The sequence below is a fragment of the Punica granatum genome, chromosome 6 (assembly GCF_007655135.1).
Source record: "Punica granatum isolate Tunisia-2019 chromosome 6, ASM765513v2, whole genome shotgun sequence".
Taxonomy (NCBI): domain Eukaryota; kingdom Viridiplantae; phylum Streptophyta; class Magnoliopsida; order Myrtales; family Lythraceae; genus Punica; species Punica granatum.
The window spans coordinates 2,111,967-2,169,098 of NC_045132.1; the positions used below are offsets into that span (position 1 = coordinate 2,111,967).

General features: G+C 37.4%; 4 protein-coding genes, 1 long non-coding RNA gene and 1 other non-coding gene across 11 annotated transcripts; 5 read left to right on the forward strand and 1 right to left on the reverse strand.

Annotated features, from left to right (window-relative positions):
* Positions 1–11,275: 11,275 nt before the first annotated feature.
* Positions 11,276–16,046, forward strand: LOC116210211 (oligouridylate-binding protein 1B-like). Of its 2 annotated transcripts, none has more exons than XM_031544056.1 (12): positions 11,276–11,629; positions 12,860–12,921; positions 13,225–13,327; positions 13,441–13,517; positions 13,591–13,652; positions 13,744–13,831; positions 14,019–14,094; positions 14,187–14,217; positions 14,433–14,552; positions 14,691–14,773; positions 14,962–15,138; positions 15,425–16,046. In XM_031544056.1, exons 1-12 carry the CDS (start codon positions 11,498–11,500, stop codon positions 15,698–15,700), a joined length of 1,287 nt encoding a protein of 428 aa, XP_031399916.1. In that variant the 5' UTR covers positions 11,276–11,497; the 3' UTR covers positions 15,701–16,046. The 2 variants fall into 2 exon arrangements, with proteins under 2 accessions (XP_031399916.1, XP_031399915.1); XM_031544055.1 differs by having other exon boundaries at positions 11,277–11,629; positions 14,688–14,773; positions 15,425–16,022.
* Positions 16,047–16,406: 360 nt separating this feature from the next.
* LOC116210226 (protein FLUORESCENT IN BLUE LIGHT, chloroplastic) lies at positions 16,407–19,560 on the reverse strand. 2 transcript variants are annotated; one of them, XM_031544070.1, is made up of 5 exons: positions 19,405–19,560; positions 18,285–18,445; positions 17,845–18,007; positions 16,974–17,294; positions 16,407–16,787 (listed from the first exon to the last, which is right to left on the reverse strand). In XM_031544070.1, the coding sequence occupies exons 1-5, from the start codon at positions 19,487–19,489 to the stop codon at positions 16,585–16,587; spliced, it is 933 nt and encodes a 310-aa protein (XP_031399930.1). In that variant the 5' UTR covers positions 19,490–19,560; the 3' UTR covers positions 16,407–16,584. The 2 variants fall into 2 exon arrangements, with proteins under 2 accessions (XP_031399930.1, XP_031399931.1); XM_031544071.1 differs by having other exon boundaries at positions 18,277–18,445.
* A 4,007-nt stretch (positions 19,561–23,567) lies between these two features.
* On the forward strand, positions 23,568–28,763 carry LOC116211010. Its single transcript, XM_031545196.1, is given in 8 exon segments — positions 23,568–23,783; positions 26,148–26,210; positions 26,801–26,837; positions 28,076–28,149; positions 28,151–28,184; positions 28,293–28,334; positions 28,337–28,368; positions 28,575–28,763. Coding segments are annotated over 8 exon segments (687 nt in total).
* Positions 28,764–34,697: 5,934 nt separating this feature from the next.
* Positions 34,698–35,147, forward strand: LOC116210255. The gene is made up of 2 exons (XR_004157448.1): positions 34,698–34,817; positions 34,930–35,147. It is a non-coding gene; the product is annotated as an uncharacterized LOC116210255 (long non-coding RNA).
* A 7,643-nt stretch (positions 35,148–42,790) lies between these two features.
* Positions 42,791–50,433, forward strand: LOC116210205. Of its 4 annotated transcripts, XM_031544039.1 has the most exons (9): positions 42,795–42,935; positions 43,053–43,292; positions 44,541–44,763; positions 44,883–45,119; positions 46,668–46,783; positions 47,335–47,694; positions 47,843–48,053; positions 49,595–49,713; positions 49,982–50,433. In XM_031544039.1, the coding sequence occupies exons 3-9, from the start codon at positions 44,626–44,628 to the stop codon at positions 50,337–50,339; spliced, it is 1,539 nt and encodes a 512-aa protein (XP_031399899.1). In that variant the 5' UTR covers positions 42,795–42,935; positions 43,053–43,292; positions 44,541–44,625; the 3' UTR covers positions 50,340–50,433. The 4 variants fall into 4 exon arrangements, with proteins under 4 accessions (XP_031399900.1, XP_031399902.1, XP_031399898.1 ...); XM_031544040.1 differs by having other exon boundaries at positions 42,791–43,292; positions 44,548–44,763; XM_031544042.1 differs by lacking the exon at positions 43,053–43,292 and having other exon boundaries at positions 42,792–42,935.
* On the forward strand, positions 45,159–45,231 carry TRNAF-GAA. The gene has a single exon. It is a non-coding gene; the product is annotated as a tRNA-Phe (tRNA).
* Positions 50,434–57,132: the final 6,699 nt, after the last annotated feature.

The following is a 57,132-nucleotide window of genomic DNA, read 5'->3' on the forward strand; positions in this document are numbered from 1 at the left end:
AAGTCAAACCGCAAATTAATCAGTGTTCTGAATAATATGTTCGGGTGTTAATATTCTCGACAACAATCATCAGCTCAAGTGCAGGCTTCATCACCACTACTGGAGACAAAGAACTTACTAAAAAGCATGGAGTGCACACCGAGACCGAACGAAGAGGCATCGAAATAGTTAATCAGTCGGATTTCAGCTTGATGAAGTTTTCAGATTTTCCAATGACATGGCAGTGCCTTGTGTAACATTTTGAGTAAACTACCATTTTCGTTCCCAGTGTTTGTGTCGGCCATCAACTTCATCCCAGAAGTTTCAATTCCATCAAAGACATCCTTAAAGATTGAATTCATCCAACAATCTAGTCTCTCTGTCCACTATTAGAAAAAAGAAAGATTTTTGGTTCGTCGGATATTTTAGACACTAAAACTACTAATGTCGCATGTTGGAAAACAGCTAGAAATATTTGACCGGATAATAAAGCAGCTATATATATTAAAGGTGCAGCACATTAGCGTACGTCATAACATGTTGATTTAGAAGTCGCAGGTTTAATACCTAATAGGACTATCGGTATTCTTTATTAGTTATTTAAAATTTTTCTTTTACCGTACTAGGCATTGAACATCCTTTGTAACAAAAATAAAAAAATAAAGCAGCTATATAGCCTATATCAAATCTAATTACCGATTAATGCTTAGAAAAAGAAAAGGCATACCTGAAGAAAGAAAAAGATTAGGAATTGGAAACAGTATATAATTTTCTTTCATTGAAAAGAGAGGCATAGATTGAGAGAAGGTATAATGTAGTGACGCACCTCTCGCATGGTGACCAAGAGGTCCTGAATTCGATATCTAGTTAGACTATATGTGCCCTTTTATTAAATATTTAGGATTTTTATTTCAATATATTAGATCTATAGACATCCTTGTAGCCAGTAAAAAAAAAAAAGGCATAGTTCTTTTTAACTCCAAATTGGGTCAATTAATTGATATGGTTAAGCAATGAATCCCCACCTCACCGCCCACCCTTCGTAACTAAATTCCCATGAATAAGCACGACTATAATATATTAACGTGATAATAAACTGAAACAGTAAGTTAAACATGTTAGATCGATTTCTAAATTTTAAGCCCATTAGCACTGTCGATTATGGTTCCTAAAGAACGTTAAAATTCGATATCATCGTGAAAGTAAATTTTTTAAAGAAAATATAAATGCAAATATAGACGTTTGAAAAATTTTATGTACTTGGTTCCCAGGAAGGATATCATTGGTTGGACAGACTACAAATGGCTTTCTTAACGCATCGGTGCAATCACCATATTACGTGCTAGTTAACAATCGACAGATAGTCTCTAATGATATCTAGTGATTGTGATTGACTAAATTCATTAATTATTTTATGATTATTGCACCAAAATGTAGACCAGTTTATAAAATATTATGGAAAGATTTACTTTTCATTGTAACTTATATACATATTTTTGTATTCCATTTTTAGTACACACTAGTTTAGCTGTAGATATAGATTTCCTTTTATTGTTTGGACTTGGATGTATACATACAGGATTGATGAATGAATACAGAGCAAGCTTTTCTGCTCCGTTACTGTTCTTGACATGGTATCAGAGCGGTGGTCTTGAGGCCAACCGTTTTCCATCTCATCGCCGGCTAGCATAGCCGAGCTTCCATCAGCCAGCCATTCTTGTTGAGCGTCTTCCATCACCCTTCTGACCTGCCCTTGCAAATTTTTCATTCTCTCACGTTTTTTCTGAATTATCATCATGACAAAAACTACAAACTAGAACACTTCAGGTGGAGGCATGCCACTCACCTATGTCTCACCCCTTCTGATGGTACCGGCACCTAACTTATTTCCTGCAAGCTCAATGGCAGGAACTATAATACCTGGTCCCAAGCAATGCAAACAACACTTCAAGCCAATAATAAGCTCAGCTTTATCGAGGGAAAAGTAACGCAACCAGCTGAAGAAGAGACTTACCATGAGCAGTGGGTAACATGTAACTCCATGCTTGTCTTGTGGATTTTTAATCACCTTGATGAAGAATTGCAGAACTCAGTTGCAGGAGCCAAGAATGCAAAAACGCTTTGGGATGATCTCAAAGAGCGATTTTCTCAGGGCAATGAGACCAGAATTCACCAATTGAAGACCGATATTTCGTCTCTTCAGGCAAGAAAGGATGTCAGTATCTGAGTACTATTCGAAATTAAAGAGTTTATGGGATGAGTTAGATATGTACCTTGACCTACCAGCTTTCACTTGCAATGTTGGACTCCAACTCGCGGCTCATAAAGAGAAGGAGAAAGTCCATCAATTTCTCATCGGGCTCAATCCCGAATTTTCCACAATTCGCTCGCAAATCCTCAATATGGATCTATTACCGAACACGAACAGGGCATGCTCCATGGCTGCACACGACGATGCTCAGCGTCAGATTACGCTTGGCAAAGAATCGAATTTTGAAGCGCTAGGGTTTGCAGCAAAAATTGTTAATGATTTCGGTGGGAGTTCTAACCCTAATTTCAGCTCAAACAAGGGAGAAATCAAACCTCAAGGACGCCCATTATGTGATTATTGTGGTCGAAACGGCCATTATCGGGCCACCTGTTATCAACTCCATGGTTATCCAAGCTCTGATCAATTGAATTCGAGGAATTCAAAGGGAAATTCTTCTAGCTTCTCTCGGTCAAGCGGCAAGCATCTGGGGGCTCTTTCTTCCTAGACTCTGCAGCAGCCTCAGCGTAGAGGAGGATCCGGGTAATAAACCCGGTAGGCTCGGGTAACTTCTATCCGGGTGGCCCAATTCAGCAGCATGCGGCCCAAATGAATCGAGGCCAGTGGAGGCCCAATCAATCGGCCCAACAATCTGCCCATCAAGGTCCAACGAGCTACATGGCAACCTAGGCCCACGCTGATCAACCCGCTGACCTCAATAAGCTGGCCCATCTTTCTAAAGCTCAGTTACAACAGCTCTTGTCGATGGTCTCACGTGATGATGGTGAGATTAATAGACTAAGTAGTGAGGATTTTGTACCAATTAATTTAAAATTTGATTGGATTGTTGATTCAAGAGCCTCACGTCATATGATTGGTAGTCTCGACAACCTTTTTGATGTTATTGCTGTTAACAATGGCCTGACTATACACGTTCCTAATGGAACGACAAAGGCCACCTTTATGGGCAAGGTCTCTTTTGGAGTCAATTTGGTTCTCCATAATGTCCTTTACGTGCTAGATTTCACTTGCAACTTATTGTTCGTCGCGCAATTATCTCAGGAACTTAATCATAGTGGACACTATATTTCTAATCTATGTTTGATCTAGGACCGCATCTCAGGGAGTACGATTGGAGTGGGTGAACTTCACGGGGGGGTCTAGCTTCTGCGACGAGTATCTTCATCATTTCAGCGACTATGGGCAATGAGAGCAGATGATGGAGATCTCCGGCATCAACGGTTGGGACATCCTTCTTCTCGTCTTCATTTCGAGAATAATTCTATTTTCATAAGTCATTCAGATAATAGGGCACTTTGTGATATTTGTTGCCGAGCAAAACAAACACGGTCCAGTTTCTCCATTAGTTCAAATAAAGCCTCCTTCCCGTTTCAGCTAACTGACTATCACTAGGCCGGAGCTCAGCTATCCTGTTCACATTCTGTCATAGTTCTTGCAAGATCCACACCAAGGACACTGGGATGCTGCCTTGCGAGTGCTTCGCTATCTCAAACAATCTCCTGGGCAAGGAATTTTTCTCTGGCCAACCTCCTTGTCTTTAACGGCTTACCGTGATGAGGATTGGGCTAGCTGCCCGATGACTTGACGATCCTTAACTGGATATTTCATCACATTAGGCGGCAGTCCCATCTCTTGGAAGACCAAAAAGCAAACAACCGTCTCCAAGTCCTCCGTTGAAGCCGAATATCGGGCCATGGTAGCAACCGTCAGTGAGCTCTTATGGCTCCGCTCTCTCCTCAGCTCTCTTGGTGTTTATTATATGGGTCCAATGCGTCTTTTTTGCGATAATCAAGCGGCTCTTCACATCGCCTCTAATCGGTTTTCCATGAGCGCACTAAGCATATTGAAATAGATTGTCACTTCGTTAGGCAACATCTGCGTTATGGAACTGTGGAAACTTCTCACGTGTTTACGCGCTTTCAACTGGCAGACATTTTTACTAAGGCACTTGGGCGAAATCAATTCCATTTTCTCCTCAACAAGTTTGGTATTCGGAATCCTCATTCTCCAACTTGAGGGGGAGTATTATGGAAAGATTTACTTTCCATTGTAACTCATATGCATATTTTTGTATTCCATTTTTAGTACACACTAGTTTAGTTGTAGATATAGATTTCCTTTTATTGTTTGGACCTAGATGTATACATACAGGATTGATGAATGAATACAGAGCAAGCTTTTCTGCTCCATTACTGTTCTTGACATAAAATCCACCAGGTGAAGTTGATTAAATATAGGAGGCATACACATGCGCGATACTAACCCGAATGTGAAAATTTTAATATCCACAACGAAATGTTTAACTTTAGAATCTAGTTAGAAACACAATGTGATTTATCAACTACTAGATCCGCTCGCAAGCATGGGCTAGAGTTACTAAAATAATAAAATTATTGATGTCCACTTTTAGAAATATCATATAATATGTGACAATAATTAAGATGATGTGAGATCAGAATCGTAGCTTACTAGCTTTGCCTCTTATGCAGTCTAATCTATCAAATTTGTTGTTTATTTAATATATCTTATATTGCACAATTAGGAAATAATTTAGATTCGATGAAAACATCAATAACCACATTACATCACCAAAATAGCACAAACTCGAACAATAACAATATAAAACAACAATGGAGAATATTGCCTCCATTTCTTTTTCCTGCAATAGCATTTGGGTTGAGTAATTGGAAGACCACAACTTACAAAATTAAAAGAGCAAAATCCTAACCTCATTACCTTGAAGTTGTCCAAAATTTTGTTGCCACCACATTCTCTTTTGTACAAAAACTTTGGCCGATCTAACAACAATAGGTCCAAAATCACGAAACTATTTCTTCAATATATATCCTTCGCGCTTACCCTGGACGTAGTTCGAAGAGAAAACCTATCATCATCTAATAGTAATAGAGAATTAGACATATTATATATAGGATTTTCGGACCTCCATGAGTAGGAAACTTTTGGCATGTTCCTCCTGTTAACTCATACAACGTTCGAGATGATCTTTTTTCTAGAAAACCTTGCTTAATTCGAAGTGTTTAAGTCCATACCTCTCCCTTTCTCTCTCCCTCCAATTTGCTACACTCTCTACCATCCAAACGCAGTGAGGGCATCATATGGTTGTAGATAAATTATGCGTATCATTCCTATCATACATGGCTCATTGCATTTCATTCTCCCCCGCCGCAAGCTTACCTCGAGGAAAGTGGAAATTATTTCCCCTTGTCTTCTCGTACTTTCGCTTCTTAATCCTCGCCTTTAATCCATGCTGAGGAAAAGTGAAAATCAATATAGGACTCACTTACAGCTAATCAGGGCTACTCTAAATGAGCAACCAGAAATGATAAACTGATATACTTCGATTATCTTCTCGTGTAGAAAGGGCAATTAAGTATTGGACTCGAAATGAAACTGCATAGTCAAACTAATATATCTTCTGCGATGTAATATACAAGATAGGCAGCGGTTTATTGTGACGAAAGAGCACCTGATTAGGCTGACAATCTAGATTGATAAAACAATGCAATTCAAATCCATGGTTAGTAGTAGAAATGTGGATTCACCTTGGTCTCTAGGGTTTGCAGTACAAACTAGACAAACTAAGGTTTCAAAAAATGAGAGAGGAAGGTAACGGGGAGTCTGAGGGAAGGGAGAATAGGGGTATGCGGGTCTGGGTACCATTTTTTTTTTCACGATACTCGGCTCTATCCTATAAAGGGCGTGTTTCAAGATTTTGGAGCCGGACCCTATCCTGTTGAATCTTGGAACTGGAACCTACCTAGAACCTGTATTATACCACAGGATCTAGGTACCCTGTTAGAACCTGTAAATTTTTTTTGTCTTGCTAAATAAAAAGGAAAATGTCACATCCATTATTAGTAATCACACAAAACAAAATGTTAACATAGATTTAGTTTTTAAGAATTAGAATCGAGTTTTTGACAATATTAGTTGTTTCTACCATGATTGCAGGAGCCCGCCGAGTCAACCTCTTGAAAGCAGCGAGATATCGATTTGTAAAGTCTAAAGACGGTTGCAGTCCTCTTAATAAGCTAGAAAAAGACACATTTTACCTATAAAAACTTTCATGTACATCTATATTTATATGTAATATATAAAAGTGAAGGGGCAAAATGTGAGCATTTGATTTGAAAACCCAAACTCTTGATTAAACGTCGTTAATTGCTCAAACCGGCCCATTCGATAACATTCAACTCCTAGTTGAGGCGTCTCTTGAGTTACTCCATTTGATGGAAATTCGATGTATCTTGACTGAGGTTCATGCTGTCTCTAGGAGAGAAACTAAAATGAGTGGCTCGGGCCATTAAACAAGAAATTAGAGTGTGTGTGGGATATGCAGAGGTTAGTTGGCATAATGGTCTCGTGATTGTGGTAGGGCCAATATTGGAATTCTAAGATAAAAATGAGGCCATTTCTGAAACTAAAATGTGAAAAAGCAATTTGAGGAGCTCCACACTTTTATAGATAAAAAGTATAGAAGTATAGATTAAATTTGGTGGGTTGTTCCTTCACTCGGCAAGGCTGGTATTCTGTAGCAATTAAGTTCAATTTGTATTTTTAATCCCACTTTAACAATAGATTGACAATTTCAACTAAAAAATTAATAATAAAAGATAAACTAATCTATAATATATATGTAATAAATACAATTAATGATACATTTAATAACTAAATTATTTTACGTAAAAATATTAAAATGAATAGATATAAAATTAATAAAAGTAAAAATCTTAATTTACATAAAAATTCTAAAGGATGGGAGATAAATCAATATAGGGAATTACATTAAACATATAATATATATAATTAAGTATCATATATCTTAAATATATATTGATATTAATTTATATAAAATTTGTGTAAATGAATTATTAATATTACGAATAAGTAAATTATTAATTTTAATAGAATAACATCAAAGTGATATATCAGCATAGAACAAAACATTTAGAATTTATTATCATCTTACGGTTTCACTTTTCATACAGGAATGCCAGTTTATATTTAGTATAAATAATAGAAACTCAAGTTTATTGAATCAAAATAGAACTAATTTATTCTCCTTTTTATTCTAAATTAAGAAAAATTAATTGATTTGTTCAATTGGTCCAAAACCGATTCGTTTTGCTTTCTCGTCCTCAACCTTTTGCTTTTTCCTACTTTAGTATGGACGTCACCTTTCTATGTGAAAAAACCTTTTTTCATCTAATAAATGATTTTTACTATTTTTTTCGATTACAATGGAGGCTTATGGGCCTAGTATATTGAAATATAAATCTCAAATATCTAATAAAGAGGCACATGTGGTCTAACTGGGTGTCAAACTTGAGACCTTTTCGTCATCAGGGAGAGGTGTGCCGTTACATTATAATCTCTCTTGATGATTTTTACTATTTAATTATCATTTTCCCCAATAGAAAATAAAAGAAAAAAGAAAGGAAAGGGAAACGTAACCGCGAGAGAGAAATGCGGGGTAAGGGTCAACCTCACCTCCCAAAGGTTTGAAAACAAATGGGGAGAGAAAGCAGAGAGGGGTGGGTGGTGAGGGCTTCACGACCAACCACCTCCACTCAACTGGGGTCCATGATTCGATTTTGGTTAGGGGTGGCCATTGACGAGGCCGCCAGCCCTCCTAAATTGATATCAAGTTGCCTTTCTCGTCTTCCTCTCTCTCTCCCTATTGCGTTTTCCTTTTCTATATGTTCTTTTTTTTTGTTAATTTCAAAGGTTAAAATGAAATATTAAAATCATTTTTTACTAGGAAAAGGTTATTTTTTACGAGAAAAGTGGCGTTCGAACCAAAGTGGCAAAAACATCGTAAGTTTGAGGACAAGAACAAAAAAAAAGGTTTTGGACCAAAGCGGCTAAAACTCCAGGTTAAGGACCAAAATTGTCTTTTTTCCGAGAAAATATTTTGCTTTATGGGGTTCTGGTAGATTGTTTGTTGATCTTTGATTTTACCTTAAACAAGGTTATTTCATGAAAATATGCATATCGAAATACAAGGTTGATCTTCATAGAAATTTACGATTTTATGAATTCAATTCTAAGTTTTGATTTTTGTGGACCCTCCATCGTTTCAATTTGAAAACTCGATTTTGACTATCTCGATTGCATCACATAACTATTGTTTAGGTTGATATCCCCTTGACCAACTGCTCTGGATTTCATTAACATCGAGTTTGAAATCAATTATTGCAATAAATTATTTAATTTTAGTTCATTTTATTTCGATCTCATTCAATTCAATTATAAATGAATCATGATATTTGGAAAACTAATGAATTTAAATGAAATGAATTGAAATAATCTCGCTTGGAATGTATATCTAAATAAAGTAGAATCTAAAATTAAGATCGGTAGTTTCAAATGAATTGCATTGTGGTTAAAATCTTGCTGATTTTAGCCTTGATTTAAAAACCAACGTGAATCTTGCATTTTTTTTTAAAGTAATCTCGTGACATTTGCATTCCAAATTACAAAATTCAATTCATTTAACAAGAATTGAATTGAATTCTCACGTTTTGGATGATTCCAAATAGATAGTAAGTAATTAATTGATAGTTACTGCTATCTAGGTACTTGACCCACGTGTCATGTATGCGCTTTCATTGTTCTTAGTTATTATGGACTTATCTATGTACGAAGTGAAATAATGACTATCACCATAGATTCTAGAATATGTCCTCTCAATAGCGATAACAAAATATTAACATAATACTTGATACGTATGCGAACTTTTAATTGCCCCGACAATCCAAAATGCAGCTATTCAAGTACGAGCTGATCATATAAAAGAGAGGCTGTTGTGACGCTTCCCCTTACCTTCTATCTATATATTTATATCAATTAATCATAGCTAGAAAATCAAATTAGTAGAAATTTGATTTCTTATAAGCCATTAATTATTTGTTAGCAGAAAAAGAAAAAAACAAAGTGATAATTTTGGTCCTCAATATTTAATACTTTCGTTATTTTCATCTTGTCATTCTCACATTCAATCCTTTCCTTCTTCGAGTGGGTATGGATGTTTGGGAAAAAGGAGCAAAGTGGTCGATAGGAAATGGTTCCTCAGCCCTCTTTTGGACAGACAGATGGGTAGGGTCAACCCCTCTCAGGAGCCTCATCTAAGGTCCATTACCCGCTCATGAAGCCAACAAACTGGTTGACTCCGTCTTATCAAGAAGCCGGGCTTGGGACTTCTCCTCCCTACCATTTGTGCTACCACATAACATCCAGGACTCTAGGCCTTCCAATAGGAATAAGGGATGATGTTTCGGACTCCATTATTTGAGGGCTCACTCAAGTTGGCAATTACACCACCAAGTCTGCTTAGTTTCTTCATCTTGATCACCATAATCGCTCGGATGCTAAGTGGGATTGGCTATGGAAATGCCCAACTCTCCCTCGCATCCACTACTTCATTTGACTATGCACCATGAATAGACTCCCCACGGCTAGCCTACTTGCTCAATGGGGTCTTCCGATTTCGCCTTACTATCCCCATTGCCCAACTGAATTAGAAACTACAGAGCACATCCTTTGGGGCTGCTCCCATGCACACTCCTTTTGGTTGGGTTCAACGTATCCTCTCCTCTACTCATGCATCTCACTTCCGCATCCCTTGGGGTGTGCTCTTCTCCTTTGCTATCTGGCATATTTGGAAAAATAGAAACTCTTCCATCTTCTCCTCAAAGCCCCTCCACAGTAACCTGATCGAGCACACCATACAACTGTCTGCTGAGTTCTACGCAACTCTAACCAAGCCTCCTCCAAAAGTCTCCTCGATCATACAAGTTTGCTAGGAACCGCCACCGGATGGTTTCTAAAAACTCAACTCAGATGGGTGTTAGAAAGGCAACCCCGATTTAGCTGGCGCCGGGGGGCTCATACGAGACTCCCTCGAACGATGGGTTGTCGGTTTTGCAATGAACCTTGGGTGTGCTACAAGTCCCATTGCTAAACTCAAAGCTTTAAGACAAGGATTGCTAATTGCGCGTGACTGTGGCATTGATCGCTTAGTTGTTGAGCTAGATGCAAAATTGGTCCTTAGTTGGGTATGGGGGAATTCATCCAATATGGTTCTAACAAATTTGATCAATGATTGCAGGATCCTATGCTAGCAATTTGAAGTCGTCATCCCACAACATACCTATAGGGAGGCTAACCATTGTGATGATCATCTTGCTAATCTAGGAGCCGAATCCTCGAATACTCTCGACATTTTATCTCAATCCCCTCTTTCTATCAGGGAGCTTTTATCTGGAGACTTTATGGGGCTTTCGTCCTCAAGAGCTGTAAACGATATGCGCATGATTGACTAATTTATAATGCATCATCTTTCTTACCAAAAAAAAAAAATCCTTTCCTTCTTTTTTCCACTTTAGTCTAATCATTGTTTTTCATTAAAATACTTTTAACATCTTTTATCCAAAACATAATTTTTAATAATCATTATTATAAAAAATATATACAATAAAAAAAATTGAAGATAGAACAATAGAAATTGAGAGGAAGAAGGGGGAGGAGTGCAGTGGGGGTTTGATCGATAACCATCACTCCCTAGTAGGCGTACCCTATTACCATTGAGGTGGTCGGTGATCCTCGATTAGGGGTGTAGTGGTTGTGGTCTACTAGGCTTGTGTCGGCCATCGCTCTGCCTTGCTCCTCTTCACCGCGTTCTTTATTTTTTACAAAATATTTTAATTTAGACGGTGATGGGCCATGTCGGCTCCCACCGCCCCCAAATCAGGGTTGCCACGTCGGCGAGGCCCCCTGCCGCCCCTACTCCGTTCTACCCCTTTCCATCTTTCTTTTAGTTCTTTGTATATTTTTCAAGATTTCGAAACTTATGACTGTTATTATTTAAGATGAAAATGATAAATTATTAAAAACTGAGGATTAAAAAGTGTTTTTTTACCAAAAGGAAAAAAAGAAGAAGAAAAAGAGAAACTCTAGTGACCCCATATATTATATTACATAATAAATACACGAGCCTTACATTTCTCGCCCTTCTCTCTCTCTCTCTCTCACGATCTCGAGGGTCGGGTCGAGTCGAGTCGAGAGAGATCGCTCTCTCTCTGTTTCTCTCTCCCTCTCCCCTGAGAGCCCTCTTTTCGCGGCCTTTTACTCGAAACCCGCTCAAACCCTAATTATACACTTCCCTCCCACACCTTTCGAGCCCTACCACAGCTCGATTTCTCCGCGAAATCGGCCCCGTTCTAGAAAATGCAGCATCAGAGGCTGAAGCAGCAGCAGCAACAGCAGCAGCAACAGCATCACCAGCAAGCCTTGATGCAGCAAGCAGCCCTCCTCCAGCAGCAGTCTCTCTACCACCCCGGCCTCTTAGCTCCTCCCCAGGTCCGTCACGTTCGTGTCACCCTCTCTCTCTCTTCCGATCTTCCGGTTGATTGCCCGATTGGGTTTTTTCTTCTGTGACGGATTATGGGTTTTGTGTCTGGCATCTAGGGTTTTCTGTTAGTTTCCTTGCATGGTAGGGTGGAGCTCCGTCTGCAATTTCTGTTTTCTGTTAGGTTTTTCTAAGTTGAATTTCAGCTGGAATTTGTCGTTTTAGGTTTAAATGTTTGCGAGCTTAGGATATGCCGTTGTTTGGCCGTTATCTTCTACTACGACCGTTGTTTCTGTCCGACTGTTCCACTTGCCTTGTGGGTTTTTTGCCCCCGACCAGATTGTTTTGAGTTTGTGAATGGGGAAGATTGGTTCTTTTCCTAAATGGTGCCTTGAAATTCAGCGTCTTTCTGCTCTCCTCGTTTGCTTCTCGTTATTCAGTTTCTCGAGGACAAAATTCGTACAGCATTGTGCAATTACGAGATTTAGTATCGGTCCGGGTGCTGCTGGGTATCCATAATGGGTTTCTCGAAGAAATTCACTCTTTATATAAGAATCAACTTCAATTCTCTACTTAGAATCGCATAAGATTGGATAGGATTGGGACAATATGTGGCCATTTTCCTGCCCATTCAGATTCTTAATTATATCAAGGACCCTTTTGCACTGCATAATTTTTCTATCTTAAGTTAGTATGCAATAAGCTGTTGCTTAGTAGCTTCTGAATAGTCAAAAGATACGATTGTTTTCACAGGGATTGAATAAACAGGAATGCTGCTGATATAATAGTTACAAGGAGCGTCATAACTGATAACTAGAGAGTGCTGAGAGCAGAATTGCTGTAGACATCTAGAAGTTTTGCTCAATAACTTGTTTAAACTTAGAATCTCTACATTTTGTTTTCTCGAATAATCTTTTTGGCAAACTGGAAAACATGAAAACAAGTCACAGCATACTTGCTTCTCTGTTTTCATATCAGGAGAGGGAAATAGGCATTGATAATGGAAATGCAATGACTCTTAGGATCCCTATTTGATCATTTTATGCTGTTCAGTATATGTTCTCTTTGGAGTTGCTAGTTCTCTCTGCTCCTGTGTTAGGACTTTTATTTTTGTTCCTTCTCTTTTGTTTGTTTTTGGTTGCGGGATGATCACCTCTTGGCTTCTATATTAGGGAACCTTCTTTGTCTGTTCTCTATTTTTCTCTTCTTTTCTTTTCTCGTTTCACATTTTGCTTTTGCAGATAGAGCCAATCCCAAGTGGAAATCTGCCTCCTGGCTTTGATCCAAGCACTTGTCGCAGTGTGTGAGTGTTTGTCTAAGCATTTCTTCCTTCCTTATTTTTCCATTTCCCTATTAGGTGGTGTGTTTTTAATCTGCATTCTGATGTGCTTAAACTTTATCACCTAGCCCTGTCCTGTGACATTTGACAACTTCCCGGACTAGGTCGTTATGCATGTCGACAGAATCCCATTTGTTTAAGATGAGCCTAAATCCTAATATGATTAATAATGTGATAATTTTGTTTGGAGGATCTTCGGCCCTTTCATGTCTGCTCCTTCCTGCTTCATAAATTGGAAAGTTACATTGACTTTTTGAGGAAATGCAGGTATGTTGGAAACATCCACACGCAGGTAACTGAACCACTTCTTCAAGAGGTATTTGCAAGCACAGGTCCTGTTGAAGGCTGCAAGCTTATTAGGAAGGAAAAGGTGTGTTTAGGCACTATTAAGCTTGAAATCATGTTCATCTGTTACTGTCCTTGCTTAAGCCATTGGCTAAATCATCAATTTTCTGGCACTTAATTGGCTTTGGGTTTTTGCAGTCATCATATGGATTTATTCACTACTTTGATCGGAGATCTGCATCTCTTGCAATATTATCTCTCAATGGCAGGCACTTGTGAGTACTATAATATTCAGTTTTCTGTTACTATAAAATTGATCTAGTGCTTATAAGATTGTATCAATTGCAGGTTTGGACAGCCAATCAAAGTCAATTGGGCCTATGCTAGTGCTCAGAGGGAGGATACATCAGGTAGGTACTGGATCATTTATGCATATTCCTTTATTAACAGAGATGGCATTATTTTTCATGGGAGCTTAATGATTCTTCAATCAACTTGCAGGCCATTTCAACATTTTTGTTGGTGACCTCAGCCCTGAGGTGACCGATGCTGTGCTTTATGCTTGCTTTTCAGTTTATCCCAGTTGTTCGTAAGCTTCATATCCCTTGTTACTTCTGTAGTTTCTGTCTCCAGGGGCAATAAAAGTGGTTACTGTAGTGCTTTAGCGTATCTGAAAATGTCCTATGTGCAATAGCTTTTCTTTAAGCTTTCCTGTTGCAGTGTCACTGTTTTCTTAGTGGGATTCTTACCAACCTTAATCTTGTATTGAAACATAGAGATGCAAGGGTTATGTGGGACCAGAAGACAGGTCGTTCAAGGGGATTTGGTTTTGTTTCTTTCCGAAGCCAGCAGGTACTGAATTCAGTTCATTTCATTGGCTTCATTGTTTATTTAGTGAAGCTAAGTTTTGTTTGTAATTTACTGACTATTTTGTCTTGTTTCAGGATGCCCAGAGTGCTATAAATGATTTGACTGGTAAATATATACTTCTCTCTTCATCATATGTGTGAAGTCCAATTCTTTTTTCGGGTTTGTTTATCAGTTACAGAAGTCAAACGTGATATACCTGATGTCGCATTTTAATGATATCTTTCTCGTGCCATGGACTAGCTTTAATAGGATCGTAGATGGAAAGATATTGGGTTCCTGAATGGGAAATATGACCTGAAGGAGATATATCATGTTTTCAGGGAAGTGGCTTGGCAGTCGACAGATTCGGTGCAATTGGGCAACTAAAGGTGCCGGCACGAATGATGACAAGCAGAGTTCAGATTCGAGGAGTGTGGTTGAACTCACTAATGGCTCATCTGGTCAGTCTTGAAAAGCGAAGACTCGCCTACTTTTTCTTTTTGTTTCATAAAAATGCAGTTTTATTTTTAAAGAAATTCATCTTGGGACTATCTCTTTGATGTGATTATGTGCTCTAATAAAATTCCTTGTTACAGAAGATAATAAGGAGGCTACGAATAGTGATGCTCCTGAGAATAACCCCCTGTACACAACTGTTTACGTGGGTAATCTTGCTCCAGAGGTGAGGATCCTATCTTCTTTGTATAGTTGCTTTTCTGTAAATTTGCCGGCCTGCCTCATCAAGGCTTATGGCTTGTATGAGTGATGGAAGCCATGTTAGTCATGGTTCCACCATCAACTTGAGTTGATAGTTGCATTTAGAAGGAGTTTTATAAGCAATGGCTGAATTTTTGGCCTGTCATATTACAGGTGTCTCAGCTTGATCTTCACCGACACTTCCATGCCCTTGGAGCAGGTTCTATTGAGGAGGTCCGTGTCCAGAGAGACAAAGGCTTTGGCTTCGTGAGATACAGCACTCATAATGAGGCTGCCCTGGCTATTCAGATGGGAAATGCACAGCCCTTCCTTTGTGGCAGGCAAATTAAGGTATTTCTCAGTGCTTATTTTGACCACCCTGCCATTTTATTATCAGAGTAATTGGTTCAGCGAGTCAGAAAGCATGGTTTCCTTTTGGCTTGGGATGTTCTAGATGCTTTTTCTCTTCCTCTGATGTTTTAATGCGATGTTGTTATTAATGTGCTTTCATGAGCTGGGCCATTGCCTGGCCAGGATTGGTTCTGGAAAGTGGTGCCTATCGGCTAAAGAAAATTTCATCTTCATTTGTATTGACTTGACCTGTTATTTATAGCATCACTATTAAAATTATTTTCAGTGCTTGTGGGGAAACAAGCCCACTCCTCCTGGAACAAACTCCAACCCACTCCCTCCACCAGCAGCAGGGCCCGCTGCCCTACCTGCTGACTTCATGGCCTATGAGCGGCAGCTTGCAATGAGCAAGATGGGAGGCATGCAGGCCCTGATGGCTGCCCCTCAGGCCCAGCACCACCCTCTCAAGCAGGCGGCAGCAGCAGCCATGGGAATGAGCACTGCTGGAGCCAGTCAAGCAATCTACGATGGTGGGTTCCAGAACGTGATGTACTATCAGTAAACTCGGCGGGAGATCTTCTGCACCGGTATTTAAATTGAACAAAGAATATATATTTCTGTGGTTTCTGTCTCATTCAGCAGGCTTTCACCTTCTAGAGTTTTCTTTTTCCTTTTTTATCCTTTCCCTTTTTTAAGTATGTAGGGAGCTTTCTGAGTTTCTGATGTTTGCTTGTTTGTCCAATTGGTGAGGCTGTTAACCCAATTTAATGATATATGCTTGTGGCTCTTGTTTTCGAAAGACGCACATGATGTACTCCTGTACGGAGTGTCTGCTCTCGGTTATATGAATATATGAGTGGTTGGGTATGGTCAGTAACAAAAAATGGTGCTTCTGGTGAGGTTCCTGGCTCTTGAATTGCCATAATTCGAATTTGTACTTTTGGTATAGATGTACTTTTTCATTGATGGTTGTCAGCTGGTCTCCCCATCTATTAAGTTCCTGGTTTGTGCATTTCTTTCTCGTTTGTTCCCCTTTGGTTAAATTAAGGTCTACAACCAGGGTCAGTTCAACATCTACTCATGTTGTATGAACTGCAATTGCAAGCTTCTTGTTCAGGTCTCTCAAAGCTTGGCAAAGGTGGACACATACTGGACATGGTTATTCGATTTGAATGCCCTTATTTGCTGCACCGTGCCAGGAATCACATGAATTCAGAGTATGGGAAATGAACCGATAAGGAGCTCAGGATCAGCAGGCAGAGCCCAACTAAGCCTTAAGGAAAAAAAAATCTCATTGTATGAAACTCTTAACCGGGTCAGCCCCTTAATGTGCCTTGGTTTCAAAATTAGATCATCTCAGCTAACTTACGACTTTATTAGTTAAAAATAGACATCATTCAGCAAAAAGATAAAAAAAAATTGGACATCATTCCCCAGCCACACCAATCAATCCGATTCCAACCTTGCTATGTAATTGTCGTAAAACTTCCCTGCACGTTCTAGATCTCCTAGCTCAGTATAGCAATCTGCAATCGCCCCATAAGCCTCCGTATTCCCCGAGTCTTCCCCTTCCCTCTCGGAAATCTTCAGGACCATATTGAAGTATTTGATGGCTTCTCGATACTTCCCTTGCCTTTGAAGTGATGCTCCTGAAGACAAGCAGATTGGTCAACAAACGTTGGCTACAAATAGAGGGAAATGAAAGCTGTGAAAAGAGTTTCACTACTTTTAGTAACCAAACATAGTAAATTTCATGATGCGGCCAATCTTAGGATCCCGAAAACTTGCACAATCTCTCTCATGCTCAGGATATATAGCTAGGCAATCTTACTTACCTAAACCTCTAGCAGCTTTCTTCTCCTCAATAGGATCGTTGAGAGCTTGGGCAAGTTCCAAACCTGCCTTGAATTCTCCAAAAGCTTTCTCTGGGTCTTGGTTCCTCAAGAAACTCTTCCCTGCCTTGAGGCGGGCAATCATTTCTTCCCTCCTCGGGTCAACAATTACTTCATTCTCCACGAATCTACTGCCTACGGGAGCATAACTCAAGGTGGGAGCATAAGACTCTATTTTAGCCTGCCTCCTCAGGGCTGCATTTATCTGGCGAAGCTGCTCATTCACTTTCTGTAGTTCGCCTCTTCTTTGTCTTGCAAGTAACCCTGTTAATAAGATACGAAATACATGGGCAAGTAAAAAATATCTCAGGCCAGCATTTCATTGGAGATACATTGTAATTCAAGATAGTCGGTTTACAAGTGTAAAAGTCTTAGGTTACAAATGAGCATTAAATCAGTGTCTTCACATGTCATTGCTGATATATCAGACGTGGGCAGTGAAGCTCTCCCTTCTAAAATTCCGAGTAGATTAATCCCGAAATTTCAAGCATGCAAGTAAAAAACACACCAGTCACATCACCGGCACTTGATATAATTCTATCAATCAAACTAACAGTGGTAGTGTCGTGGGGCAAGGGAAATCGCATCCAAAATTTGGTAAATTGAAAAAAATAAGTGTGGGTTTCATTTTGAGAACCATCCAATTTAAAGGGGGAAGACTGAAATTATAGCAAGTAATTAACAAATTATAGAATCACACAGATCGACTAACTGCAATTTTTCTCAATTCGTAAATTACCCCAACAACACTCATCTTGTTCCTTATTGACGCAGTGAATGGACTAGAAAGGATAAATGGAAGTGTGTAACATACCTCCAACAGTGGCTCCTATAAGGGCTACCAGAAGCAGTATGGGCATGTTGAAAAATGAACTTTCGGCTTCACATGTTTCTGCTAAAGCTTGAAACGGTGTTGCGAGCATCAAGGCATTACAAGTGAGGAGAACTTTTGCTGGGAATCTGAAGTCTAGCTTTCCCTGATTCATTGATCGATTGTATAAACAGAGAACTGATTATCCAGAATTAAAAAACAACTTTTACCATCACTGCAGGGAGAAAGAGAAGAAAAATTCTGATCTTCAAGTTTCTTGAAATTTCGGTTGTTTCAACAGGAGTCTGATTTCATTGACACTACCTTTATAAATTCATTTCACTTTAACAGATCGAGAAACTTCAAAGTTTATTATATATCAGATTGCAGAAGTGAATAAAGGAACTTGACAATTTGAAATACAGGCAGACTCACCATCGTACCTGATGAGCTGATAACTGTTTCAAAACAGCCCCATAATGATGTGAAAGAAGTTTTCCTTTGCCCATCAGTGGGAGGTTTTGAATTTCCAATGATCCACTTGAAGCATCTCCAAAGGCTGATATGAACTTCTTGGATTTGTCTAGTGGTAAAGCTAGCTTTCCTGTTTCAATATCAAATAAAAATCAATGAGAAGCAACACAGAAAACAACTACGAAGAATGTATCTTAAGTAGAAATATGAAAGGCAGAGAACTATGCTCATACAATTTCGCGTACATGATATACATCAGATAGACGGCGATCTTTTCAACAAGAACTCAAACAAAGCTATGTTTTCTTGTGTTCATATACTCAAGAAAAAGTTCAAATTCTACGGGGGGGGGGGGGGGGGGGGGGGTACAATTGTTTTTGCTCTTCGAGAGTGTGTGTTTGTGTTTTTTTACCAGACTGATCTTGATACTCCGGGGACCCCATACCTGAACTTTTATTCTCCCCAGCCCCGAGCAATGGGTTCATCAAACATTACCTATCACACCACTGATCTTCGTACAACATTACAAGTGCACCCTTACTTATTTCCATCTCAATCTTCATCTCTATTTCCTTTCACTCTGACAACCTTTTTCCCTACTTCACCGGTCTTTATACTTCAGCAATCAATAGAACCTATCAATTCATACTTAACACTCAGCTACATTAAAGAACCTGCACATTCACTGCAGCTGATTCGAGCTCGAATCCTAAAGATTCGCCCCTCCAGTCTGGTCCCTCTTTGGAAAATTTTACTCAAGACAAGAAAAAAGAATAGAACTTAGCCATCCCCGTCCAATTTAGAACGATGATTTTCATTTCTTCAGAAACTTGAAGAACCAAATGGGATGATAAAAGAATTGAACAAAGACAGAGTCGCACAAATAGAAAGACACCCTGTTCTCCCGCTGAATGTATCAAACTGAATTTGCTTCCCCTACTTGGTTTTGACGATGTTGAGCTTGAGGAACACGAGAAACCCCACAAACTCAATCTCACTCAGCACTGAAAGCTCATTACAGCCAAAGATATACGCAAATGTATGGTACGGACTGAGAGCACGAGGTACCCAGGAGCCAGGGCGACCTACCTGGAAGACGGGTTCCGATGGAGAAGCGGTCCGACGGCGGAGGTCTCCGGCCGAAGAGGCAGGAGCTCCGGAGCGCCATCGCCATAATTCTATTGTTCTGCTGCTGCGTTCTGCTTTTTTCCTCTCTCTGATGAGACAGGAAGAGATAAAACGTTCAAGTTCCCGTGGGCCCTTTTCCTGCGGCGTGGGGATATGTTTTCCGCCATCGGTTTTTTCTAGAAATTACAGTGCATTGCCACTGGGTAAAGCCCATATATTATTGGGGCTTTGGCCCACCCGATACCTTTTCGGAAGGAAATCAAAACGGAGGCCCCAATACATTTCTTTTTTCCCCACGGCTGGGAATCAAATCTAAAAGCTCCCATGCAGAAATGGCGAATCCTGCCATCTTTTCTGCTCCTCAACAACGGCATTGGCAAGGCAGCCGTTGGCCTCATTCGCGGTGGCTCATCATTGAGCCGCTCTAGCCTCGGCTCCATCGTCAAGCTAGCATCAAGTCGAGGGTTCCCCAGCCACCTCTGTTGCTTTCAGGGGCCGCCACTCGTGCCGGCCCTGCTAGGAGCTCAGGAGGACTCTGCTTATCTTCTTCTTCTGTGGGCACGGGCAAGTACGATTAGGAGGAGGAGCGGTTAGTTATATGTCCTAACTAAAGTCAATATTTGTAACTGGATAATTCTTATTTATGGCAATAAAATTTTCTATTATTCATAAATTGTTTATGTTTATTAGAATAAAATTTTAAGACACTTGTAGATACTTTTATTATCAAAGGGTTGAGAATATGAGTGGCGAAATTATCTGGTACAAGTCCTTTAAATTGTTCGCGGTCATTGAGATCTTGGCGGGACATTATTATTCGGGTTAGACCGTTACCTCTGTCTGTATTCATTACTAGTATATAGATACTAATAAAAATGAAGTAGCGAGTTTCATGTTATTAGATATTAGATCTCGAGACATGCATGTGAATACTTACGAAGATAAACTAATCGAACGTGACGTATAAATAATATTCATATGATGCTTTATTATTGTCAATGAATATTATCTATACTATTTAAAAAAGGAGAATCCCTTCGTCTAACTTTATGTTTTTATTTTACCCTTATAATTTATATTATATTACTTAAGGACAGTTAGATTAAAAGTATAATTGTAAATTTATACAGAAAAACACTACCGACTTTTCCACCTTTCTCTTTCTCCCTCTCTCTCCTCACTCTGGCACCCTCCACTGCTCTCCCCTCTCTCTCCTCATCTCTGGCACCCTTCACTGCTCTCCCCTCTCTCTCTCTCTCTCTCTCTCTCCGCCACTCACTCATTAGGAAAGGGGCCACGTTGATGGGCAATTTGCTTTCCTCTGTTTTCATTTTTGTCCTTTTAACCTCAATATTTTTTCTTGTTCCAAACCAATCAAATTACGAAGAATTTAGGGAAGAAAAAAATCAAACGGTGTTGCATGCGCAAGGTCGGTGAGTTTAGATACATGATGAGTAAATGAAAAAAATAAAAAATTATACATATCGTGCAAGTGTGAGTTTCGCGCATAGCGCGGGTGTATAATCTAGTCTAGACTATATTAGTGCATATAGTCCAGAGACTTGAGATTGTATGGTTATCTCATACATAGTTAGTTAGGATTTACTCCGGCTTATATACTTCTAGTAAACATGGATATTCGGCGGACGGTGGTCATAGTTAATTGTGTATGGAGGTAAGTGACCATTCACAAAACGATTTCATTGATATGAGGAAATAGGGAAAAGTCCTATGAATTTGAGTTTTATTCTTGATCTGCAAATTCTTGGCCATGGTTGTTGGACTTAAAATAGAAAGGAGTTTCTAATTTAAGTCCTATGATCTATGAATGGAAGCTTAGAGATTTCATATGGTTAGTTATACGGTTTGACATTTATCATGACCCTGACTAGATCGGCATCTGCAATGAAGGGACTCGAGTGCATTTCATATATGGTCACAAGTTCATCAGAATGTACAATTAGCACATTCGTCACTATTTGGATTTTCGTGATACGTTGTTAGGTGTCACTCATAATCGCTGGGAACCAATAACATTTTGGAAATTGAGTTTTTGGTTACGGAAAAGAGTTTCCGGTAATGTCGAAGGAGTTTGGCATTATAATCTCATCGCCACTCAGTGATAAACCTAGTTAGTCACACACAATAGGACGTGTTTTAACCGAGGATGAACTGAGTCTAATTAAGGTAGTTAATTAGGAATCAATTCACGGATTAGATTTGCAATATAGTTGCAGGGTTGCTAGTACATCCTGAAGTCAAATCCGACATCGAAGTGAATCCTTATAAGGAAATACGAAAGTTTCCTTATTTGAAAAGTTTCCATTATTAGAAAGTCTAGATGTGAAAACTTATGTCGGGGATGTAATAGTCTCTCTCTTAAAGTTTTGGTCATAAGATGACTTATGTGCGTAATAATATTATATTGGCAATAAATTAATTAATTTTGAATTAATCAATTAATTGCAAATTGATTCCTAGAGTCATTATGTAAAATATATATGGATATGTTTTATATACTAATGTGGGGCATTAAATACACACACAAAACCGAAATAGAGAAAGAGATCAGAGAAGCACACGGCTAATAAAAATAGGGGAAGCCTACTGCCATTTCTTCTTCTTTTGCTAGCCGATTAGAAACCGAATTTTTTTTTCTCTCCTAGCTGCAAGAAAGACGTTCAAGACTGCCTAGCGATTCCTTGGAGACGAACAAGTTCATGTGGATAAGCTAGAGGCCGCACGAGTGGTTGGCTAGAATCTTCTACAAAGAATTCGATCTAGAAAGGTATAATTTGATTATCCAGAGCCTGCGTTGTTTAATTCGAATAAAAGCTGATACCACGCCCGAAATATGATTACGGGTTACAATTCAATGTTCATGAGATGAAAATTTTATTTATCGTTATTAGATTTTGCTGCATTTAATTCGATTTTTCTTTCAAGAGCATGCTGATCATTCTTCATCCGGAGACTGGTACCAGCAGGAGGTCCTAGTCCTACTACTGCGCACAGGAAGTGGTACATACGACTACATGTACGACCTTAATCGTGATCTCTACGACTCTGATGATGCCATCTTCATGGATGAGTTCCTATGTTCCAGCAAGGCCAAGGACGAGGACAAGGACATGGACGGGGACGAGGACGAGGACGAGGACGAGGTCGTGGATGAGGTGGAGGTCGAGGACGAGTTCGAGGTCGAGGCCGAGAGGATACGAACCCGCGTGAAGATCTCGTTTGAGGAGTTCTTACATCAATTAAAAGGGTTCCCGAGTGACAGAGACAGTAACACCTGACACTGAGGCAGACGACGTGATTCACTCCGTCCTCTATTTCGGTGAGATGTATCGGTGGTTCAGATTTACGTGATTATCGAAATTGGGATGGATATCGCGTTGAAGTCGAATAATTGATTTTACATTATTGCTTTCGGGCCTTGGATTAAACTTGATTATTGATTATGCAATCCAAATCAACTCGATTATAGAACTAACAGTCCAATTAATACCATGCATTGTTGCTCTAGGCAGCAACAGACTGCGGCCTTTTTTTTTTATGAGTGAAAAGAAAAGATCATAGAAGATATTTGGATATATATCTTTTGTATAAATCGCTCCTATCTCATCGAAAAGTAAATCAATTTTATGTAAATTTTAAATAAATATAAATGAAATTTATTCCACTCATTTAATGCACTTCTAATGAAATAATTTTTTTTGGAGAAATATGTTGTTTGTGATCGAGTTCGTATGGCACAGTAGGGGTAGCCTATTGAGAACTGTAAGTAACTGACACAGCAAAGAAATGCATGGACCGCATATCAAAAACCAAAGGGAACTCTCTGCTTCGATGGAGTTGTCCTCTCATAGTCGCCTTTTTTTTTTTTTTAAACTCTCCTCCTGTAGTTCGGTTTACATGTTGCGCCTTGTCCTTTTGATCATTTTAGACCCTTGCAAGAATATAATATGCTCTGTCCTCTTCTTCAGTCCCTTTGTTAATTAGTGCATTGCTGGAATTCAAATTCTTACGTGTTTGTTGATGTCTTTCGTTACAGATTTCGTCCTACCCTTGCATGCTTGCGATAAGCATGCGTCCTATTTTACACATCGAGTGTTCTTTCTATGTTTGAGGAACAACACGAGAGCCTCACTCCTTTTGTTGTTCTGCAGTGGAAGGATTTATGGAAGCTACTAGGGGATCACAAGGGTGAGATCAACAAGGCGAGGGCGATGGCCAAGGTCGCCAACTCGGATGAAGTACCATTTTTAGAGTTAAAGATCGAAGTAGAGACTCCGCCTCACAACAACTCAAATAGCAATGGTGACCGTGGTTGCCAAGTTAGGTGGAGTACTTTTAGAGTTATGCTATGTTTGGATTGAGGAGTTTGGGAGTTTCCGGGAGTTTTTGGAGGGGGAGGAGTTTGGAGGTGTTATAAATCCCTCCAATAACCTTGTTTAGGAAAATTTTATGAGGATTTTGGAGGGGCTTAAAACACCTCCAAATCCCTCCAAATGCTATAATTCTCAACCCTCCAAATCAGGAGGTTATTAGGAGGTTTTTAAGCTCTTTTTATAAAAAAAATATTTTAACAATTCGACCCCTCAAAACCTTCCCCTTCTTCACCTTCCATAACCCTCCGAGCCCCCCCTCGAACCCCTTAATGAAGAGTATCCAAACATAGTGTTAAAGATCAGCGAGTGGCAGCCAAGCCAGGTGAAGCACCTTTTCATATAATATTGGATGAGTAGGCTGCACAGGCCGTTCAGTTGGCCCGATAGGAGTATTTTTTTGCGTGGTTTGAACTTAAGACTTTTCCGAGGAGGGGTCATCCTCTTTGATTACGAGGCTAATCCTATTGGGTATTGAATGCTCTCTCTAGAGAGAATATTAAGTGTTGAATCCTCTTTGAAGGATGGGATTACATAGCAGGTGATGAACGGAAAGTAAATGGACTTTAAGGTAAAGCAACACTAATTTATTTAAAGACAAGTGTAATAGGATGTGCAATGCACGTGCTTGAACTGTAGTTGTCACATTATTGTGTTACTACATATATCTTAAAAAGAAAAATATATATGCGCCATTTATATGATTAGATTACAAAAGAACGGTACGTAAGTCCAAGAAAAGTAATTTATATTGTTTATACATGTAAAATAGTTACTAAACAATACTAAATTGAGCCTTGTAATACTTTTTCTACCATTCTAACAATTGTCTTAATAGACAGTCATGCACTATGATCCTTCTCAAAACACAGTATCTATTGTCCTGTTTATAACTATGTGCAAAACGTAATGATGCACTGATCAATTTTGAGATGCGCGCTTGTGTACTTTCACCAAAAAAGAATTGACTTGAACTAATTTAAAACGGTAACTGCTCCACTTTCTTACTTCAAAAGTTCTAAACTATTTTAATTGATTAAGTCTGTGCTACGAGTATGGCCATATTTTCAGTTCATTATACTCTTATAAAGCGACTGTTTAAGGTCCATTTATTTTTGTGGGGAATTCTACACAATAATGCATAGAATGTACAACTTTGCATCAAATTCATGCAAATCCTCTGAAAACATGCTGTCATTAAGTAACTTGATGGTAACGATATAAGATCTTTGATCAGATAGAGCTATAAACATTGCGAGATATCAACAAACTCTGCAAGCACGGGGAAGTAGTTCTTCAATCAACATCCTCCTATCCTTTTTATAGTGTTGATGAATCCCCATGATCTGGGTTGTTAGTACTTGTGAAATAGCATGTACATTGCACGTGCGTTGTTTCTGTTTTTCTCAATAAGGACCTTTCCTTTTATTCAATAATAATATTCCTATACCGTATGTATAAATACAGTAATGCAAATTATGTATTTCAAAGTGGCGTTGATTATTATTAATATCCAGAACAAATTAACATAAAAAGTCGAAAAGTAGGAATATATTTTTACCTGAAGACCAACAAGTTGCAGCTATAAGGTGAAGCTAGACTCCAGTAGCATAATAATATTATAATGACAGTGAAACTCCAGTTATAAGAAAAATAAATTTTCACAACACTAGTCATTTCTTGGCATTATCAACTCCAGAGAACCCAGGGAATTTATATTTAGAAGTGAAAGACATTATTCTTTGGCTTTATGATGGGCAAGTCCTACGAACTATGAAAAAGAAATTTCAAGAAATTAAAGAATCCAATTGGAAAGCAAAGTTTGTTTAATATCCCGTGTGAAATCTGCTCTAGGAGAGCCTTTCGTTGGTTGTCATCGCGAGGGCATATTAGAGGTGGCCTTCCACTGGAGGGTCTTTTGTTGACTGTCATCGCGAGGACACCTCAGTGATGGCCCTCCACAGGATGTCCTCTACATTTTGTTTTATTGAATAATAGTTTTTTTAATAATAATAATCTGGAAAAACTTGTTACCGAGTTAGTACTCCGCTATTTTCATATCAGGGGTGTGGAATATAGGTGTTGATAATGGGAAATGCAGCAACTCTTAGGGGCACCCTATTTGATCATTTTATTCTCTTCATCATATGTTTTGGTGGAGTTGCTAATATTCTTTTGTTTCAGCGTAGTGTTGTTTCTTCTCTTTGATTGTTTTTAGCTGCTGGATGATCACACTCTTGGCTTCTGTATTAGGGGATTTTTTTTTTGTTCATTCTCTATTTTTCTGTTCTTTTTCACATTTTGCTTTTGCAGATAGAGCCAATCCCAAGTGGAAATCTGCCCACAGGCTTTGATCCAAGCACTTGCCTTGCCGCAGTATGCGAGTGTTTATCTAAGCATTTCCTCTCACTTCTTTTTCCACTTTCTGATTGATGTTCAGTTTTTTTATCTGGAATTTTTTTTTTGATGTGCATAACCTTTATCACCTAGCTTGGTTCCATTGGTATATGATCACTTCCCGGAGTAGGTCATAGTGCATCTTGTTATAATCCCAGTTGCTTAATTAAGATGAGCCAAAATTCTGTCTGTTGAATTATGCAATGACAATCTCTTGTCCTTTTCATTTTTGAGGATCTCCTGCCTTTTCTTGTCTACTCTTTCCTGCTGTCCAAATTGATATGGCATACTGACTTTTTGAGGAAATGCCGGTACGTGGGAACATCCACACGCAGGTAACTGAACCACTACTTCAAGAAGTTTTTGCAAGCACAGGTCCTGTTGAAGGATGTTCGGAAAGAAAAATGTTTGTTGAAGTGCTTCCTTCCGCTATTGTTGGTCTGAAAGAAACTATTAATAATTATGAAAATATATTCAGCGAAAAGGTTATCTTGTGGCTACCCTTTCATAAATCATGCATCAACTAAATTGTCAATATCCGGTTCTTTATTGTCTGTTTCTTTTTGCAGTCGTCCTGTCCTAAGGATTCATTCGCTACTTTGAGAGGTACTTGTCAGTACCCTGCTATTTCAGTTTTCTGCTACTATGAAATCTGAGCTAGTGCTTGCAAGATTGTGCCGTTCGCATGTTTGGACAGCCGATCGAAGTTAATTGGGCATATGCTAGTGCTTGCAAGAGAGGATACATCAGGTAGGCTCTGGTTCATTATACTTATGCATCTTTTTATCACTAGAGATAGATCGCTTCTTCTTTATGGGGGCTTATGATACTTAAATGAACTCGCAGGCCATTTCAGCATTTTTTGTTGGCGACCTCAGCCCTGAGGTGACCGATGCTGTGCTTTATGCTTGCTTTTCAATTTATCCCAGTAGTTCGTAAGCTTCATATCCCAGCTGTCTTCGGGGAAAATAGAAGTGGTTACTATATTGCTTTAAATTACCCAAAATGGTTTATATGTAATTGCTTTTCTTGTCACTATGTTCATTGTGTGGTCTTACTAACCTTAATCTTGTACTATGTTCATTGTGTGGTCAGTCTTGAACTCGCAAAGGGTTATAACATAGGCTAATTCTAAGAAAGAGAAGGGGGGATGGAAAGGAAACATAATCCTTTCATTTCCCTTCCCTTATTAATATTTCTTTTCACCAAATTGTTAGGATTTGAGAGGAAAGGAAACAACTCAAACATTATATAACTTGAAAAAACTATTTTACCCTCGTTCAATATAGAAGACTAGATTATATAAAAGGGGGGACATACTAGTCAATGGATCCACATAATTTCCTTCTCCTTCCTTTCCCTCCTTTATTAATCTATCCAAACAATGAAAACTTAATCCCTCCATGTACCTCCCCTCCCCTTCCCTATCCCCTCCCTTTCCCTTGCAAAATGATATCCAAACATAGTGTTAATGTACTTAAAAGTTTTCATTTGTTAAAAGTACTGACATTTTTTTAAGGATGCCCGGAGTGCTATAAATGATTTAACCGGTAAATACATAATTCTCTCTTTTTCATGTGTGAATTCTGATATATTTCGGATTAGATTTCCAGTTATATAAGTCAAACATGATAGACTTGATGCCACAATTTAACAGCATCTTTCTTTTGCTGTGGACTGATATGGTGGAAATTGTAGATAGAAATAGATTAGATTCCTGCTTCAAATGGGAAACATGATCTGAAGGAGATCATTTTCTTGACATGTTTTGCTTCCCAATGCTGTGGAAGTTATTCAATCCATTCTAAGATAACTCCCTCGTTTCCTGGGAAGTGGCTTGGCAGTTGACAGATTCGGTCGGTGCAATTGGGCAATTAAGGTTGCCGGTGGTAATGATGATAAGCAGAGCTCAGATTCGACGGAGCGTGGTTGAACTCACAAATGGCTCATCTGGTCAGTCTTGAAGAGTGACTCGTCTAAAATGCAGCTATATTAGTAAAGATGAAATACGTACTATCTCTATGCTGTAATTGTGTTCCCTAATTAAAATTCTAGTTACAGAAGATGATAAGAAGGATGAAAATAGGGATGCTCCTGAGAATAACTCTCTGTACAGGTGGGTAATCTTGCTCCAGAGGTGAGGATCCTATCTTCTGTTCTGTGTATAGTTGCTTTTTTTTTTTTTTTTTGTAGATTTCCCGGCCGGCCTCATCAATATTAGTGCTTTTATGAGCGACAGAAGCCACACTAGTACCGGTACACACCATTAGCTTAAGTTGTTAATACATGCATTTAGATGAGTTCTGTAAGTTGTGGCTGAATTTCTGGCCTGTCATATATCAGGTGACTCAGCTTGATCTTCACCGGCACTTCCACGCCACTCGGAAGCGGGTTCTATTTAGGAGGCCCGTATCCAGAGAGACAAAAGGCTTTGGCTTCGTGAGATACAGTACTCATGGTGAGGCCGCTTGGGCTATAAATCCAGATGGGAAATTAATGCACGACCCTTCCTCTGTTCTCAGTCAAATTTAGGTATGTCTCTGTGCTTATTTTGATACCGTCACTTTCTTATGCTTTCAGCGAGTCAGAGAGCCTGCCTTCATTTGGCTCAGGATGTTCGTATTCTGATATGTCAATGCGATTTTGCTACTTAATGCGCTTTTATTCGATCGCCAGGCCATTGCCTGGTCAGGGTTGGCTCTGGAAAGTGTGCCCATCAGCATGTAAACATTTCATCTCCATTAGCATTTGATGCGACCTGTTATTTACCATCACTACTAAAATTATTTTCAGTGCTTGTGGGGAAACAAGCCCACTCCCAGGGAACGAACTCCAACCCACTCCCTCCACTGGCGGCCGTGGCCCTACCTGCTTACTTCATGGCCTTGCTATGAGCGGCAGGTTGCTATGAGCAAGATGGGAGGCATGCACTTGCAGGCCCTGATGGCTGCCCCTCAGGCCCAGCAACACCCCTCTCAAGCCGGCAGCAGCCATGGGAATGAGCACTGCTGGAGCCAGTCAGCCAATCTACGATGGTGGGTTCCAGAATGTGATGTACAACCAGTGAACTCCACAGGAAATCTTCTACACACGGGTATTTAAACTGCACAAAGAAGAATACACACACACACACACACACACACACACACATGTATATATCTGTGGTTTCTGCCTTTTTCTGCAGGCTTTTCACCTTGTAGAGTTCTCCTTTTCTCTATTATCCTTTCCTTTTCTAAGTATGTAGGGAGGTTTTCTTGAGTTTCTGATGTTTGCTTGTTTGTCCAATTGGCGAGGCTGTTAACCCAATTTTAATTATACCTTTGTGGCCTTCCCGAAGATACACATGATGTACTCCTGTACAAAGTATCTGCTCGCGGTTATCAATATATGAATGGTTGGGTATGGTTAGTAGAAACAAAAAAATGGTGCTTCTCTTGTGGAGATTTCCGGCTTCTCAATTGCCCTTAGCCGTAACTCAAGTTTGTACTCATGGTTTAGACGCAGTTCAGCACTCTGCCAATTTGGCTTCAGTTTTGACGGCGATGGTTTAGTCCTGCCTCACTTCGTCTATTAAGTTCCCAGTTTAAGCATTTCTTTTCCTGTACGTTTCCCACCAGTGTTTCATCACGTTGTCTCAAAAACAGTGTACCATTCAGTTACAAAGTGTGCGTGCGCATAGGTTTACAGTTAGGTTCTATTGAACATCAAGTCAACTCATGTTGCAGCATGTGTGGCAAAGACAGCATGGCGAGTTTATACTTCAGGGTCCCTTGTTGCTTGGTGAAGAAGGTAGTCATATCATACATGGTGATTTGATTTGAGGATGTTCTCATTGCACCATGTCCGGTATTGCTTAAATTACAAAGTACGGGAAATGAACCGATAAGGAGCTCATGATCAGCAGGCTGAGCCAAACTAAGCCTAGGGAGAAAGAATCTAATTTTAGGAAACTCTTGTGCCGGGTTGGCACCTTCACGTGCCTTGATATCGAAATTACTAGATGAAAACGGATATCAGTCCCCAGCCACACCAATCAATCTTATTCCAACCTCGCAATGTACTTGTCATAAAACTTCCTTGCACGTTCGAGACTGCTATTACCCCGTTAGCCTCCGTGTTCTCCGAGTCCCTCTCAAGGATTCTATTTCGTAGAAGAAAGCTGTAAGAGGTTAGGTACGTCAACTTACCTTGCTAGATATGCAGAGCATGGTATAGTTTCGAGATTGAGCGAGTGAGATCCTAAGATTGACCGTATCACGAAATTCACTATGTTTGGTAAAAAATAATGAAACTTTTCCCAGCTTTCATTTCCCTTTCCTTCTTGACAAACGGGGGGAAAACTTTTGTAGGCCTTCTGTGATCAAATATATCTTGAGTGCAGCCAACGTAATTTCACTTTTATTTGACCAATCTACTTGTCTTCAGGTGCATCACTTCAAAGGCAAGGGAAGTATCGGGAAGCCATCGAATACTTCAATATGTTCCTGAAGATTTCCGAGAGAGAATTATATAGTGTAATCATTAAAAGTAGAGGCATGGTACATTTGAGTATCTATTACATATGTAAAAATTTGGCACTTACTATTGTGTTTCTTCACATTTCAAAATTCATATTTTATCCTTCCATATATGTAGGCACTTTTCTCAATTCATATTTTGTCGATTCGATGTATGTAGAAATCTTCATAGACTCCATTCACTCATTCAATATATGAAGACATTTTTCTATTTTAATATAATGCGACCCCTTATATTAGTGTCCGTTGAAATAAAAAATAGTGTCTTATAGATTAATTCATTGAAGTATTTTTGCACTTACGGCTACCAGTTGTACCTCTTACATCACAATTAAATCGTAGTGCCTCCCTAATTTAAAAAGACACGCTGCATATGAACCTCTCTATCACTATTTCTTAATAATAAAATCACTCAGTTATACCTAATATAAAATAAATAAAATCACACTATAAAAGGTGTTGAGAGTCTAATATGTTCAGATTTCTAATTCTACTCCTTTTAACATGTCGTTTTTTTCGGCTTCTACTTACTTGCTCTTGGCTCCACATTTACATTTCAAAAAATACTCTTCAAACTTTCAAAAGCATGCATCTATATCTCTCTATTGTATTCCTCCGAAATATAACCGCACGTACTTTTTTACTTATATCATGCCATTCACACAAATCTAACTCATTCCAAATACATATTTTCAACAATAATTCCTCTATTCATGTATAATAATAAAATGAAAATTATAAATCTTTTAAAGTGTTTCTTGATTTTTATTTTCTAAAAATACCATTTCAACTTTGAAAGGTATGCATCATATCCCTCTATATTTTTATATAATTATAATTTTCTAACATATAACCGCACGTACCTCTTCATGTAAATTATATCCTACGCACATTAATAATATAATGTATGTATACATATATATACTACTTACAAAAGGATGAAGTTCCTTTTTTATTATTCATTTTACCCCTTTTATTTGTTTGTTCCTAGTTTAATAATTCCTAATTAGACCCTAGTATCAAATTAGTGTTTGTCTTTTCATGAAAAGTTACCTCTTGCACAAAATAAACCTCTACATGCCCTTCCACTTCCTAAGAAAAGGTAAAGGTGCCCCTTCTCAGAAAGCCACTTTAATGTTATTAATTCTTAAAGTAATGGTACGATTATGTTCCATTTAAAACAACAATCAAATTGCTCTCAATTTTCCTGAAAGATACAATAAGAAATTTTGCTATGTCTTGCAAAATTTACATAGAAAAGTATCCTTCTTTCAAATAGGGAGGATTGTATGGCGAGTAATTTAAGCAATTTTTTTTCCAACGTTTCACAATTGGAGAACTCTTTATCCATGAGAGAAGCATTTCTCTTAAGGAGAGATTGTCTAAGAGAGACGATCAAAATTCGATGAGGACGTGCATCAACAATCGAAGAATAATTTTCCACAGGTATGTGTAGGGTCTTGCGTTTATTTTTCAAAAGGTTTTGTTTTTCATCTAAAATGTTTATAGACAGAAATAATCGTGTGACACAGTACATTGAAAACTTGCTGGATTCAAATCAAAACACCAAATCATCCATTTTCCATTTCTCTCTCTATTCTATTCGTCTCTACATCCTTCTTCGTCTCATCTCTTTCCCTTTGTTTTGGCCAAGCTATCATTGCCGACATGATGCTTAGCGCACCCCACCCATTGCCAACTCAGCGTTGTCAAGATCAGTATCCCGCCATCTCATTAAGGCGATCTGAATTCTCATCGCCGAGGGCTTGTTGCCGTGATCTGGGGCTAATTGCTGATATGACGTGTAGATGTACTAGAAGAGGCTGGGTAGGACAGGGGTAATTGGTGCCAAGCCAACAACCTGGATTCTAGAAGGGGAAGTGTCATAGAGAAGAGAGTCGAGAAGAGGGAGAGGAGAGAGAATAATTTAATATTTTGCAGCGCAATTTCTCCCCAATAGACGCTGACGTGGTTATATTTGATTGGCACTTGCAAAAGGTTTCTTCTAGGGAGCGAGAACTGATATTTAATAGAGTGGGAGACGAAGAAGACTTGCCCCCCAAGATTATGACGACCATTGGTCGGGCGACGTGATAAAAGATGAATGTACACATGCTATTATATCTATGTATATGTCTTTTGAAATCAACGATTAAATAGATTGATGTATTTTAAATTTTTTTGATGAAGTATTTTTCCAATATCTTTAGTGAGGAGATTTACTTTTTTTAAAAAATCAATTTCAAGGAGTTTTCTGGGGAAAAATTCGAGGATTTTTTATTTCCATCTTTTTGAAAAATTTCCATCTTATAACTCTTTTAACTCAATTTTTCTTTGTTTATTCATTACGTAGAAATGATCCGTTATATCTTATTCTTATTTGTTAGTTCCGCACTCTTTTATCAGTTGTAAAATTAAACTTTAAAATCTAACGAGTACTTACCCATCTTTGGAAGACAAATTATTGCATTTTTTTTCGTTGATTCAATCAATGGTAATTAGTCAACTGCATATTTTCATTTCCAATTAGTTCATTCCGCTAATAGAAGGGCAAAATAATATGTTTCGCCAGAGAAAGCTTTTTCTCTTTTATTTTGATATTTTGATTTACACCATTTGATATTCAAAAGCTGAATGGGTTTTGACTAATCTAGGTTCGAGCCTAGGTGATCTTCAAATACATTAGTCGCATAGATGTATATGCTTTCATTATATAAACCTTATTCTAGGTATGGAATGGACATTTCGTTGCAAGAAACATGATTTCAAAATTTATATTTCGCTATGGTCTAAATAAGTGGACAAGCATAAGTAAGTTATATCCCAAAATGATTATGATGGGGTGATATAGATTGGAAGTCATTGTAAAGAAACTTTCAACATTTTTGATGGATTATTATCCACAAAAATTTCATTTAAAATGAGTTCAAGAGTTTTCAATGAAATATTCATTAGAATATCATATCATAATATGTCAAAATATTTTAAAAATAGGATATTACTCAAACAACTTACCAATGAAATTTTGTCGAAAATAGGTTAGAAAGTTCTAGCTAAAAACGTTTTAAAAACTGAAAATATTTGTTGATGAAATTTTCATCGGAAACGTTAAATAAAAATAGAGCTCATGTATTCGTATTTTTTTTATAGAAAATTAATTTCTTGAAAAAAGGTGGCTTGCCATTAGTTTATTTGGTACAAGACCACTATCTGGTCTGATTAATTTCATTTTAATTTTTAAAAATATAATTTCCAACAAAATTCAAATTTTATTTGACCATACATTATATTCAAATTAAGAAAATCAAATATTTCGTAAGAAAAAAAAAAGAAAATTCTTTTTTCTTTTATGAATTTTTTATGAAAATTTTATATTTGAAAAATAATTATCTAGAAAGATTTTTAAGAGAAAAGAAGTGAGATATACAACCGAATATCAATGAAAGAACTAGAGGAAATCCTCTAAAACAAGGTCAAATATTCCCTTATGACTTTATATAATTTATTAATTACCATCATGCATAATAATAAAATAAATTTTGATTCTTATTTCATTAATATATCATACTACGCATATAACGCACGCACTTACCTACTAGTTTCATTAAAAGTTTAACTACAACTCCCTCAAAAATCTTTGTAATTTACTAATAATTAATAAAAACTGTTCGAAAACCGTGTAATCTATGTCAAATATAAGTACAATTAACTATTTCTTAAAATACGTGCAATGTACTAAAAAATGTGTAATTTACTTAAAATCAAGTTATTTTACTAGATTTTTTTAAGTAACTGGAACCTGGCGAGATCCAATGCATATAGTCTTGTTTGACAGATCTAACAGTGAGGTGAGATGTGTGTTACCATAGTAAAGTATAACATATCAGGATTTTCACCTAAGCATATATTATAGTGATTATAAATAAATTGCTGGTCAAATTATGCACGCAACCGTTAACACCGTAGGGTTTACACTTTGCATTGCTCGCTGTCCTTCGCCTCTCTTCCTCTGCTTCTCCTTAGCTTCTCACACCACCATGGACTGAAGCCTCTTTGGCAATCGTTCGAGGTCAGAAATTTCTCCTCCATTCCATGGAGATATTTCATCTCTCTCTCTCTCTCTCTCTCTCTCCACTGTTCGATGGGGCTGAAAACCATTTTCTCTGTCTCTTATAACGCAGCCACAGCAGCAGCTACATCAGCTCAAGCATTGCTCGAGTATGATCAACGATGTTGGTGATGGTAGTAGGAACCCACCCTTCAGGACCGAGGTTAGATCTTCTCAATCAGCGTGTAGTAAATCTGCTCCATAGATTTGCACTGAGACTCCTCAAAGCTTGTACCATATATTTAATAACAGTGAGATGTTAATCACAAGAATATTTACGATTTTATTCAATACTGAATGACTATCAATCAAATTCTGGATCCCAATACGCATTAAAAAGAATATCCTACCTTCACCAACACTCTAAAAACTTGATCAACATCTAAATTCCAAATCAGAGCTCTTGTGAAACGATATCGAGGAGGCGATTAAAGTTTACCTTGCCTTGGAAGCTAAGTTATTTGTGCCCATGTTACATGACAGTCTTTTGCTATTAGCTGCTTGTTTAGAACTCTGAATTGTTAGAAAGTCTTGACAAGGCAATGCATGTCATGTCGTCTAGTTTGTTCTATATATAGGTGGTCTCAAACAGTGTCAAGACCAGAGCGGGACTGCTTTCAGTTTATGGGATGCTCTATCTACATTACACACAATTTGTGTCAGATTAATTATACAGAATCTTATGAACATGCAGTGTTTGTGCTTGTCCCGAGGAATTAGGTCATACAGATGCATGATATCTGTGAAATATGCAATTGAAGCAGTAGAAAGGAGATATTAGTACGGGAATATAACCCAAAAATGGATGTCCTAATGTAAAGAAACAAAGTAGGCTTGGATGTATAGGGGAAGGGGTTTTCTAGTTGTGCGATTTTGAATTGAAATAATATATGTGAAGTGCTGATGTTGTACTATTCCTCTCAAAGGATGAGAAGATCTTGCCCCTTTAGATCAGAGGAAATGCTAGTGTGAAGGTATGGTATTTGTCCGTGTATTTAGTTTGGATCTCTCAAGGGGGGAGAGAGTATATTGCACTTTTTTAAAAAAATGAGTTTAAACGGTGTCTGAAATACCAAAAAGAGAGGAGGAAAAAAAAACAAAAAAGAGGTGGTGTCTGGGAGGAGAAAGCCGTTTTCGAATAAAGGAAGTAATGTTAGTCATAGCACTTGGAGCAGATACGAGAGAGTGGTTTTTTAACCTACCGTTGCGATGATTGGTGCTTGCTGCTACTGGATTACTCAGTGGGTGGCGTGGTAGTTCATTCAAATTTGACAAAGCACCTCATGAAGCTTTACTTTCCTGTCTTCTCTAATTAGCTCCTGATATATATCTGTGTGCTCGGGGTTGCTTGTTTGCAAAGGTTTGGAATGTGAATTAGCTAAAAACATGGGTTTCAGACTGTGGTATCATGTCATATGATGATACATTGAGAGGACAATTTTTCTGTGCGTCTCTTGCTAGAGTAAACAGGGAGGGGAAGCTACACAAATCCATCCCTTTCTTAGATTATTCCTGTATATGTGGCAGATTTATGCTCAGTTCGGTCAATGCAGAGTCTCTTCCAGGAACTCCTGATGATTATTAAATAGATATTTTTCTACCTCTCTTTTGCAATAGGAAGGACTGTGACTTCTTTTGTTCTTTGACAGTTCTTACATGCTTGCAAAGCTCTAGATGTAGAAGGGTATTTGGGCGTCCAGTAACATATTCACCTAGACCGTCTTTAGAGGCTCGCGTGGCCTTGGGTTGCTGGGCGTTGGTCCTGCGGTGTTCTTGTTCGGGGCCTTGGCACTGCCAAGCTCCTATATGTGGTCGCAGGCAGATGCAGAGATTCAAATTATACTGATGGTGGATGTCTCTTATGGACTGGTTTGATGGTGTTGGGGAATCTTTGCAGGGGGAAAGCGTACAAGCACAAAACTGTTGGATTGGGTTAGATATATTGAGTTTTGGCAGTTCGCAGGACTTCATTGTGGCTCCCGTCCTGAGAGGAAACGGGTCTTTCCTCAGATCTTAGCATCTCGGGCAGGAGTTTGGCTCGAGGAGCTTCAAAATAACATTGCCCCAGAGAGGAAATTTTTCGATGATCCTTGGGAAATTTTGAAGCCCAAAATATACTTTTCCTAAATGACCTCTTTGGGATGTTTTCGGTAAGTCCAACGATTAGCTCGGTCCCAGCCCTATGGTATCAAAAAAATATAATCCACTTGATATCTCAGCCTACACATTGTATCAAGCCAACTCAATTGTTGCACTAAGCCCGATTAGGCTGCTCACTAGAAGAGTTAAACGGGTACCCAGGCTCATTTCTGTTCCCAAGTTAGCAAATCCCAAAAGCTTATCCTATACATGGCCAAAGCCCATCTGGCACCACTGCCTATTTGTTGGGCCGAACCAAGCTTAAATATGCCCATCAGAACTAGCAGAAATTAATGAAGGCTCTCTCTCTCTCTCTCTCTCTCTCTTCTTTTTTTTCCCCCTCTCATATAGAACATTTGAGCCGTTTTGATGTAATCATGTTGGATTTTGTTTGCTCGCTCTCGTGTTGTCGTATTTCGCAGCTGACTGCATAATTCTCAACCTCGGGTATCTTCACGGTTTTAAACATAATTAGCACACTGGTCCATCAGGTTTCGGTTCCAGATGATGAGGTAATGCCATTTTTTATTCGTTCAATTTTTTTTTTCTTTTTGTTGCCCATCTGTGCTAATACAACGGTATTAATTGGATGATGATTGACGTCACATTATTCATGCATAGCAATATCTTATTTTGCAGTTGACAGCATTACTCTCAACCTCGGATCATATCTTCACGACATTAGACAGAGCACACCGGCCCATCAGGTTTTCGGTTCTAGATGTTGAGGTAATGCCTATATTTATTTGTTTAATTATTTTCTTTTTTTGTCCCACCTCTGCTGCTTCAATAGTATAGTAATACTTGGATAATCATATTGATGTCAAACTATTCATGCATAACAGTAGCGCCATCGGATTTCAAACTTAAAGTTTGGCTTGAAACGGGCATCTGGGGTGACCCATGTGCTGGTATGATTTTCCTAGAGAAAAATATAATCGATATCATCGTCCTGCCTAATTTCAGCTAGATCTAACCAACTCTTTCCCCGTGAAGTGTGTTTATACAGTGGACTAATCTGTGTTCCCGCCCTGTTCCTCATGAATAAGTTACGTAAAAAAGGGAAAAAAAAAAGAAATTATACATTTCTTAAAGTATATCTGATTGAAAAGCTCACCTTTTTTTTAATGGCTTATTAATAATAAATGTCTTTGTCAAAATGTTGCACGCGGTTTCAATCTGTGTTCCCGCCCTGTTCCTCATGAATAAGTTACGTAAAAAAGGAAAAAAAAAAGAAATTATACATTTCTTCAAGTATATCTGATTGAAAAGCTCACCTTTTTTTTTTAATGGCTTATTAATAATAAATGTCTTTGTCAAAATGTTGCACGCGGTTTCAATATTAAAGCCAGTATAATTTCTTTCGAATAATCGGGGGATTGTGGGGCCGGATTGGGGGCAAGGATAGTAAAAAATTGGTTGCAGGTTGAGACTATTTCCACAGCCACTTGCTTACACCGCTTGTTCAGATGAATTGACCAAGCCGATGCTTGAGCGAGAATTATGAGGACACGTCTCGTGGTCAGATGAAAAGCTAAGGCTTGACAGATGTGTTTTGGCACAGGAAAGACCAAAGATCGGTTCATTGTAGTTTATTATTTCGGGCATGCGTAAAGCTGGCTTTCACTGCTACATCCATGACTGGCAGCAATCAGGACTATTTCGGCCTGGACAACATCGCTGGTGAGATGACACTTAGCTAGCTAGAAGCAGGCAATAAATATAATTCTTCCAAGTGCCGATAAGTAGATGTCATCTTTCTGCACCCCCATGATTGGAGTTTTGTTCACGAAAGAGCTTTATTACTTGCATTGCAAGCTATGGGTTTCGTGGTTAATAAGCCAATACCTTGTCCACTGATAAAGCAACGTACCACATACTATTGCTAGGAGGAAGAGAAGCTTGTTCAATCAAAGAAGATATGTTAAAGATTAGATTATTTGGTTGACCAGTCGTATGTGAGAGATGTACGTCTAGACCGACGTAAGGGAGCACTCCCTCTCCCCTCCCCTCCTGGTGAGAAGGACATTGGACATGAGGAGTTTAGGCTTGAGATGCATAGAGGTATATTTCTTTGTCGAGAAAAAGGAATTAATGCAGCGGCATTTGAAATTGAGTCCAGATCTGACCTATAGACAGCTTTGCAAAGACTGCATACAGAATCGCGAATCGTGGCAGCATTTCGGCAAATTTACAAATTACGTAGGGGATCCTTATTTCTAATGCGAGGGATGATGTCTGAGAAGAACACCAATGCAACGGCACTGGAAAGGAAAACCCCGACTGTGGTTTAGAATGGGTCTACAAAGATTGTTACTCTTCTTTTTGATAATTACAGAGATTTCAAAGATAGCTATTCGAGTGTGTGACAATGGGATCAAAAGGGAAACAACTTGAAGGTGGTCTCCTTTTCATGTGATAGTAATGTGAGGATCCATCGGTATTTAAAGATGCGGATATCTCGAGGGAGCTCTATATGGCCTAAAACGAAGAAAACTATAACCAGATCACACGAGCACTGGGAAAGTATCCGAAGATTAGCATTTGCGAGATGATCAGTGTACATGTCAGAGCACGCTCTTGAACCAGAACTTAATTGCTCTTTTCGCTGTTGCAGGGATGGAGTATTCGGGTCGTCTTGGTCAACTTTGGTTGGATGCGTTTGAGCTGTGAAAATGGCCTCAATCAAAACAACAATGCCCCAAGAAAAAATTTCTCAAGAGTAAATTAATGTAGTATGTGGACACGGTTGGGGATTAACTATAGAAACTCAATGATATTGCAATTCAGTGAAAAATATGAATATGACCGAAATAAAAATTATTATAATTCAATTTTCTTGGAAGTATACGACGTACTCTTTTCTAAATTATTTTGGACAATGAAATGAAAGAGCGAGAAAAATGATTGAGAAATTTTAGTTAGCTAAAAAGGAGGAAAAATTGAAAGGGTATAAATATATATCTATATAACGAGTTTCTCTGGAAAACTACATATGTACCAATTAGATTCATTTTTATTTGTTATGCATGAAATGGGTTAGTTTAATTTTTCAAAAATTGTTTGAAATAGGAAATTGATGTGTTGGAAGTATTTTAAAAGAAATAGAACTTCAAACAACGATGTGAAACATTTATCAATGCAGTAAAACAATTATAATTTAACTTTTTTACAATAGAAATAGCACATGTATGCTCTATTTTGAAATCTTTTCCGGGGAGGATGTGCTCGGAAAGAGAGGAGAAAAACATATGAAAATTGTTATTAGACATATTGGGAAGGATTAGAAGGGTAAATGTGAAAGATTGATAAGTTTATTGGAGTTTTTGAATTGAAAAAAAAATCTGTTTAATTCAAAGGAAAAAATTGAGAGGAAGACGTGTGCCCCTAAGATTCATCATCAATTTTATTAGTAAAATAAACAATAGATATAATACAATATAATACGATAGGATAGGATAGGATATAATATAATATAATATAATACAATATGATATGTCATGACATGATATAATATAATATAATATAATATTGATATTATTTGAATCCGTGTTTTGATGTTTGGTTTTATTTTATTCCCAGTTTATGTGGTTGGAGCAAAAGAACTGAACCACTTGTAATTTAATCTACCTTAATTTCGACTGCTTGCCGGTTTTAATCCTCATAATCATTCTTATCCGGAGAATTAGATAAATTCACAAAAAATTAATAATATATAAAACGGGAATATGTGCTGTACAAGCAAAATTAAAGATTAATTTCTTTAATCATAAGAAAAGTTCATGGACCTATCAGGGATGGAACAATGCAAAATAAAGCAGCATGAGAGTTCTTTCGGTAAAAATTGAATATGAAATCTCTTATTTTCAAATTGTGGTAAGTGACACTCTTTGAAATCCTATTTCTTTGAAAATATATTATTTAGTGAATTATATAACTATAATGATTGTTCATTTTTCAAACAAAACTAGGTATGTCTCGACTTTTTGGAGGGACTTTTAGATTCATATTCTAAAACAATTGATCTCCGCGGGAACATAACATCAAGCCGGATGACTATGTAATTTCTAGCAATGTTTTCTAGAGGGTGGCGTGTTGCTTTCAGGACCATGGCTACATCTCCTGTTTTATTTTATATATAGATATAGATATAGATAGATGGATATAGATATGAATGTTTTATTTTATATATGGATATAGATATAGATATAGATGGATGTATGTGGATATGAATGAGAAGAAACCTATTTTATTTTTGGGCAGTACGGCCTCACTGTCTTTGACATCGGGTGTATCTGTGAGCAATTGCACAAGTGCGAATGGTTTTCCGAGGTCTCCGCGTCAAGAAAGGATCGACCATGGGATCTATATGAGTCTGTGACTGAGATTGAGTTGTCAATCACTTGCTTTAAAGGAGGTTAAGAGTTCGTTTGGGAGTGTGGTAAGTTGTTTTATAATAAGTTTTTCAAATAATTTTAAGTAAATTTGGTGTTTAGTGAGATTTTTTGGATCATAATTTGGGTCAAAATTGCTATTGCAAATGTGATTTCTTCAGGCATGTTAAGAGGTGCTTATGAAATTTGTTTATACTTATTATGTTTTAAGCATAATAATTTTTTTTTTACTTTCAGTAATTTTAAATTAATTTCCTCTAAATATTTTAACTTATTCTAAAATCAGTACTTATTTTTTAACAATTTTATTTCAGTATTTCTCCATGAGCAAGTATAACAATCGGATGCATTATATCCGAGAATATCATATATATATATATATATATATATACACACACACATACGTAATTTACTTATTAACTGCACTAAATCGGTCGGTCAGTTGCGTAGGAGACGTGCACTTGATATGAAAATCACTTTCTTGGCAATTTTCTTTTTGTTATGCCAAATCGTATATTTTTTTAATAATTTAAGTTGTAACAGTTTACATATGCTTTCGTGCCAAAAAAATCAATTTTTGGTTAATGACAAAAGTCATCAAATATATGGAATATGTTATAATATAGAATTGAAAATTTCCAAAATGAATTCAAGGAGTAGTTATATCACAAACTCATGGACATTTCCTACCTAACAGGTCAGGACCCGAGCGCTAGTTAGGTGTAGACAAGTTTCCAAGGACAACCTTACAAACAAATAATAATATATATACTTTGATATTAACTTATAATAACTAACAAAAATCAAACGGTAATTGAATATTCCAAAGTATTATTGCAATTGCAAAATAATGGTGTATATATTAACATATAATACATCTTGAAGTTCCTTTCTGACATTTCATATTTCGACCATACTCCAGGACAACTGTGGGTGCTGTCATTGGTTCATGTTCTTTGTTTTGACCGTCAAAGCCACATAGTTGTCAGTTTTCGAAATTTTCCTTTTGTTTTTATTTTCTCTTTCTGTAGGGTGGACTCACACTTTCCCATTAGACATTCATCTTGTTGCATTTATCCTTTTCTTTAGAAAAAAGGTTCACCACTCCCTACAATAAAAGGATTTTTTTCCTTCCACCCTGATATTTGAAAACAATAAGCTTCGATTAAATTTAGTTTGAATTGAATTGATTCATTAAAGGATAAAATTTTTCTAATTAAGAATTTTTTCCATTTACGAGACGCAAATTCGAGAATTCATTTAAAGAAAAGGAAAACATCCTCCATTGAGTTCACTTCAACAAAAGCAGTCTATCCTCTGTAAAAAGATAAAAACCCTGTATCTCTGGTAATGAAATTCATCACTTATCCCAAAAAAGAAAAAAATAAAAATAAAAAAAATAAAAAATCCGTATCTGTATAAAAGGGTTGAGTGCAACTAATCAAGAAACGGTGCTTCCTGGTACTTTGTAGAATTCATCCCAAATCGACTCTTTCTCTAGTGGTAATACTTCATCGTATCATATGACGTGATAGGCTCTTCTCATGTAAGAATTCCTCCTCCCTTACCATGGTCTCTCATCTTTTAATTTGCCCACCCTGTCCATAGTCTGCGCCCTCGTAACCAAGTCTCTAAACCCGCTACCTCATCCATCGGTTCCCAGCTGCCACCCGTCTGGTGCCCTGCATGCCATCCTTAGCCGACCATGTTGCCAGCACTGACATAGCACACCAGCTATCTATTTGATCTAGGTCGAGGTGGTCAGAATCGACCAACCGGTTTTGGGAGTCGGACGTGGGGAGATGATGGTGCAAACGAGGCAGCTAGAGGTCAGGGAAGAGCAGCGTGGCCTAGGCTGTGTGGAATGGAGAAGTAGAGAGCTTGCAAAAGAAGAGAGACCACGGTAAGAAAGAGAGGGTCTGTTGGGGTGATCTTCAAAGAGAACAAAAGTTTGGGATCACTTATGAAAAATAAAAAAAAGAAGAAAATGGAGATGACTAGCAGAATGAGTTCATATGTCTCTAACCAAATTTACTCTAAACATCCTTTCTTCTAATTTTACTTTTTATTCCAACGACCATAAGGTGAGCTAAGTTTAATTATTAGTTAAAGTCTAACCCCTGCCTGGAGTAGGCTTGATTGTGTCCGAAAAACACTTATATTAATGACCATCTTATGTTATGAAAACGGATCTTCATGATTTTTTGAGTTTATACGCATCGTATAAAAAATATTCAGCTTTATTCATAGGAAAAAGAAAAGAAAAGGAAAGAAAATTCAACCTTTTTCCCCACCCAATTATACGTAAACAGGTTTTGTTCTTACGTGTGTTTCATAAGCTTTTATATTTAGTCCACAGTGAGGGACTCAATGCTGTAATACAGAGATCTGATCACAAAAAAGTTCAAGCCTTTGTTCTTATTTTCTCTATTTTTTCTAATGAATTTCTTTTTTATTTCAATTTTTACTAATAATTTCGTTTTTCCTGCGACTGTTTCTTTTCAATTACCATTTCCCATTCATTTTTTTTTATTTTTTATTTCATTTTCAAAATTTACCCCATACTTTATCCCCTCTCCGTCATATATTTCTACTTTGCATGAGTCATTTTAATATTCTTTTTTCCCTCAATTTCTTCTTTCCATTTTTCCTGAAGTCCGCTTACTATTGTCTTTTTTACTGTTAATTCTTTTTTTTTAATATTCAGTTTACCTCTTCGTCTTCTTTTTTTTTTTTGGTAAATAGGGAAATAATATTAAAAACTGGTGAAAGTCTGCCAAACAAAGGGTCACCAAAGAGTACTGCTCAAGGAAGAAATAGGGCACAAAAAAAAAAAAAGACAGAGCATTGCCAAGAAACTTTCTTTGAAAGTTACCTCTTATTACTTGGGCAAGAAGGTTTCCAACCTTACTGAAAAAAAAAAGAAAAGAAATAGTAATGATGTACACCGAAAAAATTAGAAAAAAATCATGTAATGATATCTTCTCATGCATATATAAGACATCTTAGAGGTATTTTACATTCCAATACCGTCGATACCCATATATATTTTGCTTCTTCCAAATTCATTAGATACATATTGCTACCTGTGCTACGCATGGGCTTCCTTTTGATTAACAAAGAATAACTGCATAATTAATGATAAGTGTAGTGAACAGCTTGCGAAGGCTGCACCGTTGAAGTCTGGACCCTCCGAAATATGAGAAAACTTGGGAACTACAGCATTCAACTACAAAATGAGCGACTCAGCGGACAAAATCTACATGGAAGATGCAGATGGAAACTGTTCGATGATACCGCAGTTAAGATCGGCATCGAGAGAAGAGTCAAGTGATCAGCATGGCAGCGGAGTTGAACTGACCGATAACGCAAAGGCAAGAGTACTGCTATGTAGTCACGAGTCGTAAATTTTGGCTTTATATTTTTTCTTCTGCTGGACTTCCATTATTACAATCTTTTCCACTGTTTCTCATCTCCGTTGCCCCTGTTGCAGAAGGGCATGGCGGGTGAAGAATCATCCGTTGACAGGATGTTCTTGGTGTCGACAGAAACTGCATTAGAAGACAACACAAAGAAGGGAGGTGGTATGGCAAAGCCTAAAAAACAGAGAAACCCTCCACCAAATACAATGTCCATTTTGTCACTTGCAGACGATCCAGTTGATACCTCCTCACGAGAGAAGATGCTCCGCCAGCTCCGCGCTGGGGTGCTATTAAACAAAAGGAAAATGGTAAGAATGACTCTTAGAATCTTTATTTTACAATTATAAGCGGGGATAGCTCAGTTGGGAGAGCGTCAGACTGAAGATCTGAAGGTCGCGTGTTCGATCCACGCTCACCGCATTTTTAGTTTTATTATCGCTTATTCAAAAAGAAAAGAAGACTTTACAATTCAGATTTTTTTCAATGCCGAGTTAACTTCCTAAGAAAATTATAAACTATGATAAATTTGTGTAGAAATGTGATTTTGTTCAGCCAAATCTTGAGTCTATTGGTTAATAATATTTAACCATTTTATTCTCAATTTTCATATCCACCTATACGTAATTACAAAGTCTTATTATTAACTCAAAACTATACGGAGTGCACAAGCGTATCTGGAAAAACATGAGTATTAATTTCCTTCAAACTCAGTAGTTTTCCTCTACATAATCAAATGTGTGAGAATATAAAAAGACAATAAATGTTTATTTTCGGTTACAATAGGAGGCTTATACTCAGTACAAGGAACTGGAAAGGAAATCTAGATAAATGGGTAATGGTAGTTCCACTAATGAGAATCGAATCTGAAACCTCTAGATTACCAAGCGAAGGTGTTAATCACTGTATTACGCTCCATTTCTCTGTAAATGTTTTTTTTTTGTGGAAATTATACTTATAGAGAGGAATGGTTTGAATATTATTTTTACCTATGAACATACCCTGTTATTATTCAGTTTTGCATTTCAATTTTTTGGACCTATCGTTCTAGAAATTTGGGTTTGACAACCTTGATTGCAAGTAATTTGCAATGATGTTATCACATAGTTTTATTTAGGAACTCCCATTATGGTTTGAACTTTAAACAAATTGGATTATGTGATTTTTTTTAGGGACAAATAACACCTTGTGATTCACTTCGTGAGACATAATTGACCTCACCGTTAATTTTTTTGTCACTTTTGGTCCTCAAACTTTTCTTTTTTATCATTATTACCCTCAAATTTTCAATTTTTTCTTTTCAATTTGGTCCTAAAATTAAAAAAAAGGGGTAAGGGGCTTGGGCCGCCAATCAACGACCCTAACCCCACCACCAAGGTTGCCTACACCCACAGAGGATGTCGAAAACCTCGAGGGTGGGGTCGGGGTCTCCGATTGGTGGCCCTAGCCCACGAATCGACCAAGATCTCAAATTCGATATTCTGATTGATTCGAGGGCGGGGTGGGTGCATGCGACCTCGATGGTGGGGTCCGGGTCGCCGACCATCGGCCCCGGCCCCTTCCCCCTTTTTCATTTTGAATTTTAGGATCAAATTGAAAAACAAATGAAGTTTGAGGGTAATAATGGAAAAAAGAGAAGTTCGAAGACCAAAGGTGACGAAAAAATTAATGGTGAGGTTCATTATGTCTCACAAAGTGAACAATGGGGTATTATTTGTCCCTCGAAAAATTACAGAGTCCTATTTGTCTCAAGTTCACACCAGCCTTTTATTTAAACCTACGTAGTTTGATATAAGTATTGGTTCTAGCTAGTAATTGTTTCCCCAGCTCATCTATACTGTCATTCTTATCTATTGCAGATGTACAAGCTTGACTTAGATATGAACAACATATTCATGATATTACCAAGAGGCCTTGCAATCACGTCGGGTAGCGACAGTAGGTACTGGAGTTGGAAACAGGACGAACATAACAGGTATATATATCTATATCTATATATCTACATATATATATATATATTTTTTTTTTTCTTTGTTAATTTCCTTTTGGATCTTGTCACTAGTGCGTTTGATTTCAGAGTAAAAGTAATTTTGATTTTGATAGTGAAAAAGGATAAATGATTGTGTAGTGCGTTGAGTTAAAATTAAAGTTAAAATTTTTGTGATTTTAATTGCGAAACCTAGTAATTTCTTACAGTGGAATGGAATGCAACTGGTATGAAATCACCGTACAAATTGGTTGCATTCTGTACGTTAATTCCATTACATTCTCATTCAATATTCTATCCACACTTCATAAACCAAGCATGAGAATAATCGTTATTGGATTACTTGCACGACAAGTGTGGCCGGACTGACTTGTCCTGTATACTTACAATGTATTCATTATACTGTGGAGATTAAGGGCAAAACCCGGAACCCCTCGTTATCCAAAAAAAAGAAAAATCAATCCATACGAAACGTGTATTTTCGAGTCTGCTTTTCTCTTTTGTTTTCCAAAATTGACTTACTATTCTTTTCTTTGCAGCGCTATCGAAGTGGCCGAGCTGGAAGCCGTAGGTTGGCTAGATATTTCAGGAAAGTTTCGAACAGTGGACCTTTCACCCAACATAGATTATAAAATCGTTCTTGACTTTAAGATGGAAAGTAGCATCTATGGGTTTCCCGTGCCAGTGAACTTCAACATCGCACTTCCTGACGGAACCAAGCGAACCGGCACGGTAGATTTTGCGGCATATGCAAGAGGATCATGCCAGAATCTCATTCTACACAAATTCAAGATGTCCCCGAAAAATGTGGGGCAAGTCGAATTTCGAATTTATGAAGTTGTCACGGGGCAATGGAAGGGTGGGCTTGTCATCAGAGCCGTTTCACTCATGCCAATAGCGTAAGTTAGATGACCGAAAAAATTTACTTTATGTTTATGTAAAATACTTGAAGGGACAAATTTTCAGGTACTGATGAGAGCTTTATTATTGAGTTACTGAACTAATTGGGTCATGTTTCCATGGCATACACATAATAATGATCATAAGTGATAATTGCATCGGCTCACATCGACAACAAGGTGAAAGAATGGAAGATCAGAAGATGGAGAAGGGAAATTGGTCAAGAAAACAGAAAAGTCAAAACAACCACCCACAATCGTGGGCCATTTTGACACGTGCCGATGCAGTTGAAGGATCATCAGCAGATGGGCTCCATGCTCGGCTTGAAGAGGGAGTGCTATTGGACAGAAAAACCAAGGTAAGCGGCGTGCGGTTGCCATTCGTGGCGAAGTGAAATTTCATTTTTCCATTTACATTTTTTTTTTCGATAACAAAAGTGACGTTTTCTAGATCTTAATTTTTTTCTAAAATATTTCGTGACTATGAAAATGCATAGTTTTGATCCTCAATCTTTGACCGTCTTCCTACCTATCTTGGTGATCATTAACATATTTTTTGGTTACTTTAGCCCTCAAGTTTAGAAAATTTAGCGACTTCATCTGTTAAACTGAAATGACATAGATGAATGAGAATGACTAATCATTACTACTAGAAAACTAACCATCTTCGAGGACGAATTCCATGTCATATAAGTAAGATATGTAGTTGATGCTTTTTTTTTTAATGAGTTAACTGTCTTGTTTATTGACAGATATACTCAAAAGTTAATCAAAAGAGCATGATAAATGGTTATGTACTTTGCATAATCGACAACCATATCAACAAGTCATGGATTGATCATCCAGGACTGTACAAGATATAGTTTATGGTCAAATGCATTAACCCTCCGCTGATATTTGAAGAAATGACTTTTAACCCTATTTGTTGAGAATATATACACTTAGTCCCATTTGACTTAGTTGACCAAATTATTATTTTTTGAGGAATACTAATTAGGATCATAACTCTTAGTTTTTTCCTTTTTAGTCCATGCATTTATTGTTTTACTAAATAAAGTTCACATTGCATAAAATATTCATACACAGTCTTTATTATTTTTATTTTTTATTTAATGAGTAAAAATTAAAAATAAATAATAAAAATTGTTGAAACCTTTGATCTAGAGGACAAATAAAAAGTGCGAAGGGGGTGGCCATTGCAGGGCACTAGGAATGAAAGTAGAAGTCCGAAAATCGAGATTCAACCGGAAGAAAAAATTGAACACTCGATTTCAATTCCAGAAGTTCATACCTAATTCAGTTCTCATATTTTTGAATAAATTGGATAGGTACCCAACCTACCCAAATTTAAATTTCAAAATAAATTTAGGGTTCTAAATATCTAAATTTTTCTTACGCTATTTTGAGTTTGTATCTGAAATTAGTTTTTCTTTTTTACGCGTATTACACTCAACGATTCACTAATGACCACCGCCCCAAGAAACATTATTGGAGGCCTTTTTCCTCTCTATTTGACCAAATTCTTTCTTATTTTTATTTTTATTTTTAATATTTTTTATTTATAAAATTTAGAATATATTAAAAAGCCTTTATACAAATATTTTATGAAATGTGATTGTTTTATTTAGTAAAAAATTAAATGTATGGACTGGAAAAGAAAAATTCATAAGTTATGAACCCAATCGATATTTTTCTCAAAAATAATAATTGGTCAATTAAGTCAAATGAGGCTAAGTGCATATATTCTCAATAAATGGGGTTAAATGCCATTTTTCCAGATCACAAGGAAGTTATGTGCATTTTACCCTATTATGTCTAAATATTGTTTAGATCTTTTAAAGTTTCTTCGGTTCTTCCTAAGCCCTAGATTTTTTTTTATTTGGCTTTCGATTATTAGCAGAAGTACATGATTGATGCTGCATCGAACAAGAACATGTTCATGGTGTTAGCAAGAGGTTTTGCAATTGCATGGGGAAACGATACTAGGTATTGGACTTGGAAACCGGACAAACGTAACAGGTACCTTACTGCTGTCCTTATGCTTGTAATATGAGAAGTTCTTTGCTTCATGCCATTCTATAAAACTTCAGTCTAATGCAAGAATAAGATCTCTCTCGCAATCAGACAAGCTAATAGAAGGCACTATTACTATATAAAAAAAAATGTGAACTCGTATACCGATCCGTAGCCATATAGGATATAAATTTGAGACTGAAAATTAATAGATGCATTTGATTTCCAAAGATGCCTGAACATCTGCCATAGTCTTTACTCATTAATTTTGCAGGGAAGAAGAATTGGCCCGACTAAAAGCTGTTTGTTGGCTCGATATTGCGGGCAATCTCCAGACAATTGACCTCTCTCCAGAAACAGAATATGAAATCGTTCTCCATGTCAAGATCGGGAGAAGAAGTTTTGGATTCTTCATCCCAATTAACTTCAAGATAACATTGGCAGATGGAACTCAATGGGAGGACTCGGTAGATCTCAGTGCATATGCAAAAGGTTCATGGCATGATATTGCACTTCATAAATTTAAAACGCCATCCAATAATGCAGGAGAAGTGGAATTTCGCATTTATGAACATAGTGGGCACTGGAAGGGTGGGCTAGTCCTTAGAGGAGTCTCATTTAAGCCAAAATGAGATGCCGTCATAGGTGAACAGCCAAGTATGGTATACCATGTTGTACATATCGACATCGACCTAGTAAGATAGTTGATGATATTGCTTTAGTCATAATCTTCTTATTGGTAACTATTGTAAATCGATCATGAAGCAGGATAGTGGCCTGTATATAGGGGAGATTGTATTATATTAGGAAACTGTTATATTAATTAGGGATGAGATTGTATTATACTAGGAAATCATTATATTAATTAGGGATGAGATTGTATGTGTGTATACCTGTAATTCCTAGGCTACATCTTGTATAAATTTGTGTCTCAAATTCTATCAATGAATCAAGCTTTTCAGCCTCTCTAATAGTTTTACATTGTATCATATAGCTCTATTATGAGCATTTAGGGTCTGTGGTATGTCCTGTTTATTCAAATTTGCGCCTTTGTGTTGTTCCTGTGTATGCCCTGAGCGCCACTGACAGTCCTGGTGATTTTCTGATCTCTTGCCATTTCAACTGCGACAATTACCTCACATGGTTTCCTGCCATGCGGACAGATCTATGTGTGAAGAATAAGCTTTCATTGATTGTACCACTGTTAGACCGAAGGAGGGTAATCCGCAAGAAGATGAGTGGGAGAAATGCAATTCCATGTGATCAGTGCTTGGATCTCCAACTCCATTGAATAGTACCCTCTAAGCTAGTATCGTATGCGTAAAGGAGGCATATGTGCTGTGGGAAAATCTGAAGATGCATTTTCCACAGGGTAACAAAACGAGGATTCACCAGCTTAAATCTGAGATATATCTACTCAGACGGGAGGGAGAGGGACGTACAGTTGTCGGATATTATTCAAAATTTAGAGGACCAATGCTAGACTAAAAACACCCGATGCAAACTTATCCATCATACTAAGAATCTAGAAAAAATGAACAGGCCCAACTCAACATTAGACAAGAAAGTCTAGCAACTCAATTCCCGCAATAAATTCAGTTTTCCTGCTCATACCTTGTTTTATGAGTGCATTGGGTGCTAATATAGTTGGCCTCTCAGAGATTGTGGACGAATTTTACCTATCCAGAAGAGCGAGCACTCAGATTTGAGATCATGTTGAAGTCTGAAGTCATCCTCAGGGGAGATCATTCTCTTTTGTGACCCAAGTAAAGGCATTACAAATGTCTGTACAATTTATTTGAACTCCACTGCACCTGGTGCTGCTGCAGTTAATTGCAGCTCTTCTCACTGCTATCACCTTGGCCTCATTTGATTCCTTGACTCCAATGGGCTCTAAGATAATAGGCAAATTATATATCCCTTTGAGTCCCTTAGGATGCTGCCAATGCTTGATCTTCCTGGTTTGCCTAAAGACGATCCATCCACCTCCACTTGAACCATCCATCTGATGGAGGAGGCCATTGTATTCTCACTCCGTTCTAGAGCGGGAAGAGTTTGACAATATCTCTTGACACCGTCGGCGAATCGAAGAAGATTTGAAGAAGAACATGGGAAATTGGTTCTTTTGCCTTCAACCCAAACCGACATCATACTGATAATTATAGGGAAAATATTTTGATATGAAAACGATTTGTTATTGAAAATGATATTATCCCTGTCCAGCCGAATAGTCCATACCGTTGCAAAGAAAACCATATGCCACACTTTTGATTGAAACTCGCCCTTTGGAAAGTAGGACCATTGAAAAAATAGGTGGGAAGGGAAGAAGGGAGTACCCATATCAACCCCACCATCTCGCTGCTTCGTTCCAAATACCCCAAAATATGCCGGCAATTGATAAAGATGTGCTTTGGAGTTTCATGTCTACTCCAAACCAAAGAAAGGATAGACATTTTTCTCACTAGAAGCTTTGTCGGGTAAGGATGGGGCACATCTGGGAAGCTTTGTCTGGTAAGGATTTCATTTCGTTAGAATAATTGATATGGATGCCTCGATGCACATGTCGGGATCAAAGGGCCATCTTATTGATTGTCTGGATATTCGATCGTCGCTCATCCCCGGTGTACATTCCTGATAGCAAATCTGTCCAGGCCAAACAGAGAGGGAAAAATAGTCTTTATTGGGGGCAATTTTATCCTTAATAATGTTTTCTTTGTGCTAGGATTTGCAAGCAACCTTATATTACTTGGCAATTGTCTAAATTGCTTAATGACTTTTTTTTGGATTTTTTTCGTATAGAATCGCACTACGAGGAAGACGATTGGAGTTGATGAGATCCAGGGGTTATTATCTAAGGTGGTGACATCCACGGTTTTTGCATTCCAAGCTGGCAAGCCGGGCAGATTGGCAACTCTGACATCAGAAACTTGGGGCATCCTATATGTGCTGTACATATATACACATGAGCCAAACACGTCGAGATATAGGGCATGATAGGATAATCGATATCCTAAACTCACATTTGCTGACGGCTGGATAGGGTTAAAGTTAGGGATTGACTGTGATATAATTATTAAGAACTTAATCCCAAATAGAGGATGGGATAAGGGTGGATAAGGATAATTTTTAAGGCACAATAATAAAAATGCACCCCTTGTTGCTTTGAATTTTCGAAAATTGGCATTGAAACGACCACCTCGCTTGGGAAGATGGTGGCCGGCATTGAGCCCCACCGCCTCGGAACCATCCCCTCCCCTATTCTCTCGAAGAAGAGGAGAGAGAGGGAGCCGATAACCTTGATCGAGGTCCCTAGTGGCTACTCCAGTGACCAATAACCTCGATCAGCCTCCCTCTTTGAGAGAACAGGGAAGGGAAGGATTCTGGGGCGGCGGTGGCCGACATTCGGCCATCACCGCCCCTCTCTTTCTTTCCCGAATCCGGTTCATCTCCGCTCTTTTCAAAAAAAAAAATCTAAAATTATTTTATTTTTAGCCTGAAAAATATATTGTTTGGAAGTTTTTTAAAAAAACATTTATTATAATATTCTTTTGATAAGTATAAACTGATATTTAATTACTATGAGCAATTGTAACTATCAAAAAAACTTTAGTTATTTAGATTATTTTGAAAAATTTTAAGTACTCTCAAAAAAACTAACCCTATCCCTAATCCAACCCAACGATAAACATTAGGATTTTTCTAAGCCTTCAGGACATAGGATAAGTTATAAAACTTATTGAGAGTAACTCTACTTATTTGAAAAACGAAATTAATAAATGTGTCAATTCTATATATATTTATAATAATATATAATATATAATACATAAACTGGTGGCAATCATCATCCAGCATAAGCTAAAATTTGAGATCCGCATCAGCCGACTCTTCACGTGGCCTTTTCATTTTTTTTTGAGCCATCTTTCTCAACTTCTTCATTTTCTTTTCTTATTTAGATAATTTTACACTTAAGGTAATATTTGACCTTTTATCAAGATAAACTAGTTGGTAATGATTTTGCTAATCTTGTTACAATTTTAGAAAATTCAATTCATTTTTATAATGCCCAGCATAATTGAAAAGCTATAAATTATGATAAAATATCATTTGTATGGTTTTTCTAATTATGCTGGGCTCTAAATTAGAAAAACCATTCATTTATCTATACTCTACTATATATTAAAAAAAAAGGAGAACCACCTTCGTGTGTTTTCACCAATATTAAGAACTCTTTCATATTTAAACTGTGTTTAATTGTAGGGATAACAAAGAATTGCTTAGTAGGTGTTTTTGTTCCGCCTGATAGAGAATAATTATAAATTTATGTTTCTGATGACTACAACCTCTAAAATCTTGAATTTCTGTACATTAATTCTTTAACATTGATCCTTTTTATCTATGGAATTTTGGTAATTTGCATAGTCAGATAAAGTCCCAATTTCAAAAGAAGTGTCAATGGAACAATAGATGGAGTTCACTCCTTTTTAAAGCCTTTTCCTCTGATTTATCTTCTATCCTTCATGGGCAATGAGTCTTCCTTGCAGACGAAAAAATCCAGAGCAAAATATCCAAGTTAGATTCATACTTTTGAATTCTATTATGGTTTTGCATATACAAAGAAGTTCTACATGTCTTTTATATGTTATGACGCAAACTACATTAACCATTATCTTGTTTCAATACAATCTAATTTTTATATTAGGATTTTTCATAAAAAAAAAAACTAAATATAGATTTTATCTCTAAACTTGTATGAGGTTAAAATTCTACCATAGTTGACGAAAAAAACCAACTATGCTAGTTGTCATAGTAAACACCATTGGCTTGTTATAGTTTGATCCTATCCATACACGTGACTATTTATGTGATCTTAACCCTAACACCTGTAATTTTTATTTAAATACTTAACCCTTACAAAGCCTTGATTTTTGTTCTATCATACCCCAAGATCAAGTGACGAGACGGACCAACCGTAACTTGCCATGTTTGATGGAACTGATCTGATTAATATGATTTTCGAATTGGTCCGGTCCTTTTAAATCAGCCACATTATAGATATTAAAACCGCAGTGAAACAAGGGTCACGGATTTCTGAAGTTGACCAAGAGTTTGATGGCTTGGTTCAATCAAGTATTAAAATAGAATAGACATATTATAAAAATAACCATAGTCTAATAAAATAGAAAAAATAGTCGGTTGTAAAATTTTTAAATAGTATAATATTTTCACAAAATAAACAACTGGAAATAGGAAAAGGAAAAGGAACAATTGCGGCGATTGCATCAGTGGCAAGGAAGAAGGGACGCCATCAGAGGACGTCAATGACCACCCCTGCTCTCAATGTGATTGCAGCGACATCAGAGGACGTCGACGAACCTTTTTTTAGGCAATGGCATCGTACGCGTCGAAGACCACCACCACAACCACCACACGTGATGAAAGAGAGTGGGGGAGATGAGATTGGTGATGGCTCAAAAGCCGATCATCACCACTTAAACCTATATATATTTAGAACTAATTATACCTTGCAATAAATGTTTTTAATAAATGCTATTAATAATTTAAAATGGTCATAACAAGTAAGAGGAGGGAGATCAGAAGGGAAGTAGAATTTGATAGCCATATAACAAGTAATCAAGCCCCGGGGGCAGGGGGCTGCAAGCATCAAAAGCACATGGTTTTACCAAATCCGTAATAGTAAATGTTTTTCTATAAGTAATGAACTATTTGATGTATAATTGGTATTAAAAATTATTATCTATTGATTATTATATATTTCATGCCATCTATGTAACTATTTAAAATGCAAATTGCAAATGTATTAACTAAAATCGTTAAAAGTGCAAAATTAGTTACAATTAAACTACAAATCACCATCAAAATAGTTTCTCTACTAATGGAATGAATTTACTACAAGTTATCATTTCAATACATTTATAAATATATTTCATAATATATTAATTAAAGTATGTAAATCAAAACTGTGCAATGCGCAGGTGAGCGTGCTAGTCTATTATAATATATAAAAGCTGAGATGTGATATTGTGAGAGCTCCATTAGGAAACCCCCAGCTCATGGTTGATTGTCCTTTCATGTTGTGAGAGCTTCATTAGTAAACCCTTAGCTAATGGTTGATCGTCATTTCAGCTGCTCAGAGAATTTAATTATAAATCAAAGATTCATCGTATTATAATAATATTTCGTACGCACATTATCTCTAATCTACGTATATAGAATACCGAGAAGACATTTTCGATGTTCAATGTACGTAAGATATCGAGAAGCTTTCTCAATTACTGAATAAAACCTCTCGAGATATGTTATTGTTCTAAATCCAATGTTTCAGTATCCTATAAATAGAAGATCTTAAAATTCATCCTATGCATCATCTTTTCATTCAGTATACGTTTTTCCTGTACCCTAATCCTAACACGATATCTATCACTCTTCGCATATATACTAAAATATATACTACATGATTATTATTTCTTAGTATATGTGTTATTCGCATTTTCATAAAAGTACAGTGAATATTTGCTTATTAACATGATTTTCTATCATTCGACTCTCGCTCACAATTCGTAATGTTTGTAATGTCTATTTAGTAGAATATATAGCCTTTGTTATGTGTTTTTAATCAAAATTAATCATATTTTTATATGTTATTTTTCTAATTCTCCGTCATAAAAATCAATTTATACAATATCTCGTGCGCTGGTACAATACTAGTTGTATATAGCTTTAGACTACTTTAAGGAGATTGCTCCATTATTTGAGGAGAAGCCTTTACATAGGCTTGGTGAGCTATCCCCCAGCTTTTAGTCGTTCGTCTCTTAAATTTTTTTTTTTTGATAGGTGTCTCTTTAAATTCTTACTAGTGCTTATACAGGCTTATGATAGAAATTAATGAATTTAAATTTTTTAAAAATGTTTCATTAATTATTCGCTTTGATTTCAAGAGTCATTGACATATTTTCTTTTTTTCGCAAAAATCGGTTGTGCAAAATCCTTTAATTACAGTTTGGGATGGATGAAAAATACCCTATATAAGAACTCATGAGCAAACCTAATTATGTATCATAAAAATAGATGAATGAGCCATCAAATGAGAGTATAGTGTAGTTGCGCATGTTATCTCCTATTGATTTAGAGATCGTAGATTCGGTATTTGATAAGACTACGCATGTCTCTTTATAATTATTTATGATTTATCTTTCATTGTACTAGATAGTGGACCTCTTTTCTAATCAGGAAAAGGAAGGAAAAAAAAAAAGAGTGAGCTTGATTATGATATCAACTTCGTGGCTTTGCATCATTTTCGACCATTTTAATGTGCCATTGTCACATTTTGGCTCGGGCTTGCTGTTAACACCTCGTATTAAATCTGCCTAATCAATTGTTATAAACTGTACATGACTCGGACTCAAT

Excerpts from the sequence above, each read along its gene's own strand:
- LOC116210211 (XM_031544055.1), top strand. The coding sequence starts at position 11,498 with ATGCAGCATCAGAGGCTGAAGCAGCAGCAGCAACAGCAGCAGCAACAG. Across the intron at positions 12,922-13,224 it reads CCAAGCACTTGTCGCAGTGT|GTATGTTGGAAACATCCACA; the intron begins GTGAGTGTTTGT and ends GAGGAAATGCAG. Across the intron at positions 13,518-13,590 it reads TCTCTCAATGGCAGGCACTT|GTTTGGACAGCCAATCAAAG; the intron begins GTGAGTACTATA and ends TATCAATTGCAG.
- LOC116210226 (XM_031544070.1), bottom strand. The coding sequence starts at position 19,489 with ATGGCGATGGCGCTCCGGAGCTCCTGCCTCTTCGGCCGGAGACCTCCG. Across the intron at positions 18,008-18,284 it reads AACAGTTATCAGCTCATCAG|GGAAAGCTAGACTTCAGATT; the intron begins GTACGATGGTGA and ends TCAATGAATCAG. Across the intron at positions 16,788-16,973 it reads GAAAGCTGCTAGAGGTTTAG|GAGCATCACTTCAAAGGCAA; the intron begins GTAAGTAAGATT and ends GCTTGTCTTCAG.
- LOC116210205 (XM_031544040.1), top strand. The coding sequence starts at position 44,626 with ATGAGCGACTCAGCGGACAAAATCTACATGGAAGATGCAGATGGAAAC. Across the intron at positions 47,695-47,842 it reads GTTTCACTCATGCCAATAGC|TGATAATTGCATCGGCTCAC; the intron begins GTAAGTTAGATG and ends AATGATCATAAG. Across the intron at positions 49,714-49,981 it reads AAACCGGACAAACGTAACAG|GGAAGAAGAATTGGCCCGAC; the intron begins GTACCTTACTGC and ends TTAATTTTGCAG.